This window comes from Vitis vinifera, chromosome 2 (genome assembly GCF_030704535.1).
Source record: "Vitis vinifera cultivar Pinot Noir 40024 chromosome 2, ASM3070453v1".
Lineage (NCBI taxonomy): Eukaryota > Viridiplantae > Streptophyta > Magnoliopsida > Vitales > Vitaceae > Vitis > Vitis vinifera.
The window spans coordinates 852,456-913,044 of NC_081806.1; the positions used below are offsets into that span (position 1 = coordinate 852,456).

A 60,589-nucleotide genomic window follows, 5' to 3' on the forward strand; every position below is an offset into this window, starting at 1 on the left:
AATAATTTATTGGATTTTAATCTATTTTTTATTTTAATTTTTTTCTTTATAATTTCTTGGAATCAAATATAAATGAAGAAACCTTAAAAAAAAATAATAAAAAATAAAAAATTTACCCCTTGAGAATTTGAATTTTTAAAAAGTAAAAATTGTTTTTAATTAAATGTTATTGAAAAAAAATAAAACATTTACTCTTTATATTAATAGTTTATGTTATTTTTATAAAAAATTTAGTCTTATTTAATTATTTATAGTGTTTATTATTATTTTTAATCACGAGAGATAATATGATATAATAAAATATTTTAAATTATAAATAATAGCTAATCAAACTTCTGTAAACTACTCATATTTTATTTTAGGTTTTGATGATTATGACATTATTTCTATTTGGTTATTTAAAAAAAATCAAAAAATAAAAGAAATAAAAACATTAGAGATGATATGATTAAGGTTTGAACCATTAAACTCAGATTTAGGTTAGAGAAATACGAACTAAAAAATATTAGGGTTAACAAGCATGAAGATCCAAGCAATTTGTTTAAATTTCATTTTTCTTTAATTGTTAAAATATTTTTAATAATTGAAGTTAAAATTTATAAATAGATATTCATGTTAAATCAATAATTAATAATATTTTACGGAAAGTTTTATTTGATAATATGATTTATATTTTGAACTTTAAAGTAAATTTTTTGGTTGATAATATAGAGAAAACCAAAATTCCTAATCTCGATTAAAAAAAGAAAACAAAAATAAAAAAATATCACAATTTTCTTATTTGTTTTATTCTGAAAAATATAAAGAAATAAAAAAATAAAAATGATTTAAATATTATCTTTCATTTTTTATATTTTATATATATAAAAAAAATCATTAAAGAAGCACACAAAAAAAAAAAAAAACCTAATTTTTCATGCTTTTTTTTCTTCTTTACTCTTAATATTTTCTCCACTGTTCCACCAAACTTTTTTTCTCATTGTATTACATTAACTTTAACTATCTCATCTGAAAATCAATTGATATCTAAAATATACGAAATTTTTATTGCGTTCACCCTCACGCCCTACCGACATGTTCTAAAAATGATACTATTACAACTAACATCGTTCTAATAATAACTCCGACAATTATTACCGTTCATTTGAATGACTCATCCCGATATAAAATCAATGATGTTGCACCCAACATCCTCTCCAAGAATAACCTACTCATTCCAATTATAACAACTCTTATAACTCCTCTGAAAGTTTGAAGGTAACCTCCATAAATCTCCTGCCATGTCGCTATAGTGGGCTTTTCATGTGTTGAATCCTCCGGTGAGTATGTACTTCACAACATTTATTAAAATGATTTCAGAATCAGACCAGGTGGATGGACCATAACTCCACCAACCCTCCAATTTAGTCCCAAAAGGCAAATTTTTTTTGCCATGAAAACATGGGGCACACCCTCAAACCTACCCTAAAACTTTAGGGATGCCCTTGTTTCTTTAAATGAGTATAACACACATCAGTATCCCACTATACACAACTTCCACCACTATCTACCTGTCCTCAAGCCAATGTCCCAATGTTTATGGCCCTTTTCCCCATCTGGGACACTGAAAAGGGGCACATCGCCTCCCATCAAGGCCCTAAATTTTAGTTTTGGTATCTTTCTTGATGTTCATATTCAAAGTCAAAGCCCATAACTCTGCAGACTTGGTTATTGGATGACTTGTAGGTAGGTGTCACTTTCTGGCCAATTGTGAGGCAACACCTGGCCTCATTTAAATAATTGTATTAGATGGTTAGAACTAGATAATCAAAATTGGAAAACCTAGCATTGTTGACTTTAATTCCATGAGTTAGTAAAAAGTTATGTGAATCTAATTTTATTATCCTCGGGTTTAGTAGGTTCAACCTATTAAACCCGAGGTCGGTCCATCCTTGATATTAAATAAAAAAACTATAATCGAGGATTTGAAAAATATAATCAAGATACGAAGAAGATCGCAACTACGAATTAAAAAATATAATGATGTGGAACAAATAGCTTAAATTCAATCCGATGAAAAATTATTAATTTATAAAATAATTATATGACATGTCGTTACATTTCCAAGTGAGTAGTCAGAAACCCCGGAAAATAAGGAGTCAATAATACCGGAGTCTTGTTCCCCGTAAAGTTAAAGAAGGAAAACATGTACATAAGGTCTAGTTGTGTTTCACTTCATTTATATTTTTATTATTTTAGGGTATGGGACACTGTGTCGTATGTCCTGCCATGGCTAGCAACATTGTATTTGGACTATTTAATTTGAACTTTTTTTTTTTCTTCCAAACCCAAATTTTTAAAAATAATTTCATGTGTAAACCTTATTGTAAAAATTATATACTAAAGTTTTAAGGGGACAAAGGAGTCGTGCACACGAGTGGAGGAAGGGGCATGGCCCTGAAAATCAGGTAACATAGACCCTAATTTAATTTGAAGATTTGTCTATTTTTGAAGACAATGTCCAGAATCTCAAAAAATCTCAGTGGTGAATGAGGTGATCGAGTCGCCACATGGATGGAGCAGTTGCTGAGGTGGACTTGTCCTAAGTTTTATGTATTTATTTAATTAATTTATATGAAAAACGATTCTCTAATCATTCTTCACTTGTATTCTAATCATTAATAATTTGGTTCATAACTTTATTTATTTATTTATTTTTCATTCCTTTCATATTTCAAAACGTTCTAAAAAAATCTTTTAATTCTTTGATATTAAAAAAAAAATCATAGTATTTTTTATAATACATTATATTAAAAAAAATTGAACAACCACTTAAAATTATGTTTAGCGGTGGTTTTATTTTAAATATATATATATATATATATATATAAATATTTTTTTTAAATTAAATATTTGACAAAATTTTGAATATATTTTTAAAAATTTTAAAATTACTTATAATATTTGTGAATATCAAATACAAGTCTAAAAATATTTTTCAAAATGATTTTAAAAAATTTATCTAATCATTATTCTTATCGAAAAACGCTTTCAACCCTTTTTAAAATCACGAAATGTATTTAATAATATTATTTCCATTATTTTTTTAGAATCCCTTAATGTTTGGATAAAAATGAAACCAAAAATATAATTTAATTGTATTTTTAATAATATTTTATATTAAAAAATAATTTTTAAAAAATCACCCATTATTCACTCCAACCAATTCTCTAAATTCAAAAAGCTTATCAAATTCCCACCATTATAAAAATCATTTCTAATCCTTGCACAAACGCTACCAAACAATATTTTAATAATATATTATTGTAAGTAGCATTAAAAATAAAAATAAAAAAAAGTTATAAGCCATGTGAAAAATAATAATTTAAGCCAATAATTGAAATAATAGTGGGCAAGTGAGATGTAAACTAACCCATCAAAGCGTTTGATGACATTCTTCCCAGGGCTTTATTCTCTCATGTTTCATACTTGTTACCTAAACCCATAATTTGAGGGTCTTTTTCTCGTTGACTTCATCACTTTGTTTAAATAAATCAATTAATTTTTAAATAATTGAAAATATCATAAATATTTTTAAAATTATTTTTATATTTAGATTTCAAATTGATTAAAAATAAGACTTTTAGGTTATTTTGTGAAATACTTAATAAATCTTAATTGATTGTTTTATTAATTAAATTATAAATATGAAAAAAAAAAATTTCATAGGTGTTCGAAAAATGTATTATTTTCTTATTTTGACTTTTTTAGGAAATGATCTGAAATTTTTTTTTTTTTTTATGGTAATAAATTTTGGATAATTTTAAAATTTTAAAAATTGCTATTCAATTTTCTCATCTATTGCATGGATTAGGTGGGCAATCCAAGTCAACTCCAACGCAAACAAAAAAAAAATTAATGGGCATAATAACCAGCTTGTTTCAGATACTATTTAAAACATCTTTTTAAAAGAAAAATGGAAGGGAGAAAACTCGAGAGGGTCTAAACCGTAATTCCATTCTGATGAAAAGCCACGTCAGCCTCACATGAGGACCACACGTGTCAAAGGTTAATAAGTGCGAACATTGCCGGTCGCCCACTATTTCGAAAGGTGAGAGGACCATGGGACCCACCGGACCAAGCAGTTAATTTCTGTCCTCTATTTCGAGGCAAATCCGTACGGGTCGGTAAGTGTTTCAATGAGATTTACCTCAACCACTCAGCTATTAAATAATAAAAAGAGCCGCTGAATTTTTATTTTTTTTCCCCAAATTAGCTTCTACTTTACATGTAGAATAAATGGTGCGACTCTTCAATATTATTTACATTTTAATAAGTTTTTTAATAACTATTTGATAAATAATTTTAAAATATGATATGATATATTACAAAAATTACTATCAAAATTGCAGATTATTTATAATTGAAGATTTACTCAATTTTCTTAAATGTATTTTTAATAAAATTAATATTAATAGTATTTTTTACTGCAATTATATATTTCACATATTTTTTAATTGAAGTATTTACTGTGAATGTGTTTTGAAAAGAATTACTTTTCGAAAATATTTTTAATACTATAAAAGATTTTTAGTATTTTTAAAAGTGTTTTATAAAATTTGTCAATTTTAGAGTTTGTTTCATAATGTTTTTATTCAAAGTCTTTTTAGTGATAGTATTTTTTATGAAAGTGTTTTTAGAAAAATCACATATCATTTGATAATGATTTTATAAAGCACTTTTAACCTAAAAAATATATATATTTTTTTTAAATCGAAGTGTTTAACAAAATTTAGGAAACACTTTTAAACATCTAAAAAATCATTTTTAGTCCTAAAAAATCACTTTTAGTCCTGAAAAATTAATTATTATGTTTTTCTAAAAAAAACAATTGATTGGTGATTTTTTTTTAAACATTTTCACTAAAAACACTTTAAGCACTAAAAGTGATTATTTTATATGTTTTTTACATTAAAAACACTTTTTCTAATTATTATTAAATAAACTTTTACTTAAAAAAAAAAAACATATTTTAGGTTAAAAACGTTTTTTAAAATTACCATGAATTCTAATAAAATTGGTACAAATGAAAACACTTCAATCCGAATCATGTCCAACCACCTCTATTAAATTATATTATTTTCATTAGAAAATCTTATTAAATGAAAATCATTTTAGATGGTGTGAGAGGGGAAAAAACAAGGAAAAAAAAAGGAGAAGTAGGAAACTTGAAATTTAGTAATGGGAGTTACTTTCCAATTTCAAATTTCTTAAAAATCCATTAAAGTCTGAGCTCTTGTCTTTTCCAAATTCTTCACAAACACCAAAATAAAGCTTCAAAATCTTGGGAAATGGCCCTCCTTTTTGGTAAAGAGGCATGCGATATTCATTTACAACTATCAGTGCTTTAAAAACTTAAATTTATTTTTAATAAATTAATAATATTTCTCAAATTTTGTAACACTTGACACATATTAATACTTTAGAATTTACTTTTAATTCTTTAAATTTTATTTTAATTACAAACAGTTATATAACACCGGTGAATGTTCAGTAAATCAATTTAATAATTTAAAATAACTTAATAACTTAATTTAATTAATTTTATTAAAATTTTATAATATTTTCATATTTTTAGTTATTTTTTAAAAAAATTTAAAAAGAAATTTATTAATATTAATATATTTCTTGATGAAATTAGAGATATTTTGATGACTAATAATGTAACAAATTTACAAAAACTTTGACACAAGAGGCGCCTAGAATTTCTCTTTGTTTTGTACTTAAAACATTATAGACTTATGATTATGCAATAATTAATTCCTCAATTCAAGAGGGCGCCTCGATTCCAGCATTGTAACAAGCTGATTTAAGATCACAACAAGAGTCCAAAAAAATAAATAAAGAAAATGAATCAAAATTTTCTCTCCATTTGGTGGCTCAAAGAGGGCATTCTAGGAGACGATGTTGATTGACTTGTATCTCTGTAAAGACGACAATCTAATCACGCAACTTACAATAGAAAACCCCCCTAGAAATTTCGAAATTTGAAAGGCCAAACAAAAAATATATATAAATAAAAAAATAAAAAATAAATAAATACGGGTGTTGGCAATAAGTTATAAGTTATAAGGAGGTTTGTCGAATCCAATGTGCTTCTTCACTTGTCTTTTGTTTATGGTTTTTTACACATAAATTATAAACGGGGTGGTGGGGGCAGAGTCCAAGAATTTGAACAGCTTTAATTTTGTCTTTCCCGTTACACATACCCACCTTGGATCTTCACTCACATTTCTCCATGCCTTCAATGGAGTCATGACTCTTCCTTTGAATTTCTCTAATCTCAAGATTTTTATTGGTCAAAGTAAAGAATAGTTTTATTGCTATATGATTAATGATGGGTAGTGCAGTTAATTCAACTTGGAATAATTTTGTATTTTTAATTGAACTTATGTGATATTAAAAAAATAATAATTATTATGAAACACATTCCCCACATTTTAGTAGAACAGTTTGGTTCTCGAAAATTTTGAAAGAAAACAAATAAAAGAAAAATTAAATTAATGAATTGCTTTTATATATATTTTTAAATTTATTTCATTTATATTTTTTTTTCGGGTTTTGCTACTATGAAATTAAATAGGAGAAAAATGTTTTTTTTATTTTTTTTAAATATTTTTCTAAGATCAAATGTAACCTTATTAAATTCAAAAAAAAAAAAAATTGACTTTTAAACTCTCATTATTGTAAAAAAATGTGATTGACTTTATAGCAGGTCAATTACCCCTTTTTTTCTTCTTTTTTATTTTTTATATTATATTATATATATATATATATATATATATATATATATATATAATATTTCTATTCAAATTTGAAATTGGACCGAAGCTTGAAATAAAAAACAAAAACCACCGTTCTTTTTGTTTGATAAATTTGGATTTTATACATTTAAATGGTTCCAAAACAGCTGGGTACAAATTCAGACAAATCTAATCAGATGATTATCAAAGTTCAGCGTCGTATAAGCCAAATTTGGGTTCATTATGCCCACAATTCTTTCTCACTAGAATTATAAAATTGTTGATTTTCTCTCTTAATGACCCAAGAAAATGACCAAAAGAATGTAGCTGTCTACATTGTGGAAGTGTCTAAGCACTAGCCATTGAGGCATAATCCAAAGTTTGATTATAGATTATACGACAAATCGGCAAATGATTGGAGTGTTTTCACTTAAGATTTTTAGACTTTCTAGATTTTCCTTCTTTCATTTTCCCTTATCTACCGTTGATGTTGAGAGCTCAACAACCAATCATTCATTGACACCTAAGACCCAATTCCAGAACCATGGATGTAAGTGCCTTTTTCCCAAATAAGCCAAATCGTACCTACCCAATAACACTAACTCACCCAAATCAACGTGCAAATAAGCAATTCCCAATAAGCGCCTGCTTGGTTGGTTTTGGAAGGTTGGGGTCAAGTGGAAACTTCCTAATTTTGTTTATATTATGCTATTTTTCAATTAATGTTTTTTTGGATCAGTCTCGTATGTTTATAAAATTGCCAAAGGGATCATCATTATTTATAGATCATAATCCTAAAAAAAAGTGCTTTTTAGACTTTATTCTTAATAATTTTATCATTTTTTTCATTAAAATGATTTTTTAATTTATTATTTAGAATATTTTGTTAATATATTGAGTAGTGTAGACATAATTAAAATATTTTATAAATTATATGTATTTAAAAAATCATTAGATTGACTCCACAAATTTGGGGTAAGTACTTTTATTTTATTTAAATAATATTTAATAGTGCTTTATATATATATATATACACACACACCTACACACCACCAAAGACTGAGCACGCTCCATTTACAGAATGGTAGCATGGAAATCCCCAACACCATGTAGTCATTGTAGCGAAACCCCTTTATATAAAGTTTAATATCCGCGGGAAAAGAAAAACACGCCGGACGGCTGCGTTGTCTGATGGGATGTTCGGATCTCACGCTTGAAGCCCAAGCAACCAAACAAACATGGGTCGGCCCATCATACTCATACATGGCCCATTTATAGTTAAAATTACTAAATCACCCCTGCTCGATTTCGGTTCTAAACATTTGCTGGGAGGGCGTTTTGGTATCTTCAGTCTCAAGTGGGGGAGTTGAGATGTGGGAAAGAAGAGAACATGGTTTCTGACAGGACCCATAATTAAAAGCCTGAAATTTAATAATGGTAAAGACCAAATTTAGATGGATTTTTAAAGGAATATGACTGCAGTTATTAATTTTTAACACCTGCGCATATTGTTAAATTGTAAGGATCCGTAAAAATAAAGGAAGTTTAACTTTTAAATGTGAATAGTGATTTTTTAAAAATAAATAAATATTTTTGAAAATTTATTTTTAGTTTAATAAGAAAAAAAATTAATTTTACCATAGTTATAACTTTTTCTTTTAGCTTTTAATCTAAAGAATTTAATTTAATTTTTTAATTATTTTTCAGAATAAAATCCATTCTCTCTCTTTTTCTTTTTTTTTTACTTTTAAAATAATGAGGATATTAATTTCACACACTGACTCTAAGTAAAAGTTTGGCCAACCACTGAAAATATAATTGAATGCCATTGGCTCAAAATAATAAATAAGTTGTAAAATTTTGATTTAGAAAAAGGAAAAGAAATATAATTTCTGCTTGTGGAAATAAAAATAATATAATAAAGGCTTTCAAAGCTGTAGGTCACGTGACCATTTAAAACCTGGTACGTTTCACCAGAGGAGCAAGCACACCGTCTTTATGATGCGCTACTCTCCTCATCAACATGGCCACAATCTCCTGCTGCGCAAACTACACCTGGAAATGGCAGATCAAGGCTTCAACTTCACGCCACGTGTATGGAAATGTACGGTGTAACAGAGATCATACGACGGTGATTTGATGTGTTTGTACGTGGCAAGAGGTGATTAATTCCAGTGAAGATACATCAGTGTGCTCTCTCACCCACCGAATAACTGCTTCTAAGAGTTATGATTTAACTCCATCTCCATTAAACATAATATATATATTATTTTTATTTTTATTTTTTTAAATAGATGAAGAATGCGCAGATATATAAATTTTTAAATAAATTTATTATAAATTGTTATTTTTCCTTACAATGAAATGATCCAAAGCCTTTGGTACGAAATTCCAACAAAACTAAATCATAACTCTTTAGATTATTTTTATGGGTGCTGCCACGTCAATCTTACGTGTAAGATTTAAGAAACGAAGCAGTAAAGTAAAAAAAAATTAATGGGCCAGAGGGAGCACACTTGTGAAGCAAAACTAACAGTCTTTAAAGCCATTGAAATGGCGGAAACACCCTCACCGCCAAGCCGAAAACCGAAGGATAAAGCGTCATTAAGAAGTAATTAATGGGCAGTGAACGTAATTACAGGCGGTTAATCTTTTTGGTCAAAGCAAGACTGATAACAGTGATTTGACTGAGTTAATTTTCATTTTATTAATTAAAATTTTAAAAATAACAGAACCGGTCTCACGTGACCTGAATCCCTGATTCCAAGAATAAATCTTTGGCTGAGTCAGCACGAACTCGTCTCTCCCATTGGATCGTCACTTTTATCGGACCAGAATCACCACGTGTCGAAATCATACGTCCCCATCAGATGCGGCGGCTCGTGAAATATCTCCAAAAAGTGGCCGGAATCTGAAGAAGAGCCGGTCACCGCCGGGATGACATGTTTCCGTATAAACAATTTTTATTAAGATATTTATTATTTGGAAAATGTACTTAAAAGAAATAATAATAATAATAATAATAATGATAATAATGGTTTAACGGGTTTTGGCGCTTTTGGCTGGTGGATCCTATAAAACAGCAACTGGCTAAGTCCAAAGCATTTGTGCATCTCTAGAGCCGTTGTCCAGAGTCTCCATAGCTATTGTTCTCTCTGTTTTCTGTCTGATTTTCCCGGAAACTGGCCGAGAAAATAACGGAAAATAGTACGTACATTCGAAGATTACCGGAAGGGGCAAGTCCTGAGCTTCGTGTGTCCAACTTGGGTGCTTTGCGACATTTATTCTTCTTCCCTTTCCTTTACTCTTAAAGGGGCTGCTACAGTGTCTCTTTTCTGTTTCTTTTTTTTTTTCTTCTGCAACTTTTCCCGGAAATTTCTACTTTTTCTTTCTATACCACACAAGCTCCGGGATTTATCTTTCTACCATATCCGGTTGCTTTCCGTACCGTTTGTGCTATATCAACTGGGTTGCCGTCACTTGTTCGGTTTACACCCTCTCTGAATCTATAGGGCTATCACTCTCTCTCTCTTCTTTTTTGGTGACTTTCCGTGAAATTTCTGGTGCTTTAATGGCTTTTTGTGGGTTTTCAATCCATTAATGGCAGGTTTATCTGCGTTTCAAGCTTCCCTTTAACGTGTGTTCTTTCCTCAGCTTTCTTTATCTCTTTATTCTCCGTGCCTCTCTATTCTCAGAGGAATCTCTGCTTTTTCTCCGTTCTCTATTTTTACACCCTCCTTCTCTCTCCCTTTCCCTTTCATCCTCTGCTTTCAATGCTAACGGAGGGAATCTGAGAAATCTCCCGAAACATGTTGTCCCCAATCAAGTACAGCGAGCACCGCAAGCGTACTAAGCTGCTGACAACCTCGTCGGAGAAATTCACCGGCAGGAGTATGAATGCTGATGGGCCCAGAATTGTACGGATTTCCGTCACTGACGGTGACGCGACGGACTCTTCCAGCGACGAAGAGGGTGAGCTTTTCGCGCGTCAGCGTGTGAAGAAGTTCGTTAACGAGATCACTATTCAGTCATGTTCAGGAGAGAACAGCGACGGCACCACTGTTTGGAGAAGCAGATCGGCGAGAAATGGCAGGAAGAAGTCCACCGGAAAAGGTGAAGCTCAGGCTGTCCGGCAGCTGGCGAAGCCGTCGACGGGTAAAAAGTTTCGCGGCGTTCGGCAACGTCCTTGGGGGAAATGGGCGGCTGAAATCAGAGATCCTCTGCGACGTGTACGGCTGTGGTTAGGTACCTATGATACGGCGGAGGAGGCCGCCATGGTGTACGACAACGCAGCGATTCAGCTGCGTGGACCCGACGCGCTCACCAACTTCGCTTCACCCCCCGCGGTGACCAAGCCAAAAATAGAGCCGGTGACGGTGACGTGCTCCAGCTCCGGCGAAGAGTCTCACAACAATCTCTGCTCTCCGACCTCGGTTCTCCGATATATCAACGAAGAAGCCGAGTCACAAGGACCCATCCCCGAAACCCCGAAACAAACCCGAAGCACTGAACTACCCCGAATTATCGGAAACGACACAGGCGTATCGGATAACTTTTTGGATGTTTCGGAATTTGACACACTATTTGTTAACGATGCCTTCGATTTCCAAAGTTCAGTACCAGAGTTTTTCGGCGAGACGAATCTTCTAGACAGCATATTGAGAGAAGACTGCAGCGATATCTTCCTTAAATCGAGTGAAGATTTCGGATTCAGATTCCCGACGAGTCCCGTTGATGAGTATTTTCAAGACATCGGCGATTTATTCGTCTCCGACCCTCTCGTCGCGCTTTAAAATGATAAAATCTTCATTCATACAAGTTCAATGAAAGATCTCCATGCCCGCTTTTCCAATTCCTCGGCAGATTTTGTTCCGGCAGGCAAAAAAAATCGGCTGTATTTTTTTTTTCTTTTTGCTTTTTATTTATCATATCATATATAATAGATATTTTTTAATATTGATTTTTAATGTCCGTCAAAGTAACGGTGATGGGTTCGTTTATCGGCTTCTGCCTCTCCCCCACCCCCTTTTTTTTTAATTGTTTTTTTAACTTTTTGGAATTTTGGTTACAATTGTTAAATGCACGTGACATGAAAATTCAAAACACATATACTCTTGAATATATCCAAAAAGGCTGAAATGGATTTTTCATTTTCGAATGCTAAGAATAGCCCAGATGATGCGGTGGGTAAAAACGGATTTGGGCGGCTGGCATTGGAGTTTGGCGTGTCTATACTACACTCACAACTTTTTCTTTTTCTTTTTTCCCACTAGCATCCAGCCATTTTGAGACACAGAAAATGGCTAGCACCTGCGTCGCTAGCATTTCATTAACTGTCACTTGCCAATGTAGCAAAATTGGCGCTAAAATTGATAATACAAGGTGCATTTTCCGATTTGATGTCCCCTGTTTAGTCTATTCAAGATACTTGAAGTTGCAAAGAATATGATAACGTGTGATATTTCCTGTTTAGTCTACTCAATATACTTGAAGTTACAGAGAAGTTGATCATATTTCCAAAGAGGAAATGAGGTAGCAAACAAGCTTACGTTTTTTGGGGAAGCTGGCTTGAAGACTTTCTGGTCTAATATCCCACGAATCAGTTTTGACTTTCTACCAGAACCACAGCTCTGAAAATGCAGTGTGAGTCCCACACAAGAATATTGAAACCTCAGAGAGAATTTTAGCTATTTCATTTTTTTAAGGAAAGATAGCAAAAAAAAAAAGGAAAAAAGGGAAAAAAAAATACAGCAAGGAAGCAGGATCTTGAAAAAAAGGAGCAATTATTGTGTCTTGAGACCATTCATTGGTTTGCAATTTGCACACACAAAATGATGGTAGGAAATAGGGAGATTAAGGGCTTTTCTCTACTTCTGGGACCCTTCTCGTATGTTTGTCTGTGGGTAAAATTTTGTTAATCAAAGTGCATCAATTTGGGCCATACATAAAGGACTATTTGTGAGTGGGGCCTTTTCTATATATGGATTCTGCAGCTTTCCCATCATTTTAGAGGATCGGTGATGCGAACCCAACACTCATCCAAATTTATGGACACTCCCACCTCCATATTTTGCTGTTTCAGCTTCCCACATGCATCCAAATTTGTAAGCATCTCTAACTGTCTTCTGGATTAAGTTTCCTATGCCTGGTTTGGATTTGGAAACAATAATGAAAACTATTTTCTTACTTGGAGAATTTTGTTTATGAAAGAGGGGTTTTAAAGAAGTGTATATTGAAATTTGTTTCTGATTTTTGGAAATTTTTATAAAAAGAAGTGCATATTATACTGGGGGCCCATAAAAAGATGACACCAGATTTTGGCAATCCAATACCCTTAATGCATCTCTGCAGCAACATCAGATTTTCTCAGCTCATTCCATAACCTTCATGCAAAAGCCAAAACAACACCTGCTATAAAAAACGCCAAGGGACTTAATAAATCAATCTGCCACATCACATACAAAAAACATACTTGGCCAACAGCGTGGTCCTCCTCAAAATGGGGTTGAGTCCAGTGAAATTTCCAGGGCTTTTCCAGGTCATTTCCACCCTCCCATCTGGGTGAACTTCAGCCGTGGTTTCTAATAGCCGAAATTTCACATGACAAAGGCCAGAAGAGATGTCGCTTTCTGGGTAGATCTTGGGCGATAAGGGACTGCCCCCGTTTGCAGCAGGCCTTCATAATAAAAGTTGAGGAAGCACTGGCCACAGGCCTACTTGCAAGGCCAACTGGGTCCGCCAACAGGGTCCTTTTATTCTTCTCATTTCTCACAATTTTTTTTTCCACTTTTTTTAAGGGTCCCCCACATTGAATCACTGCTTTGAGTCTGTATATATGTATATGCGTGTACAAGGGTGCTACTTCTTCTCTTGCAATTTGCATATGAGTGTTGCTGTGAAGTGTGCTCAATATCAGAAGAGTCTTAATTGTGTGGATACTTTGGGATCTTAATCTTTGTCTTCACACTGTTCTGACCAATTGTTCTTTGGAAGGCTTGGTTATCTGAGTAGACACCTTTTTGTTCTCTTCAAAGCCCAGTTGGGTGTTTTTCTTTTTCTTTTTTTAAATTGATTTCTGAGTATGATTTTTGTTTCTTATTTTGCATGGCATGTTCAACCTTTCTCATAACAAACATAAATTTACTAGATGAAAATATTTGATAAATTAATTTAAAAACCTTAATAAAAAGTTGACAATATGTTTGATAAATTAATTTCAACATGATGAGTTGAAAAAATTTGTATGTTACCGAAAGTTAGCAAGGTTGCAAATGTTACATTTAATAATTTAAAAATTTTAAATTATTTAAATTGAGAGTTAAGTGATGGGTTTTAAGTTATGATACTTAATTCATAACTGATATTAAGTTGTTAAATTAACCAAATTCTAAGAGAGAACTTTCGATATCACACAATTCCACCAAATTTACATTATGAAAAATAAATGGATTTGATTTGAAAAGACAGAGGAATCAACTTGTAGTCTTCCAAGTTCTACCACCTGGTATTAAATATAGTACGACAGTCTGAAACAGAGACAAGAAGGCGATTGGGAAATGAGAGGAAAATAAAAAAATAAATAAAGACACGGCTCCAAAATCTTTACAGATACATTGAAAGGGAAGCAACAGTGCGAAATCTTTGTTTGTAATCAGAAGAAACCATGGCCGTACACGTGTGTCAGGTTAACGGTCTTCCATCACTGGGTCCACTGCAACTAGACTCCCGGGTCCCCTACTCACCGCTGCAGCTGGAAAGACCGTGACCATGACGGTATGACCCCCATCCCCCACCACCCCCCGCCCAAAAAAAAAAGGAAATTTATATTATTTTAAAAATAAAATAAAATGGATGTTCCACCAAATATGATGATAATAATGCAATGAAGGAGGGTGTGGGAGGGAGGTGGTCACGTGAAATGGGTATGGGGAAATATAAACAAAAACATAATGGTTCCTGCTTCCTACTAGAGGGGGGAAATGAGGGGGAAATAGTGAGCATGGAAATGGGGTAGTGATGGAGTGTGTGGGTGTGAGAGAGGGCAGGCAGGCCCTCTTCCTGTCCCTTTTCACATACCGACAAGAGAGTGATGGGACCAATGCTGGAGATCTCCTCTCCTTGTGCTGATTTATATCAACCATCCACTCTGTTTTTTTTTTTTCCTTCGTAAATATCATGACTTCGGCCCTCTCAGTATTTATTTGGTAGCCCACACCTACACCACTACTCAGCACGCACTCCTTGTGGGATTCCCACTTATTCATATGCCTTGGTCCTGTTTCTTCACTTTCCTTCGTAAAAAAGTTATGGATAGATTGATGTAGAAGGAAGTAAGAGTGAAATCAACTTTGGTTAGATCAAAGTTTGTTTGGATTTAAGTTTAATTGATTTTTAAATTCGTTTAAATTTTTTTAACTCCACATAAAGTTTATAAAATATATCATAATAATAAATATAAAAAACATTCATCAAATATCAAAAATATCGATTTCATTCCAATTTTATTAATCAGGAAACAAATTATGATTCATCGATTTTCCGATTTCAACTAGCCCTAGTTTTGAAATTTAAAATGTAATTTTAAGTTTAATTATAATTTTTTTTTAAGTTTTTTATTAAAAATAATTTGTTTTTTTATTTTTTTTTATGATTTATTATAAATTTTTTATTGAATAGAAAAAGTCAAAATACTTATTTTTTTCTTAATGGAAAAAGTAATATATTAATTTTTTTTAATTTTTTAATATTTAATAAAAATAAAATATTATAAAAATAAACAAATTAATAATTAATGATATTAAGCATTAAAGTTCTATTTAAAGTTAAAAATAAAAAAAAACAAATACCACCTAAATCTTCAAGTAAGTATGTGGAACCATGTTTGTTGGGCTGGTGGGCTTGTAATTAAGGCCCAAGATGCAATCCCACATGAGAGATGAAGTGATAGCTTCCAACACAACTCGCCTTATTAGTTTGTGAAGAAAAATGGACATTCTAATATATCAGCACTCACAAAAATCACAAAAAAAAAGGACAATAAACATGTGTATACCAACCTCATTTCATCACAAAATTCTAAAAATAGTTGGAAATTGGTAAACAAAAATACAGCCCAAAGTGGATGAATTACAAAACAATTCACGAGGCTGAATGTTTCTTACGTACGCTTAGACAACTCACTTCATATGAATACCCAAAGCAGCAAAACCAGCATTCCTGAAACCATACCAACGTCACAACCTTCCTTTGCGGAGGACTTGTGATCGGCAGGAGCTGGCACCGAGGCATTAGGTGTGATAGGGGTGCCAGCTGAGCCCTCGGCGTTCACCACCGTGACCTTGACCTTTTGGCCTGCTTCGCAGTGTGTCCCGACGCCACAGTAGTAGTAAAAGGTCCCTGTCTTTGGGAGTTCAATAATTGTTGGCCCGCTATAAAACATGTCGATCGCGTCATTCTGCGTGCAATTTTTGAACTCTTCCTCGCTAACCTGTACCACACTGTGCACCCCCGTCCTGAAAGGAAACACTGCATTTCCCTCCTCTCTCAGCAAAATCATCCATATTTAAATATCTGCTATAGATTTGATATGCATAATTGGGCCGTTCCTTACCGCCTAAATTTCTTGGGTAATTGATAGTTGAACTTATTATTAAAGACAAGAGCGGACAAAAGGGCTGGGGGACTTACCAAGTTTGTCGCCAACGCCGAAGGTCCTGGGCTTAGCCCAATCTTCGTAGAAGGAGAGGTTCCCAGGGGTGCTCCAGCCGAAGCTTCCTCCAACAATGTGGCTGAAGGCAGCCGCCGGTGCAGTCATAAAACAGGCCACAGCCGCCAACATGAGGAAGCTGACGAGATGCATTTTGGCCAGATTTTTTTTCCTCTTTCTTTTGGTGCCTTGTGGGGGTTGAAGGAGGGATTTGGTGCCCTTCAACACAAGCCTGAATAGAAAACCAGAAGCGCTTTATTCACAAACATTGGTGTATATGGTTCTTGTGTTTGTGTTGGAGGTTTCTTGAACAAGTCAAATTCTGCTTTATAATGGGAGGATACAAAAATTTTCAGTTTTACTGATGGGGATTTGGTATCTATATTTAGTGAAATGCAACACTGTCATGACAAAATGGAACCAAACATACCCTTGATATTCCAAATTAGAATTAATTAGTTAAAAAGATTGAAATAAATTTTATATATGTGAATTTGACCCATTTTGTATTTATGCTTAAGATAAACTCATTTTTTTTTTTACATAAATACCTTCAATTATTTCAAGTATTTTTCACGTAGTTTTAAAAGATAAGAGTTATTTTACAAGAAAAAACGAGAGTATTTTTGTTAAAATATGACCAAAAAAAAAAATAAAGGGTTAAATTTTCAAAACCAGTTTCAATAGCCCTTTTAATCAAATAACCCTTCAAATTATGACCTAAATTAAGGTTATCAAATTTGAATTTGGTTGAAAAAATCTATGACATTGATTTGGAACATGTTGGACTTTTGATTTAGGTCATTCAAGATTTATGGTAAAATTTAAACAACAAGAGTCAAAACATATAAAATTGAGGTATAAACATATAAAAAAACTAAAGTATAAAGCTATAAAATTTGAATACAAAGTAACTAAGATTAAATATAAGGTCTTTTCTAGATAGCTTTCTATTTTTATTTATTTTTATTTAGAAGAAAATATTGAAGTCAAAGTCATAATTTTAAAACAAGTATTTATAAAAACGTTATTAAATATAAACCAAATTGAATAAATAAAAATAGAACTCTTACAAGAAATAATATTTTTCAAATTTTTATATTAAGTTTTTTCTCCTTTTTACCCATGACTAGGAATGGATATGACCTGAACAAAGGATCTTCCCCGCTTTGGACTTCCCTATGGAACTAAATTCAAAAGTTGGACTTATGACTAAACATAAAAATAATCGAAATTAATAAGATTGAATTGATCTTTGACCTTGCCATCAAGAACTAATGTTCAAGTCCTAAGCTCTTTTAATAAAATTAATCAACTATACATAATCTAAAAGTCCTTAGTTGAAAAAAGAAAGTGTTTTTACTTCTTAAAAGTTAATCCAAATAGAGTTAAAATATAAAAAAAATAAAAAATATAAAAAAAATAAAAGCTTACTTACGCATCATATACCATATGGTTTCGGGTATGAATTAATTATTTGAAAACACTTGTTTGAATTAATTTTTTTTTGAAAATAAAAATTATCGATAATCCATAGTAGTTTGTTTTTACTTGCTATTTTAAAACATAATAATACTAAAAAAAATGTAAAAATACAATTTTTTTATTAAACACATTATAATTAAAACTTAAAATAAAAAATTAACACCCAATAATCTTTCACTTTTTATTATATAATATTTTTATTTTTTATTTTTGAATTATCAAATATATATTATTAATATTTATAAAAATTAAACAAAATAAAAAAATCTATATATTTTCCTTGAGAAACTGACAGCGCACACGGGGAGAAGGTGAAACCGTGAAACATTTCTTGACTTCCATTTACCAGATTGCGCTTCGGTTCTTCTGGAAACCAGCAGCGCACACAGGAGAAAGAGATTAAATAGTTGTATTCACGGGAGAGAGAAATCCACGTTTCAGTTCATTTCATTTCTAGCATCTAGGGTTCTTCTACGATTCTGAAAACCCTAAGTTTATCGGCGAAGAAAGCCATGGGTGAACCTCCTCGAGCTCAGGCCGTGTGCGGACAGGAGGCCCTGAATCTGCTCAACTGCGTTACAGAGTCCGCCTTCGATCAAGACAAATGCCTCCGATTCTTGCAGGGCTTGCGCGATTGCGTTCTCAACAAGGTATCTTCTACTGATCCAACCACCGGTCTCTATCTTTGATCAATTCTCTGAATTTGATAATCTTTTGATCTTCATTTCTTTGGTTGTGGTTTTCTGTGTTCGATTCTAAAATTGAAAATTGATTTTAGCCATAGATTCGATTTTTTCTGGCTTTGTGTGATCGAAAGTCTAAGAAACATTGAGATTGAGATGGAATTATGCTTTTTTTGACATATTTGTGGCTAGGTGCTAATTGTAAAGAGTTTTGTTGATAATTGGAAAATTTGAAGGTTGGAGTACTAACCATATGTTCTGTGTGACTGTAATGAGAATGTAGAGAGTTGAAAGCAGTTATCTTCTCATCCTGCATTTTATATTTTATGAAGTATTTGATACTGAAAGGTATATGATATTGCTTGTTCATTAGGATCCTGACCTTCAGTTATTGGTGATCTGTATGAATCTCATCTTGTTTGTTTTTGGATTATATTCTATGTTAAAAGTGTTTGTATTTTTTCAAACATGAAAAGCAATAGCTTAATATTTTGCTAAAATTGATTGATTTTGCAGGAAATGTTTTGGATACAGTTTTTTTGAAAATATGTTACTCTGTTTTTTTTAATGGAATTTTCAATTTTCCAAGTTACCAAACATTGAAAAGACTTACTCATTTTTACTACCAAACAAGTCAATTATGTTTTCTTCCTTATAGTTAATCATTTTTCTTTCACCGGTGCTTCTTAGTTCTCACAATGCAGCTTGATTATAAGAATAAAAAGTATCTAATTCACCTTCTTCCTTCCTGGTAGTGGTTTTATTTCATTTCATTCTAAAAGATGCTACTCATTTGCACCATCCTTATTCAACCCCTTGCTCCCCTAAATATATCCATAGTTCAGGAATGGCTCCAAATAATGTAGTTATAGATTTTAGTGGTCTTAGTTGTTTGTGAGATTCTGGATAGTAGACTGAAAACTGGTAATTTGCCTTTTGTGAGATTCTGATTTTGTAGTTTTGAGCATTCGATAACTGATTGGGCATAATTCTTTGATGGTCATCCCCCTGAGTCAACAGTGGCTTTGAGTTTGTGAATTCCACCCAAGATGCTTGCAATGTAATTAATCATAGTTCAGGAATGGCTCCAAATAATGTAGTTATGGATTTTAGTGCTCTTAGTTGTTTGTGAGATTCTGGATAGTAGACTGAAAACTGGTAATTTGCCTTTTGTGAGATTCTGATTTTGTAGTTTTGAGCACTCGATAACTGATTGGGCATAATTCTTTGATGGTCATCCCTCTGAGTCAACAGTGGCTTTGAGTTTGTGAATTCCACCCAAGATGCTTGCAATGTAATTAATCAAACATATGTATCAGAAGTGCAAATGATAATTTTGGAATTGATTTTTTAAGACCTATAAGTTAATCTTGCAGTTGTTCATTTTGTTTACTAGCCATCTATGATCCTCCTTCTTGCTTGCTCATATATATACTGCTGTTTTTTTGTGATTTCCCTTTATTGTATTTGAAATCGATTCCTTGGCTTTATTCTTCCCTTTGCTAATTTCTCTGCAGAAAGTGAAAAAGTTCTCTCTAGCTGACCAGAATCAACAGGAAGCAGGTCCTGTTGGCAAGAAGCCTTGATTGAATTTTTTTCTTATCGTTGGATCCAATAGGAATTAACCGGCCATATCAGACTCACCAAATTGTTTCATCATTACCCAATCTGGGGATTTAGAAAGAATTTGCAAGTTCCGGAAGATGTACTTTTGATTTTGGTTCTAGTAAGAGTTAATTTTGGTCAATTTCACGGTGGAAGGATAGAAAGATGACACATTTATATCACTTCATGGTTCATCTATTTTTCTGAAGGTTTCATAGAAATTTCGAACCCCCTTTGGTTTATTTTGTGAGTATTCATTGAGTTTGCATTTTTCTGCAGCAGTGATAGTACAGCACCATCTTCGCATACTTAACGCACCTTCTTGATATTTGTCTTATTACAGAGTTGGGGCCAAAATGGCTTCATTGGCCAAAAAAAAAATTCCTATGTAGGCACCTTCGCCAAACTTATTATCAAATTAGCCCTCTTGATGTTGCCCCCAGGAGTCATGTAATTTATTAAAAAAAGCATATTTTCAAAATATGGATTTAATCTGAAATAAAAATAAATAGATAAAAAATTAATTTCACTTACTTTCTCTGATGTTTTTTAATTAAATGTAAATGATTCATTGATTTGAAATTTTGTTAAATATTTTTTTTATTGAGGTGAATAAAAATAACAAATGAGAAGGATATAAGAGGTAAGGTATTTAATAAGGGTTGCATTCAGCAAAAAGCTTGAGGCAATGAAATTAACACGTAATAATTTTTTTGCCCGTCGAGACCATTTCGGCCCTAAACTGATATCAGACGCTACAGCTTGCGGTTGAGGCCAGCCCCACAGAAGATCTTTTGCCTATCAAACACATCTATTGAATTAAACATTTTGTATTTTAGTGATGGACCAGGTGGAAGTGGCCGCTTGGGTAATAATGGCGTTATAATGGTGGATTGGCACCTAGTGGATTGAATTAACGTGTCCATAGGATTTTCATATGCGGCAAGGGAAATGCATGATAATTAGTCCTTTTCTCGTTCCATTTCAGGTAATTATCATTATCAAAGGGATTTACAAAACTGGTTTCTTATTCGAGTCACATCACAGCTTTGCCACCCCGAAGTGTGACCAATCTATTATCCATTCCTTTCATTCATTTATCTGTTAGGTAAAACCTGTTGCAAATTTTATGAATTTAGACTAAATTTCAGGTGTTTTTAATTTTATTTTATTTTTTAAAAAAGATGTTATAGCCAATAACTGAATATTTTGAAAACTTTTTAATTTGAAAGTTTAGATACCTGTCTTTAAAATTATTCTCAAAACCGGTTTTTTGATCACTCTTTTTGAAAACCATGCAGAATAGACCTTTAGATATGTATTTAATTTGTAGGTCTGTAGATAAGATGATTCACAGAGTGAACAACCAGAAAAATGAACACAGGATTCACAAACAATTCTTCCAAAAAAGGAAGAAATTCTGCAAGCAAACAGAATATAAAATTAGCAAAAAACACACGCCAAATAATATTGTCTAGTCAGAAAGCTACATACAACAAGACCATCATGTCCGACCTAGACATAACCCATCTACCAACAAGTCTTCTTCCTGAATAAATACTGCCCCAACACTCTCCTTCCTACTCTTTAAAGCTTAGCTGCTTCCAACCAAAACATCTTTCTTTTTTCCCCTTTTCCTTTTCAGCTTTTTTCCTTCACTTTGTGGGTCAATGGATGATGTATGTGAGCACCAGTGCCAGCAACATCAGCACATATGCAATTCCCTGGTCGATGGTTATACCTGAAAAACCATCACAATACCATCAGTATCACCTTGATACAAGAACTGAATTGCATTAATAGCTAACATGCAAAGGCTCTAATATATAGCCATCTAGAAATCATGTGAAAATGAAAATTTTCCAGTTCTTTTATAGTAGAAGTTGTCAGAAAGCAAGTTTCTAACACTAATTATTAAGCCAGCTTTTCAAATTATTTCGATTTCTAAAAAATTTACAGCCATGTCATTGCGAGTATCAAACAAGCAAAATAGAAGAATTTGAGCACAAAATTACACATTTTCCAATAAATACAACTCAATGAGTTCTTTTCTACATGAGTCCAATAATTACGCTTTAATTTTGGTAATGACTAAAAAAATTGTGATTCAAATGCTGTGGGCAATGAGAATGAATTTTTTCATAGGAGATGTTATACCATAGATATAAGTTTTGAATCGGTTTTCCAACGATAAAGAGTGTGATTTAAATCCAATTTCAAGTGATTTAACATAATCCATTTCATTTTAATGTCAGTCCTATTTCAACAAATAATACCAAGGCATTCTATGCAAGTAATCTCACAAAACTTCAACATCACGGCAAAACGTAAGAACAAAGAAGGGAGTTTGAGCTTTGGAACGATGCCGTTTCTGGAAACAGGAAAACAAAAAAAACTGATACTGCGGAAGTTCATCACATTCAAAACTTGAAATTAGATCTGAGAGAGAAACAACTGTTACTATTGTTTCATTCATTGTTGAGACAGTGACAACCATTATACATTCACAGCTCAACTTCAAACTTTCTCTGAAACCGATCTCAGATCTGAAATATACAGCTCAGAGCAAAACGAAATCAAACAAAAAAACGAAAAGAGAAGAGCGAGAACAAGAGAGAGAACTGACCGTCGCTGGTGGGGGCAGGAGCTGGAGCTATGGACTGAGCCCGAACGGCAGGCAAAGCAATAACAAAAACGAGAACGGCCAGTGCCATCAAAACTACCTTTGAAACCGCCATTTTTCTCCTCCTCCTCTTCTTCTCCTCCAGTGAAAACGCTCGCTTTCTCTCTCTGCGACGCCTCTCAGATCAAACCTCCGAGACAACCCTGCAACTGGCTCAGGAGAGCCGCGCAGAGAGAGAAACAAAATTATATCACAGGAAAGGAGAAGAAAAAAACAAAGCAGAAGGTAGTGAAAAGAAGGAACAAAACGACACCGCTTTGAGAAAGCGTGAAAGATGGGATAATTTGCACCGGCGAATTGCTGATGCCGAGTGTTGAGGAAAAATAAATAACGATTATGTTTCAAGGTAGAGAGAGGAAACCGGTAAACCGGTAAAGGAGTGGTGGGACCCAGAGGCGTACGTATCGGGAGAAGGTTAAGGGCATGTGAGGAGTCTCCGTTGGATTCCTCTGAGGCAGTTTCCCCAGTCTGTGCCCTTTGTTGGCGCCACATGCTGCGGACCACATTCTCCCACGTGCTCTCTTTTCATTTAAGGCTTTTCTTGACTGAATTACCCCTGTCTTTTTTCTCATTCACTGTTTTGCCATGAAATGAAAAGGCGTTAAAGGAGATTTCGTTGTGCTTTTCTTTCTTCTGGGCTGGAATAGGCCCAAGTTCGGCCGGTGGGCCACTGCGCGCCCAATGAAGAAGCCCAATTGAGAATGTCTTGCTTGGCACTGTGGGCCGACGTGTGTGGCGGAGTCATGTTCCTTTTGAATTTTTATCAAAGGCCCTTTGTGTACTGGCTCCCTCAGAATTGAAAATCTCTTTTACTAGTTTGCAGCCAAAATGGCCTCGTTGGCCAAAAAATTGAGGTTTTGGCCTCCTTTGTCATTTATTATCAAATTCCTCTTCATGCCACATAGGATTATGTCATTATTTTATTTTTAAAAATTAAGTTCCTACATCTTATAAATTTATTTATTTATTTATTTATTTTTGGCTAAGTGGGTCATCATGGTTGCAACCTCGCTCTTTAAATTGGAAATATTTGTAATTTAAGGATACCAATATTGTAAAAGAGGATATTGATATTTTACCAATATTTGATTATCCTTTATATAGAATTTTATATGTGATACATAAAATTTGTAGGAAGAAATCAAAATTCTTATATATACTCCATTTTTGTGCAATTAATTTCCCATGCATTTTTTATTGTCTAATATTATAATATTATATTTATATTTATTTTTCAAAAAAAAAAATCTAATTTAATGTACGTGTTATTAATGTTTTAGCATTTATCAAAATTTTATACAATTTTTTTTATTTTTAATTATTATTATTATTATTTTACAAATATACCTTATGTATGAGACAGCTCTGCATGAGACCATGTGCATACACTTTATTTGGTGGGACAGCTTCACAACATTATAATCTTAACTGAAATTTGAAAATCTTGAAAGCCTCCATGCCCTACAGCAAATGCCAACAAAGAAAGGGTCCCTAAGAATGAATAAGAGAAAAGAAAGGAAAAGAAGAAACCTCCATGCCCTGAAACAAATGCCAACAAAGAAAGGGTCCCTAAGAAAAAGCCAGAGAAAAGAACAGAAACAATCAACCAATGAAGCAATTGTAGACCCATAAGTCTGAAAATATGATAAACCCTAAATCATGAACGACCCTGAAAATGCCCACTGATATTCTGGTTCAAAGCTGATCTTTTCTGCTCTGAGTTTGACTAGGTAAGAGGTCATTTTTAGGATGGCAATGGTAGTTGGGCGCCATAATTCACAAGTTGGATAGGGATGAACCTCTAAGAATTATTCAACCATAGAGAAATGACCCATCATTCTCTGGACTGCTCACTCTTCCATCTCAACAATTAATGAAACCCATCCACAACTCGACTTACATTACATCCCCCTCACCCTCACCTATCTCTTCTATCATTTCAACACTCACTATTTCAATTTAGTGATGAAAAGTAACACAGATACAGATATAACCACTCGTTTTCAATCATGCATTTATTTTCCGTTTAAGTCCAATGAACTATCGCAACTTTAAAAACCGTTTACATGATTAAGAAAAAGTCATACATATATAGTATAAGAAACTTTTTCTATTGGAATATCACAACCACCTCCATATAAAAACAATGTTTAACAAACATGATTTGCAGGTCGAACAAACTTTCACATCAAGGTATAAAATCAACTTTCAACTCTAATATCTCAATTGTGTAAATATGATCCATTTCGAGTTTAATAAACTTTCATGACTTTAAAACTCATTTAAATGATTAAAAGAAGCTTATACATGTATAAAGTCAAGATTTTTTTCCTCCTATAGCAGGAACGTAGATATAGATATTTGTCTTGGTCTTGGCTTTTGAAGAAGAGGATAGGCCACAGGGCCTCTAGAGTGCTCCCTATCCTAATCTCTAGAAAATCATAATTGTCTTGTTGGTATTGAACATGTTCACACATAGAGGATTTATTTGAGAAAGATCAAGAAACTTGATGAAGTACCAAACTTGGCCAGCTCTTGGATGACAACCCATTTATTTAAATTTAAAGACAAGAGTTGTATCTAGTGGAGGTTGAATGTAGAATCCTTCAAAATAAAACTAGATGTGTACCACACTAGTAGGTATGGTCCATTTTAGGTTCATTAGCTTTCATGTCTTTAAAATGCATTCAAACCCATCTTCACATGGACCATGAAGTTCACGAATGATTAAACTCTACTTATTTTTTATTAAGAACTTACTTTGATAGCATAGTTATTCCTCATGTATATAGAACAAGTCTACTAAATCCATATGAAACTATACTAATGTTTATTAGAAAAATATTTCATATGCTCCCACTGCCCACAATGTTCATGCCCTCATTGAGAAGTCACTTGTAGTTGTCATATTTAATGAGACCTACTGCCAAAGCAAACCACACATAAAACTTATTGCACCTGTGGCATGGTGTCATACTGTCATTAATAATGGATGTTCTTCACAGATGAAAATAATGCAAAACAATAATACGACTACACCTTCATCCATGCCTAGCTCATAGAGCCATCAAACTGATAGGGGCTTATATCTTCCATTTGATGGGAAAGAAACCCTTTGGTATAAACTAGCGGATTCCGCAAGAAAAGAAAAGCATTAATGATTATTTGGGGAGTGAAGAGTGGTTACAAGGCTATTAGTGCAGATAAGAACTAAGCCACTCCCTTTGTTCTGCGATGGAGATCTTCTACTTAGCATCTGTCCAGGTCGCTGAGCTGATTAACTCAAAATTCACAAGATTCACAAATAATTAGAAGATTGCAATAGTGAAAACAGAGACACCAAATTAAAGATTGACTTCATAGATGTCTTTGTGAAGAAGCCATCCCACCAGCTCCAAAGAACCAGTAACTTTTCTATCTCACCCTTTCAGCTTAAAGCGTAACAAGCCCACTTATAGTGCGTTTGACAGTGATTTTGGGAAGTGTTTTTAATCTTTTTAATATTTGAAAATTTTTATTTTTCAAGTATTAGAAAGGTAAAAAACACTTCTTATAGAATTACTACCAAACACACACTTAATATATATATGAAACCTTGATTCTTTTCCCTTTTGAACTATATCGTCTTTCATCAATTAACAACATTAGATTCATATACAGATGACTTGGAAAGATATTCCCAGTCTGTAAGTTGGAGCTAGGCTGAAGCAGTTATATATAGCTTATGGCCATGGAAAAATAGATCTACACACTACAAATTGGAACTCATCACTTCTATTAATCACTAGTTTCTTTAATATGTTACATTGCTGAATGGTGGAATGAACATTAGATGATTGAACCATACAGACACTCAATAACACTAAGGCAAAGCTCATACAAGACCATCATCTTATGCTAACATACATGCACTCTAGCGCACACTTACATACATATATATATATAATGCTATAATATTCACAAGAAATTATTGAGTAGGGTAGTGATCGGTCGTGGACTTTCATTCGTTCTGAGAAGGCCAAAGGAAGGCTCCCATGGCAAACTTTCTCTTTTGGGTGAGGTCTCCGGTGACAGGCAGACCATACTGAGTGAGCAGGCAGTCGAGTTTCCACTCGGGCATGGTCTCATAGTCGGTTTTTCGATACCTTGGATAGTGAAGAGGCATCTGGAAGTAACAGCCCTTGTCGTTTCCACTCCCGCTCACTTGGTGCCCATTTGGCTTTAAGCCAGACAAGGTATGGGGATTGATGTTGGAGCAGCTAGTTCCACTCATCATGGTCTCTCCTTACCATAAGTTGTCTACACTATCCCGTGACTAAAACTCAAGCCAAGGTGCTCTTTTATAGGCAGTATAGAGAGCGATGGAGGATTGGAGTAGGTACTGGAAGAAAAGGAAAAGAGAGGGGGCAATTAATATCATGAAAGCAAGATGGTTACGGCTCTTAATTTATCCGGTTTATGATACCAAGGATGAGGTTTTGAGAGCTACTCGTCACTGCATCTAAAATGAAACGTAAGCTATCTATTGGAAATGAAGCATAAATGCAGCAAGAATTGAGTGGTTCAAATTCCCAACACATTGTTGGCCTCATATTTCTGAAAGCTAGCTATCACCCAAAGAAGAAATAATGTGCCCAAGTTGATGCTTGAGGTTTCATCACCGCAGATATATATCCACATCATCAGTCTACTGCCAAAGGGGGCATCACTTTCTCAGCTTGATCAGTCTGAAATAGAAGATGAAAGTTTAGTATTGCTGAAATTTAAGAGGTTAATGTGATACCATTAGTTTCTATGTTCATGAAAAAACTTGTTGCAGTGATTAATTAATTTTCAGGAAGAAGAAATCCTCACAGCACCTTAAGCTAACAATATTGATGCTTCTGAAGTTGAAAGCATGGCCTGGAATATGTGCGATGATACTTGAAATGGAAATATAAACAAAAAGGACTTATTGTGTGATATCATGGGGAAAAGGTGTAGGCTCTATATGTATATATGTGAGTTTCTTTTAACCATGTCAATGAGCTTTAAAACCATTAACTCCTATGGGTTTAGAGTGGATAATATTTATATATATATATATGATTAGAAATGAGTCATTACAAATAATATCAGAGTAGATTTCAATCTTAATATGGGTCTTTGTTTGTTTGGCCTATTGTTTGATCCTGTAATTTTGTGACACACGGTAAGAATATTGTGATATTTCACATTAAATATGAGAAAAAGTTTTTAACACTATATAATATGCGTTCCTCTTAATCATATGAAACGTTTCAAAGCCACAAAAGCTTGTTTGGATCTAGAGCGAATAATACTTATATGGTTGGAGACAGGATGTTACATATCATGCCTCTTTCACGGTTATATACATATACAAAAGTTATCTTTGATTGACAGAAAATATATAGTATTTTATAAATATTTTTAGTTCTTTTTTAACCATAAATTTAATTTTATAACAAAAAAAAAATTTATTTTGCAAAACAAGTAATATAAAAAAAAAATTGATAAAAAATAAATATATGATACATATGATATATATATTTTACGACTTAGCTTATGATTGATATATCTTATATAAAAGGGTTGTAAAGAAGATGGTGGATAACATATTTCATGGTTGATTGAATATAAAATAAGTTATCCTCCCTCTTATCCTTTCTAATACCAAATTCAATCAATCAAACATAGCTAAAGTATTTAAATTATTATGACTCTAGAAATAAGTCATGGAAAAAATGTAAAAGGTAAGGCAAGATAAGTATAACTTCCTATGTGATAAAATGCTCCGACCCCAATGGGATGCTCAAAGTCCAAATCAAGCAAATGGTATCAAAACCAAGGTTGATGTTAGTATATATAATGTTATTTATATTAACTTGTCAATTTTGTTCCTACTAGTATTCTGCCCTTCAAGGCTAGATTTTTAAAGATTTCGTCTGCCCCTGTAACTCTGTGAGTATGGTTAGATTGTTAAGACCATGATGAGGTATAAGAAACATAAAATTCATTAAATTTTAATTGGTGGAGAAATTTAAATAGAAATGGTAATTTTCTGAAATTTTAATTAGGTGAGGAAATGAACTAAAAATGAAAATTTTGGAATTTTAATTGGGTAAGAAAATCTTTCCAAAATTCTCCAAATTTCCAAATTAGGTTTTATAAGATTTTTTATTTTAATTTGCCCATATTTGAAAATTTAATTTTCAACTTATTATAAAATTCCCCAAGTTTCCCAATTTGGTTTAATGAAAATTGTTTCTAAGTTTACCCAGACTTGATAATCTTTCCAATGATCTATTTTCTAAATATGCCTAATAATTGTTTAAGTTTAGAACTTGTGTCCTAAGTATTATGTCATAATCATTTGCCTTTAACCCAAAACATTTTTGTAACTGCATTGCATCTCTTTTGGTTGTTGACAAGTCCACTAAAAGGCAAAAAGATGTCACAAATATGAGAATAGGTGTAACCTTCAAAGAAGAAATGACGATTACAAGGTACATACATATATTTCCTCTTCATATTTACTGTGAATTTAATTGCATAATCTATGACCTCGTGATTTTAATTCCTTAATATTTCTAGAAGGTATAGGTGGTTTTCTATGTCATGTTATTAGAATTTTCAATAGATTAATTGATATTAGATATTTTAATTAAAGAAGAAAAAAATCAAATTTTTGCTCGACTACCTAATTATCCTCTTTCGGGATAATTTCATAGTACAAGGTCGCAAGCTTCATTCGAGTCATGGAAGCAATATTTAGAGGGAAAAGGAATTATGAAATTGACAAGAATGCCCCTTATGTAATTCCTTGGAAGTGAATTTTACCCAACATGTGATATTATGAAGGGAGAATAAAATTGAAAGGATTTCTATTTCTTACCCTTTGTTTGGCGGCCAAGAAAATTAATCCAAAGAGAGGAATGGGGCAAAAGGTTTGCTCTTTCTCAGTTCCACAAAACAAGGTGGCTAGGGTTTCTACATTAGAACAATATTCTTGTTCTTCCGTTTCAAGATCACTATTTAGATTTTACGTTTCTCTGCATGCTATGTATCATTTCACTTCAACTATTAAGTAAATACAATGTTCTCATTCTCTCATGATGAAAATAAATTAAAATCGTTAGATTACATTTGTTTTATGAAAAGTACAATTTTTTTTTTAAATGATTAAAAAAATATTTTTTATTGTCCTATCAAAAAAATTAAATTAATTAATTAATTAATTATATATATATATATATATATATATATATAAATTATTTATTTTTTACATCAAAAATTAAAATTAGTTAAATGAATTTGAAGTAGTATATAAAAGTAATTTATTAATTTTATTTTTTTTTTACTTGTTTTTTCTATTTCTTTTTCTTTACATATTTTCTCAAATTTTTTAAGAACCGAACATACCTTAATATACCAAAAATACCCTTTTAGCAATTAGGCACAAACAATTATTAAAAATAGAATTGATGCATGGTCCAAAAAGCAGATATGTTTCACATGTGCACCTTCCCACAAATATATGCTCATGCCCTCATTCACAAGTCAGATGTAATTGTCACATTTAATGATACCACAAAATAAACAATGTTGATGGAAAAAAATCTACCCTTTATGAAATAAGTTTTATAATTTAATTTTTTTTTAAAAGAATTCCTGATAAAAATAAGGGTAAAACCAAAAAATAAATAAAAACCTATTTCAAATGGCTTGTTTTGTTGTCCTAAAATCTTATTATGAAAGTATAGATGTTTCTAGAGAAAAACGACGGCAGTTGGTTTTTTTAAAATTTTGTGAAACGGCAGCGTTTTAGTTTCGCCCAGTGGCGGTGATTTTGGAGGTCTCTGAAAGTGTTAGGTCCAGGAAGGTTCTCTAACTGAGATGGGGGCCATATTGAATAGCGTGAAATTGTTGGTACATGAACCAAAACCCACTTCAAATGTTTGACAAAATCCTACTGCCTCCACGTTTTCTACCGTCACCTCCATCATCGTGGACGCCACGCCTTCAGCCAACAAGGACCGATGGACGTGACCCTCGCCGTCTACGGATTGCTCAGTATTCTCATTTAAAGAAATGCTAAGGTAAGGTAATGTTCCCTGTAAAACTTCTAATCCCAACCATATAAGGATGAAGGGACAAGGATACAAACAAAAACAAATGAACTTAGGGTATAACCAATGTGACTTCAATTAATCATCACTTCTTACCTTGACAATATGTTATTTCGACGGTGGTGGTTAAAAGGTGTGTTCTACCACTTCCTAGCTATAAGACTGCGCGTTAAGGCCTACCTTAAAATTTACAAATCAACTCCCACCATTTCCTATTTTCTGAGCCCATCACAATTCATAGTACTTGTCCCCCCAAATTAAATAATAATGATAATTATAAAAAGAAAAAAAAAAAAAAAAAAAACGGTTGCAGAAACGTGCTCGACGTGCTGAAGTTGCAAAAACGACGTCGTAGTAGCACAAAACGGCGGCGTCTCGCTCACTAAAGGCACAACGTGTTGGATGTGATATGAGCGGTTAGGCGTTACAGAAAGTAACCGCCTTTTAAAAAAATAATTGAAACGAAGACGAAACCGGCGGGAACACATTTATAAATTATAAGAAGGAAAAAAAATGGAGAAACGGACTAGTTCAAAGGCCACGCACACCCACAAAGAATTGAATTCAAAGTAGAAGCAGACAACTGCTTCATCAAATATTTTCCACTACCCACGAACCAAACAAAGGTTGGTTAGATTCCTCCAAGTTTCCTCCTCGAAAACTCCGTTTTTTTTTTCTTTTTGATTTCATCTGTTTGGATTTTTCCAGGTGATGGTTGATTTTTGACCTGTACAGTTTGATTCCGTCAGTTTTCATTTTTGTCTCTGTTTCAATTCAATTCAGGTGTTTTTTATCAGATCAGATTGGATAGCGCTGAGTTTCTTTTGGTTTCGGAGGAATCAGATCGGAATCAGCGTTTTTTCTAGGTTGCAGTTTTAAAGCTGAAGAAAATCTCCCCGGCAGGTTCTAGAACTGAATACATCCAAATTATTTCCAACCCACAACATAATTTTTGTTGCTTACTTTTTTTTCCGGGTTTTTTTATCTGTGTATTGTAGATTTAGCTGCAGTTTGTGTGTTTTCTGGGGTATCCAGAGAGTGAATTTTCACTGTGAAGTCTGGAATGGAGCAGTTTCGGCAGATTGGAGAGGTTTGGGGGAGTTTGAAGGCTCTAATGGTGTTCAAAGACGACATACAGATAAACAAGCGTCAGTGTTGTTTGTTGTTTGATATCTTCAGTTCAGCCTTCAAAACAATTGTAGAGGAGATCAGGCAGAACCTGAGATTAGAAGAGAAGAACACCAAATGGAAAGCTCTTGAACAGCCTTTAAGAGAGCTTCACAGGGCTTTTAAAGACGCAGAACTATACATCAGGAACTGCTTGGACACCAAGGACTGGTGGGGCAAAGCAATGAGCCTCCACCAGAACAATGACTCTGTTGAGTTTCACATCCATAACTTGCTCTGCACTTTTCCTATTGTCATTGAAGCAATTGAGACTGCCGGAGAAATGTCGGGACTTGCACTTGCCACAAAGTATGAGAAAGAGTGGAATGACCCCAAGCTTTTCCAGTGGAAATTTGGAAAGCAGTACCTGGTTACCCGAGAAATTTGCAGTAGGTTGGAGAGTGCTTGGAAGGAAGATAGGTGGCTTCTTCTTGAAATGATTAGGGAGAAGAAAAGTTCAGGGTCAGTTGGGAAGAATGAGCAGAAGCTTGGAGACCTGCTGCTTAAGAAACTAAATGGATCAGAGAAGTTCAACGGGAAGCTTTCCCCGGGTTCAGTATTGGTAGGAGCAAAGGATTATCAGGTGAAGCGTAGATTGGAAGGGGGAAGCCAGTGTAAGGAGATTCAGTGGTTGGGGGAGGGTTTTGCTTTGAGGCAATTTTTTGGGGAGATTGAGCCATTGAATTCAGAGATTTCTTCTCTGTTGTCACTTTCCCACCCCAACATAATGCAGTACCTTTGTGGATTTTATGATGAGGAAAAGAAAGAGTGCTTACTTGTGATGGAGATGATGAACAAGGATCTTCACAGTCAGATTAAAGAAAATTGTGGACAAAGGAGGCGTATTCTGTTTCCTCTCCCGGTCATGGTTGATCTCATGCTTCAGATTGCCAGAGGCATGGAGTATCTTCACTCTGTGAAGGTCTATCATGGAGATTTAAACCCTTCTAATATTTTTCTGAAGGCAAGGAACTCCTCCACTGAAGGTTACTTCCATGCAAAAGTTTCGGGTTTTGGGCTATCGTCCATCAAGAATCACACTTTTTCTCGGAGCTCCCCAGGCCAGAATGGAACTGACCCTCTCATTTGGCATGCACCAGAGGTTCTGGCTGAGCAAGAACAGCTAGGAAGTAGTTGTAGTTCCAAGTTCTCAGAGAAAGCTGATGTTTACAGTTTTGGAATGCTTTGTTTTGAGCTTCTGACTGGGAAAGTTCCTTTTGAGGATAGCCATCTTCAAGGAGACAAGATGAGCAGAAACATAAGAGCAGGCGAGAGGCCTCTTTTCCCATTCCCTTCACACAAGTACCTTGCAAACCTAGCCAAAAGATGCTGGCACACTGACCCAGTTCAGCGCCCAAGTTTCTCTTCCATATGTAGAATTCTTCGCTACATCAAGAGGTTCCTTGTGCAGAACCCTGATCACAGTCAACCGGAACTGACACAGCCACCTGTAGATTACTTTGAACTGGAGGCAGGGTTTGTGAAGAAGCTTACCGTGGAGGGGCAACTTGATCCAATGCCTGTATCACAAATTCCTTTTCAGATGTTTGCTTATAGACTGGTAGAAAAAGAGAAGACCTCACTGGACTATAAAGACAAGAGCTCGGAATCAGCAAGTGAGGCAGCAGCTTCAGGTTCTGGGGATGAGAATGTTGCGCTAGTAGATGATCCATTTCTGCAAGCAAGCGAAGGTAGGTTAGTTTGTTCAGAGACTCCAGAAAAGAAAATATCACCCGCAAAGATATCTGCAGAATCAAAAACCCGAAGAAGTCTAGGTTAGTCTACCTTTACCTGCATTCATATCGTTCATTTACACTCACATTACAGGAAGTATTTATCCTTGAAACATGTTTGATTACACAGGAACACCAAAAGCTCAAGCTCAGAAACCGACACCATTGAAACCATGTGGCGGCATGAAACTGAATCGAGGGGCACAGATGGGACTGGGAAGAACATCCGGGCATGCCTTAGATTCAGATGTATCATAGCACATATTCGTCTCATTATTGAACTTTTGGTATACAATCTAGTAGTTTTTTTGACAACCACCACATGCAGATTCAGATCATTGTCATATTGGTTTAGTAGGTAGGAACAGAGGAATTCTCACCATGTCCGCATCCCGTTTGTCTTGTGAAGTAGGAACACCAGTTCTTTTTCCACGATCTGTAATTGATTAGCTGGTTTTCATTTTTGTTTCTTTTCTTTTCTGGTTTACATGACATCATCATGGCAAAGTAGTTCAAGAACTGGCAAAAAATGAATATGGTATAAACCTTTTCTGTAAGAATTCTTAAAACAAAACTGTACTATATATCAAAATTTAGGAACTATACAATAGCAAAAGTAGGCTTTGGACTTCTCAACATTACTTATATACAACAGAATATGGAATTTCCTCGACAGTGGTTGAAGTAGCACTCCATAAGCTGTCTTCTTAACTTCGGCAACCTTCCCTTTTTCACCATATTAGTTCTGGGAACGGTCACCATAACACAATCTTGAGTTCCGATCATTTAGACTTGCCTGTGATTGACATTGATCTTGAGCAACACAGAACTCAAACCTTTAGTCACAGGCCTCTTCCAAATGGCAGCAAGAAATTTGGGTTTCAAGCTTTTAATTTCTTCTGAAATCTGATTTGAGGATATGGAGTCAGTTTTTGTGACTCTTGCTGGCTTCTCTTTGAACTGCAAGCTTCAATGCTGTCAGACATTCAGCTGACTTCTTCAACATTCTCATCTCAAAAACATCTTCAAATTCTCAAATTTCAGTAGTGTTTCCAGTGAAAGTTTACATCCCCCAGTCCAACAATAGGCCTTCAGATAACTTTGGGAATCTTGAGCTGCAAAGAAGCCATTGATAATAATCCCAGGAATGGTGCCCTTTCCTTAAACCATCTCCAATACTTTTATACATCCAGTGGAATTGGCAGCAACAACCATGTTTGACTTCCCTCTCCAGCACACACTTGAAACAAACTGTCCGTTGTCATCATCAGTCTCTTTTCCAGAAATAGGGTCTATGGATCCAAACTTGTGAGAGGTGATTGGCATGGGCAGAGATCGGTGGTAAGCATAAACCTAAGAAGAAATCACACCACTAAATAAATAAATAAATAAATAAAACTGGGAAAAAACAAGACCACCTAAGATGTAGAAATCACACACCAGTAAATAAAACTTAGAAATCACACCACTAAATAAATAAATAAATAAAACTGGGAAAAAACAAGGCCACCTAAGATGTAGAAATCACACCACTAAATAAAATTTGGAAGAAACAAGACCTCCGTAAGATGCCCAAACTTACGGTTAGCATAACTAACTCAAAAAGTTAAAGACCTATTCCAACACTAAAAGTAGAATTGATGGATTTTCCCATGCAATAGCGTTCTTCTCCATTATCATGGCAACTAATCCAAAATTAGCTTGCTAAAAAAAGAAAAGAAAAAGGGAACACCCTTGACCCATGTGATGATAAATTTGACTCAACATACACAGCCATCTGATCAAGAAATTTTTTTTCATAAGGTGCACAAAAAGTGTCGTGCAGTCTAAGTTATGCCACTTGCAATCAAAATCATCAGACATGCTTATTTTATCGTCCAGGATATTTTCTGGAACTTCAAACCAAAGATTTCTTTTTCTTTTGGTTAATCAAATGAACTCAAGGAGACATAACAAATAGGTGTTTACCTCATTGGTTTCTGAACCACATGTGACATATCCATCCGCAACAGACAGACCCACAAAGTTCTAGGAGGCAAAAGGTTCATACAAGAAAAAGTAAGATTTCAGAGATGCAATTGAAGGACAAAATATATTCAAACTTCAGAAGAGAGGGAAATATACCCAGATTCTAGCACGGAGAAACCAACCTTCTCATTAGTATGCCCACTGAGGGTTAAGCTGCAAGCATTCATGGACAAACCAGTAGAACTGGTTTGGTTGAGATCCCAAATCTTTAGAGAATTGTCAGTGGATGCAGAAACGAGGGTTTCAGCATCCAAGAATTTCACATAGCTCACAGCTTTGTCATGGCCGGCCAATATACACCAGGGGCTTTTAGCATTCCGCAGATCATAGCAGTAGGTTTTGTAATCCGCAGACCCGAAGGCTAGCAAATGAGACGAGTGAGCAGAGAACTGAACGCAGCAGACATTTGCAATGTTCCTTATCGTGCCTAAACAGTTTTTCTGCACAATAAACAGATACATATGGCCTTTTAAACTAACATAAAAGTAAATCTTTCAAGGATTTTTAAGCAGTAACCAGATCTAAATTGAAGAGATGCTAAACTGAAGAAAAAAACAGGAGCCTCCTTTTTTTCTCTGCATATTTCATCATTTAAAGTATGCCATTAAATGCTGACTATTAATTACCTTGATCAAGCATCACTTGGGAGCTCAGCCAAACAGGACAGTTTCTAGTGATCCTACTTGGGCATTCCTCAAATAAAAACTCACAATTACTAAAGTAACATATATTTTACAATTTTAGTTGCAGGAAAGGTATAACTTCACACACACACACAGGAAAATAAAAGTTCTTGAAGCAATCATGAAATTTATGTTCATATGAACAAATCTAGTTTCATGATAAAACAAATAATGAAAACAACCCTTTTTATTTACAATGTCTTTAAGACCAACCAAATAGATTACTAAGAGAAAATAAATAAAAAACAATGCATTCCACAAATTTAACTAGGTTTAATTAAGCAACAATTTTCTTGAGCCATAAAATTTAGAAGACAAGAAAGAAAGAGAGCATGCCTCATTAATGCTCCACAGTTTTACGGAACAATCATCACTTCCACTGGCTAATTTTTTGGGATCCACTCGAGAGAAGTCAACAGACCAAGCCCTTTTTTGGTGATCAATGTATTGAGAAAGGCCTTGACCAGTACTCGCATCCCATAACTAGAAGCAAGCAATTCACATCATGAGCAATGCAGGTAAATTTACTAAACAGACAATAGCATATTTCCAGTAATTTTCAGGTCTAACAATTAAGAAGAGAATACACTTAAATATACAAATAAATACAAAGTTGCTATCATAACCCATTTAAAATAATAACAATAATAGACCTCCACCACCCACCTTGATCATAAACATCTCTAAACATAATTTTTAGATAAACCATTGTCCTCTGCAGCCACTTAAGTCAAAATTATACATTAATATTATATTGAAAGGGATTATCTAAATACATTTTATGAATTTATAACAACTAGGAACTATGTCTACCAATGCCAGGAATTTGATGTGGCTACAGGAATTTGATTTCAAAGACTTATGATGCACCAATGCCAGCCAACATGAGGAGTCTCCATGTTTCATGCTAGCCACATCGCACAACTCTTACCCAGAATAGTTCCTTCCACAAGCCTCAAATATATGTCAGGACTTAATTGTCTTGAGAGAGAATAGAATGATTCTAGGAGTCAAACAGTTATTTTTGTCTTTAGAGAGTATGACAACCAAGTTTGAAATGCAATTATTCTGAAGAACTTTTGTTGGAAAACCGAAACTGCTATGGAAAGAAATAACTTTGTAAAGCTGTAAATTAATTATTAGTTGTCAATCTTTGTATTTTTAGGAAAGTAATTATTAGGAGTAATTCTTTCCCTTTAATCAGTGATTTAGTCTCCTGATTTGAACGATTTGTATATGCTGTAAACTCTATAAAAGAATAATTTCAATGAAAGATTATTATTCCCGTGAAACCCTATTTTTCAAGTTGGTATCAGAGTTAGCAATTTGCTTGCCAAAACCCCCCTTCTTCCTCTCTTTCAATCCATGTTCTCTCTAAAACGATGTCGGATATTTCAAACGAGTCTACTACTGTTCCTCAACCTTCTCTAAACAATCTCATCATCACCGATACTTTAAAAATCAGTCCTACCACCTCGGAATCTCACTCTATCCAAATCACCACGATTCGCTTGAATGGTGACAACTTTTTGAGATAGCCTCAATCAATTCGGATGTACATCAGAGGACGTGGAAAGGTGGGCTACCTGACAGGTGAAAAGAAGGCTCCTACAGTGGATGATCCGAACTATGCTATATGGGATGCTAAGAATTCCATGGTGATGACATGGATTGTGAATTCTATGGAAGAAGACATTAGATCTAATTACATGTGCTATCCAACAACACAAGAGCTTTGGGAGAATGTAAATCAGATGTATTCTGATCTAGGGAATCAATCACAGATCTTTGAATTAACCCTCAAACTTGGTGAGATACGACAAGGGGAGGACAACGTCACAAAGTACTTCAACTCCTTGAAGCGGATCTAACAAGACCTTGACCTCTTCAACACCTATGAGTGGAAATCTGCCGAGGATGGACGTCATCATAAGAAGACCATGGAAGACAATCGGATATTCAAGTTCTTGGTTGGCCTTAATGTCGAGTTTGATGAGGTAAAGGGGAGAATCATTGGAAGACAACCCTTGTCGCCTTCAATTGATGAAGTTTTTGCAGAAGTTAGAAGAGAAGAGAATCAGAGGAATGTGATATTGGGCAAGAAGGGACCTGGAGTTGCTATTGAAGGTTCAGCCTTGGTTACCACGGGTGGAGGCTATAATAAAGCCATTGTGTTTCGGCGCAAATCAGATGAAAAACCATGGGTTTGGTGTATTTTTGCAACAAGCCTCGTCATACCCGTGAGAACTGTTGGAAAATCCATGGAAAACCTGTGAATTGGAAAGGAAAAACAAGTGACAAACCAGGCTGAGCTATTATTCCTAGTGCTAATGAGGCTAAGACCAACCCCTTCACCACGAAGCAAATGGAGCATCTTCTTGCACTACTGAAATCCAACTCAACAACCGGTACTCCTAGTGTTTCTATGGCGCACACAAGTAATTAATTCTATGCTCTATCTTGTCGTTTTAAATCTACTCCATGGATAATCGATTCTGGAGCATCCGACCACATGACCAATTCCTCAAACATGTTTGAATCCTATTCACCGTGTCCTGGAAATAAAAAGGTTAGGATAGCTAATGGTAATTTCTCACCTATTGCAGGAAAAGGTCTAATAAAAATCTCTGAGGGAATAGATCTTAAATCTGTTCTCCATATTCCTAAACTTACTTGTAATCTCTTGTCTGTTAGCAAATTATCTAGAGATTCTAATTGTTGTGTTATCTTCTATGAATCCCATTGTATTTTTCAAGACCGGAGCTCGGGAAAGACAATTGGCTATGCTAGGATGATCAATGGTCTCTATTATTTCGAGGATAATTTCCTAGTAATAAAATTGCTCAAGGACTAAGTAGTATTAGTTTTCTTCTGTTCGTGATCAAATAATGGTTTGCCATTGCAGATTAGGCCATCCTGGTTTCTCTTATTTAAAACATTTATTTCCAATGTTATTTCAAAAGGTTGATCATTTATCATTTCAATGTGAAAGTTGTTTATTGGCAAAGAGCCAACGTAAAACTTACATTCCAAAACCCTACTATGCATCAAAACCATTTTATATTTTTCCCAGTGATGTTTGGGGACCTTCAAAAGTAACCACAATTTCAGGAAAAAAATGGTTTGTGACCTTTATAGACGACCATACACGTCTTTGTTGGGTATTTAATGAGGGAAAAATCTAAAGTAAAAAGGATTTTTAAAGAATTTAACAGAATGATTGAAAACCAATTTCAAGCAAAAATCAGTATTTTGAGATTTGATAATGGGACTAAGTACTTTAATAAAGTTTTTTTTTTTTTTTTTTATAAATAAGCATTGAATATATTAAAAAGAGGCAAAAACGCCACAAAATATACAGGGAGTACAAGCCAACTAAGCCTCACAACCAAAAAGAAAAGCAAAAAAACCCTACCAACCCTTAGCTGGAGGCTAACCACTCCAAGAAGCCTATAAGGGGACAGTGAATTCTCTCCACTATACAATCTAGCCCAACACCATAAATTACAAACAAAAGAATTTTTAAGTTTCTGAATTGTTATCACTCCCCCCCTAAATGCTAGTCTATTTCTTTCCTTCCAAAGCGTCCAAAAAATGTACAACGGGATAGACTTCCATATCTTTTTCCTTATTTTCCCTACAAAAGGGCCCTTCCGCCTCAATAAGACCTCCTTTACAGTTTCTGGAAATACCCACTGAACACCAAACAAAGCAAAGACTATATCCCACAGGACTTTTGCCACTATACAATGTATGAGAATGTGATTTACAGTTTCCTCTTCACAACCACACAAGAAACAACAATTTGGGAGCTGCCACCCTCTTTTCTGGAGCCTATCTAACCTAAGCACCTTTCCCCAAGTGGCCTCCCAAGCAAAAAACACTATTTTAGTTGGAACTTTATCCACCTAAATGTTGCTTTTCAGAAAGCCGATGACAATGGGATTGACCAACAAATTGTACGCTTCCTTGACTTTAAATTGCCCATTTCTTCCTCCCTTCCAAGAGACTGAGTCTTCCTCTAAAGTAGGTTTGTAACCCCTCAAGACATGAAGCATGTTACCTACCATATCCAATTCCCAATCATTGAAATCCCTCATAAACCTTAAATCCCAACCTCCTTAACCGACATTCTGATCCCACATTTCTTCTACCGTGGCATTTCTATGAGCAGTCATGACATAAAGGTAAGGGAATCTTTGGGACAGCACTGTACAACCGCACCAAAGGTCAATCCAGAATCTGATTTTGGTGTCATTTCCAACAGTAAACGCCATATTTTCCCAGCACCAATCATTTTCCTTCAAAATCTCCTTCCACACCCCTACTCCAAACGCTCCATTAACCTTCTTGGTCCTCCATCCAAGACCCTCTTGCCCATATTTTGCCAAAAGCACTTGCTTCCATAGATTTTCCTTTTCACAAGCAAATCTCCATATCCATTTACCCAATAAAGCTTTGTTCAACGGGACTAACTTCCTTAAGCCTAGCCCCCCTTTTTCCTTCTCCGCACAAACTACCTCCCAATTAACTAAGTAAACTTTCCTCTCCAAATTTCCTCATCCCCAAAGAAAGTCTCTTTGCAATTTTTCTAACCTCTATGCAACTAACTTGGGCATACGGAAAAGGGACATCTGATACAAAGGCATACTAGCCATCATGCTCTCTATGAGAGTGAGTCTCCTGCCTTTGGAAATATACTAGCGTTTCCAAAGCGCAAGTCTTCTCCTCACCCTCTCTTCCACCCCATCCCACACGGAAGTAGCCTTGTTAGGAGCCCCCAAGGGCAACCCCAAATAAACAGTAGGCACAGAACCCACCCTGGAACCCAATTCCGCTGCCATCCCCTCCATCTCTTCCAACTCGCCAATTGGGATTATTTCACTTTTATCCAAATTAATCCTTAACCCTGACGCGGCTTCAAACCAAAACAAAATTCAACTCAAATGTGTTATATGCTCTTTCTTGGCCTCACAGAAAACAATTGTATCATCAGCAAATAACAAGTGAAATATATGCACAGATTGTCTTCTACCTCCTCGGATCCTACACCCTAACAGGAAATCCCCTTCAACCGCCCTCCTAATAAGAGCACTCAGCACTTCCATTCCCATGACAAAAAGGTAGGGAGAAAGGGGATCTCCTTGGCGCAACCCCTTAGAACTTCGGAAGAAACCAACTGGCACTCCATTCACCAAAACCGAAAACTTAGCTGTGGAAATGCAACTCCACATCCAACCCAACCACTTTGATCCGAACCCCATTTTTTCCATGACCTTCAACAAAAACTGCCAATTTATACTGTCGTAAGCTTTCTCAATATCCAATTTACAGATGAGGCCTTTCTCTTCCCTTTTCTGCCAAGAATCAATCACCTCATTTGCAATTAAAGAGGCATCAAAAATTTGTCTACCCATCACAAAGGCATTCTGATCAGGAGAGACCACTTTCCCTATCACTTTCTTGAATCCATTGGCCAGCACCTTAGCCAATAGTTTGTACACCCCCTCCCCCCCCCCCCCCAAAAGGCTGATTGGTCTAAAATCCCCAAGATCCTCAGCCCCCCCTTTCTTAGGTAACAATACCAGAAACGTATTGTTAAGACTTTTTATGAAAGAACTTTGCTCACGGAACTCCTTAAACAATTCCAAAACCTCCTCTTTTACAAAATCCCAACAGTTTTGCCAAAAAACCACAGTGACACCGTCCAATCCTGGGGCTTTGTCACCATTCATATCCATCAAGGCATGGTGAATTTCATCCTCAGAGAAGGAACGCTCCAAAAACTCTGCTTCTTGCTGACTAATCTGCTCTAACTACAGCCTCTCTATATCCGCCTTCCATTTCGAGTTTTCTGTGAGCAAATGTTGGTAGGCATTAGCTACCCCTTCTCTCACTTCCTTCTCCTCTGACAGCCACACCCCATTTATCTTAATTATGTCCATGTAATTGATTCTACGATGAGCAGCTGCCATGCAATGAAAATAGCCCGTATTTCTGTCCCCTTCCCTTAACCATAACTCCCTTGATAGCTGCCTCCAATGGGTTTCTTCCAAAGAAGCCCACTTAGCATAACTCTCCTTAGCTTCCTTTTTAGAAGTTGTTTCCTCCTCTGACAAACTTCTCTCACTTTCCACCAAGTCCCAGTAATCCACTAGTTGGAGAGTAACAACTTTATTGTATTCCAATCTCCCAAACACTTCCCTATTCCATACTTTTAGCTTTTGTTTAATCTCTTTCATTTTTGTAGCCAATCTATAGCTAGCACTGCCTCTGACCTCAATCCCCTACCACCAACTATAGATAAGGTCTTTAAACCCCTCAAATTTAAGCCACATATTTTCGAATCTGAAGGGAGAGGGTCCTCTTCTTATAACACCACCCTCTAACAACACAGGAAAATGATCAGAAACAGGCCTAGGCAGCCTTCTCTGAAGAACACAACTGAATTGGTCCAGCCTAGCCCAGGACTGATTATTAGGCCCCCCACTCCAAGTATACATTCCCTCTTGCAATGGAAGATCAACAAGACCTAAATCATCTATAATCTGAACAAATCTCCTCATCGCTGAAGTTATTCTCCCTTGTCTACTCCTTTCTCTTTGGGAGAAGATGATGTTAAAATCACCCCCTACACACCAGGGTTCTTCCCAAATTCCTCTAATCGCCCCGATCTCTTCCCACGGGCATTCCCTTTCATCTTTGGTGAATGGGCCATACACACCCGTGAACACCCAAACAACTCCATCTTCCACCTTCCTAAATCGACAAGAGATAGAAAATTGGCCCTCCTCTCAATCCAAGATTTCCAACGACCTTTTGTCCCAACAAATCATAATACCTCCCGCCGAACTGAAAGCATCCAAAGCCCTCCAATCTAAAAATCTCCCCGCTCCTATGCTTCTCACCACACCCTCGGACATTAATTGAATTTTCGTCTCCTGAATACATAGTAAATCTACCTTTTGATTTCTTACAAAGGCCATAATTAATTTCCTTTTAGAGCTGTCGTTTGCTCCCCTCACATTCCAACATAATAATTTAAGCTTCATTTGACTTCCACGAGCTGACACCCTCTGCCCTATGCAGGACATTTCTGTTTATTTCCTCCCTCATAGTTAATTGAACACTCGAGCCTTTTCAGCTCCCTTTCGAATTTTGTCTTCTCCAGTGTTCCTTTACTATAAATCCTCTCTCTTCTTTTTCTGATTTTGACCAAAAAATTTAGAATTTCCTTTTCCAACCCTTCTATCGAAAATCCCAAAAACTGACTGAATTTTGCCAGACTACTTTCCTCCCATCTATTCTCCCTCTCACCCCTGGCTTCTTGAGCCTCGGACAGGACCGAACCCCACTCCTAACCCCTAGCCTTATTATTAACACGATTAACTTCGACCAAATCCCAACAGCCTTGACCATTCTCAATGGATTTTAACATACTCAACGAGGTATCTTCCTGGATTTCCTCCCATAGAACCCTAGAATGATCATAATACTCCCCCTCCAGAGTCCGACCGAAAGAAAGAGAATAAGGAGAAGAAGACCCCGAGACCCTTAACCCCCACGGATTCAAAACAAACCGATACCTCGATGCTTCTTCAATTAACGCGCGATCTATCACTGGTTGGAGAAGTTCCATTTGCTACTTCCGCGCGTCTTCCTTCTCTCGGAGTTTGAAAAACTCGGCCTCGAAATTGCTTCCATTGCAGTACACAGGGCGAGCCAAGGATGGCTTCTCTGAGATATTTATGTCAAAAGACTCAATCTGGGACGGGCCAAGACAATCCCCTATCAAGCCATTAACCCCAGAAAGCACTGGGCTCACTAAAACATCGGCCCACCACTTGGAAACCTTTTCAAACGAGAAAGAAATTTTACATCAATCCTCATGTTCTGATACCCCTGAACAAAATGGAATAGCTGAACGTAAACATAAACACTTGTTAGAAGTAGCACGGGCTATGATGTTTTACATGAATATTCCAAAATACTTATGGGGGGATGCCATACTAACTGCTTCAATCTAATCAACAGGATGCCTACAAAAATTTTGCAGTATACCACTCCTTTGGAGTGCTTGAAAAAGGTATTTCCAGAATCTCGAATTAATTATGAATTACCCTTGAAAATATTTGGTTGCACTGCATATGTACACATTCCAAAAAGGTCAAGATCTAAGTTAGACCCAAGAGCAGAAAAATGTGTTTTTGAAGGATATACTCCTAATAAAAAGGGTTACAAATGTTTTAATCCTCTTACAAAACGTTTTTACACAACTATGGATGTTTCCTTTATGGAAAACATCCCATATTTTACCAAAAATTTACTTCAGGGGGAGAAATTAGTGGAACCAAATTTTTAGGAAATTGTTGAACCTTTGCCTAGTGCAATTCTTGATATCTCTCTTGAAAAAGAAAATAAGGAAACTAAGCCTATTGAATCCGAATCTAAAATTGGTCTATCAGAAGAAGAAATACTACGAATGAAAAAAAAAAAAAAAAAAAAAAACAATCTTGAGTTTGTGGTTTATTCAAGGAAAAAAGTCCCGAAAGAAGTAAAGACTAGCTGATCATCCCAGCACATGGTCAATAGAAAGCCCTGGGCAATGGCTCTCTAAATGCCTCAAGTAACCCTCCTTCTGTTCCTACTCCTATACATGTTTCTTCTTCTCCTGTTACTGATCTAAGTTTACCATCACACTTTGATCCAAGTCTAGAAATATTTGTACCCGAACCTGGTTTAGGATTAGCCCCAGTTGTTCTTGCACAGGACCTTGACCTTGATCTCCCTATTGCTCTTAGAAAGGAAACCCGAGCCTGCACTAAACATCCCATTGCCAAATATATCTCCTACAGTAACCTTTCTAACAACTATAGAGCATTCACTACAAATATTTCAAAACTTGTGGTACCTAGAAATATTCAAGAAGCACTAGATGAACCGAGTTGGAAATTGGCCGTGTTTGAGGAAATGAATGCCTCAAAAAAGAATGGCACTTGGGAGGTTGTAGATTTACCAAGGGAAAAAAAAGTTGTAGGGTGCAAATGGGTTTTTACAATAAAGAGTAAAGCAGATGAAAGTGTTGAGAGATACAAAGCCAGACTTGTGGCAAAGGGTTTTACTCAAACCCATGGGATAGACTACCAAGAGACTTTCGCCCCCGTAGCTAAAATAAACTCGATTAGAGTTTTGTTGTCCCTTGCAGTAAATTCCAATTGGCCCTTACACCAATTGGATGTTAAAAATGTCTTTCTTAATGGAGATCTAGAGGAGGAAGTGTTCATGAGTCCTCCACCAAGTTTTGAAGAAAGTTTTGGAGTTGGGAAAGTGTGCAAATTGAAGAAGTCCTTATACAGACTTAAGCAATCACCTAAAGCTTGGTTTGAAAGCTTGGTTTGAGCGCTTTGGCAAAGTAATAAAGCATTATAGATATACTCAAAGTCAAGCTGACCACGCGATGTTCTACAAACATTCAAATGAAGGTAAAATAATCATCTTAATTGTATATGTTGACGATATTGTGTTAACTGGGGATGATTGCAATGAACTAGAGAAGCTGAAGGGGAAACTTGATGAGGAATTTGAGATTAAGGACTTGAGGGCATTAAAATACTTTCTTGGGATGGAGTTTGCTAGGTCCAAAGAAGGTATCTTTGTAAATCAGCAGAAGTATGTTCTTGATCTTCTTGATGAGACAAGTATGTTAGGATGTAAGCCTGCTGAAACACTTATAGAGCCGAATGTAAAACTGCAACCTACAAAAGCTAAGAATGTGAAGGATCGGGATTGTTATCAGAGACTTGTTGGGAGATTGATTTACCTATCCCATACACACCCTGACATAGCATTCTCAGTGAGTATGGTTAGTCAGTTTATGCATGCGCCTGGACCAGAGCATTTTGAAGTTGTTTACAAGATTCTAAGGTATCTAAAGGGGACACCAGGTAGAGGCCTTATGTTTAAGTTACGAGGACACCTACAAATTGAAGCCTACACTGATGCAGACTGGGCTAGAAGCATAGTGGATCGAAGGTCCACCTCTGGGTATTATTCATTTGTAGGTGGCAACTTGGTTACGTGGCGAAGTAAAAAACAAAACGTGGTTGCTAGAAGCAGTGCTGAGGCTGAGTTTAGAGCTGTAGCTCATGGTATTTGTGAGATTACGTGGACAAGAAGATTACTGGAAGAGTTAAAGATGACAGGTTCATCTCCTATGAAGTTGTATTGTGACAACAAGGCAACAATTTCAGTAGCTCACAATCCGGTTCTCCATGACCGCACCAAACATGTGGAAGTGGACAAGCATTTCATTAAAGAGAAGATGGACAACGGATTGGTTTGTATGACCTATATCCCTACTGAGGAACAAGTGGTTGATATCTTCACCAAAGAACTACACAAGAGGCAATTCGATTTTCTAGTTGGCAAGCTGGCTATGGAAGATATCTTTAAGCCGCTTGAGGGGGAGTGTTGGAAAACCGAAACTGATATGGAAAGAAATAACTTTGTAAAGTTGTAAATTAGCTATTAGTTGTCAATCTTTGTATTTTTAGGAGTAATTCTTTCCCTTTAATCAGTGATTTAGTCTCCTGATTTGAAGGATTTGTATATGCTGTAAACTCTATAAAAGAATAATCTCAATGAAATATTATTATTCCCGTGAAACCCTATTTTTCAAGTACTTTAAGCCTAAAATCACTTTCTCACAGAAGGAGACTTTGAGTTGTTGTCCAACTATACATACAAATGCTAGAATTTAAGTTCCTATAGTTCATTTCAGAACAGCCAGAGGCCCAAAGGGAATCAAAAAATGAAAATCATATTAATTAAACAAAAACCTTATTATTTTCAATTGAATGAAATATATCAGTATATATCAAGAGAGATTTGATACACAATAATTTTGCAGCAACAAAAGTATATGGCCATGGCATCCAAAATGTAAGATGCCAAATCGCAACCTATTAAACCTATATCCTTAAAAATCAATGCAGATAAGATTATAATTTGGATTGATTATATTTTACCAAGCATATAGCCTCTAAGATGATGATAATCAATTACCCAGTCAGAAAGTTCTACCTCTCCACATCAAATATGCTAAGGTAGCATAAATTGAGCCTAGGCCATAGAAATGCCAACACAAGCATCCCTATTTCAGTAAAAACTCTATAATGTGCAAGAATACATACCTTAAAACTTTTTTCAAAAGAGAAAACGCTTACCTTAACTACACCATCATAGTCAGTTGAAGCCAGATAATTCTTGATGTAGTTGTTCCAGCAAATGCAGCTAAGCTTTGATTTGTTGGTCATCTCAATTACCGGGTAATGAATGTCAACAGAATCATTAAAGAGAGCATGAAACTCAAATATCTTTATTTTCTTTGATACCCCAGCAGCAGCCAAATAGTCCTCATCCCGGTCAAAACTCAAAGAGCAAATTACATTTGCAGAATTGATGAAATCACCATTTCTTAATATCCCACGAACTTCAAACTTACTATAACGAGCATACTTGCACAACCCATTGAAGAAGGTTCCCAGGCGATCAGTGACTTTCAGGTCTTCTCCATTCTTTTGTGCCTGATAAAAGTTCTCACGATTTAGCAATAAATCCTTATCTGAACGTGTTAAAGCATCAGTTTCAGGAAGCTGGATTTTGGATCTCATGGAGAAGTAGGCACTTTCAAGTTGACTGATATTCCTCATCAACCTTAATCCATATGTATCAGAAAAGTGAGGAAATTCAGAACATGCTTCTGCACTTGGGGTCCCTTCTTGAATGAACCTTTTTTCACTTGCACATATTGCAGTTTTATGTGAGCAAGAAAGGAGCGAAGATTTTTTAGGAGAGGTCCTCCTCTCAACCTCTTCAATATCTGCTTCTAAGCACCTAATGTCTTCCACTAACTTGGTGGCATGTTTGTGCTTTTGCTCTTTCATTAATATAAGAAAATGCAGTAAGAGTTCTGAATCAACATCTTCTTGCTCAATAGATGAAGATAAGTCACCTTCATGTACCTCTTGAAGTCCACTAATTACTTCAGATTGTAGGATTTCTCTGTCATACATCAAAGGTAAAGTCAAACCTCCAAATTAGAGTATGATCTGATTTCAAGGTCTAAAATGTAAATAACATGATAACATGCTTGACCCCAATTAAAAATTAGCAGATTTCCACTCAAATATTGGTTTGCCAATCTGTCTATCAACATAAAGAGTAATTAGCAATGTTTTAAAAACCGGACCGGACCGGCCGGTCCAACCGGTTCAACCGTCGATCGGTCGCATCTCCAGTCCAGTTTGCCCTATTAAACCATTTAAAGATTAAACCGGTAACGAACCGCCTAAACCGGCGGTCGAACCGGTGACCCGGTGGAACCGGACGGTTCTAATCGAACCGAACAATTCAAATTAAACCAGGCTCCCTTGTATAAAAATTAAAAAGCTTTGGCAAAAGCCCACACCCCACTCAACCATATTGTGGGCTGAGTCTTGAGCCCACCAAATGAGGTAATGCATTGGCTCTCCATGAGGATGGCTTTTATAAGCATCCTTTGCATCCTCATTCCTCTTACAATCCGATGTGGGATTGCCAACCAACCTAATGAATGAAAAAAAATAACAAATCCCTCCAAGAGGATTTGAAACCTTGGACCCTAGATTCTATAGCCATCCTAGGACACCACTTGACTACACACCTTTTGTTATTTAATATGCCAAACAAAACAATATATATTGGATTTTAAATTTTTTTATATTATTAAATAAAAATAATATAATATTTTTAAAAATTATAAAATTAGTTTAAATTTTCATTTTTAATATATTCACATTTAAATATTTTACATATATCATTTAATAAAATTAAAAATATTAATATAATTTAATTTGATAATATTATTGATTTTTAATTTATTCATATATATTTTAAAATTTTTATAATTATTTTTAATTTTAATAATATATAAATTATATATTTATGACATCACTGGTTCGACCGCGGGTCTGACCAGTGAACCATGAACCGTGAACCAATAACTTTTCCGGTTCGATCACCGGTCCGGTTCTGAAAACATTGGTAATTAGTGCATTACGGTTGGGGACAAAGGAAAGGACAAAAAAGCATGTAAAACTGAATTCATTTATGCATCCAAAGAAACCCTCTAAGGCATCTATACAGACACACAGACATACACTCACAAATGTTGTGCTCCCAGGAAATGCACAGAACATAAAAATGACATATCCCACCAGTGAAAGGGTCCAGAATGGAAATTTCCATATGTTAAACAAAACCACTTTCATGCACTTTTTGTGCTAAATGAACTTAATTTCCAAGCATCATTGGATGATTTTATCATGCTATTAGGCAATGTTTCCATAACTGAACAGATCATTAAACAGGAAAAGCCATAGGGTCATAGTTAGCATTATGTGATTCTTCTACTAACCAGAAAAGAACTGAACCAGACCGAACCAGGATTGAACCGGTCCTATCAGTCTAACATTATGTGATTTAATAACTAGAAACAATGTGATTTTTCCTTTTTTCTTAGATAGACAAAGAGAAAATCTATTAATAGGTGCCTTACAAAAAGGGGGTGTGCCCCATGTACACAGGACTATACCAAGAGGCACCAAGGAAAAGGAAAAGCAAATGGTCCCACCAAAAAACAGCAAAGCTACATCACAGTTTATCCCATCTATCAAGTCCAATTATGTACAATTTTCCATGTCTAGTGGGTCTCTAGACCATTCCAAACAAGACTAGATGGAAGTAATCTATGTGGCAAAGCAATCTATAGTAGGGATATACTTCTATTTTAAGTTATATGTTTACAGAAGGGAGGCTTGCCCTGTATGCTTGTGATGGACAATTATCAAGTCACGGAGAGTGGGGTGTTTTACTCTAATTCTCTTGCTAGCTCCAAGATAGTATGGTATATTCATTCTAATTTGGAGAGATTAGGAGCATGATGACGGTTAAAAATGGTATGCACAGGAGGAAAAAAACTGGACAGAAATGAAACACTTGTTGGGAAAAAAGAAGAAAAATATACAACGAATCAGACAAAGCCTACTGGAATCACAAAGCAAGACTGACCTTTCAACCTGAACCTACAAAAGAAAATGAGTTTCAATTCCCCTAAAATAGTACAGCCCACAGCCACCTCATGCCTGGATTCTATTACTCCTGGATCATTTATGTCAAATACCCAATAGTTTGTCCTAGATAACAATATTCAGTATTTATTCCTATAGCCAAATAGCAGAAAATGTTGGAAAAAAGGGGGAGGCCTAGCAAAAGCAAGGCAAAACAGGAAGCCAATAAAGAGCCTAGAGAAAGGGGAAGAAAAGTAAAAACAATAAACGGGGACCACAATCTCACCCTATTCTAGCCCATCAACGAATTCCAACAGAAAGCAATTCTCCAATGCCAACAGGACAGAACTCTAGACCACACCCTAGTTTTTTGTGAAGCCTCTAAGGAGCAAATGACTTATTTAAGCTGGTTGCTTATGTAGTTTGAGGCAATATCGGGTTTGAAAATAAATTTGGATCAGAGTGAGTTAATTCTAGTGGGAGAGGTGAATGATATTGAGGATTTGGCTTCTGAGCTTGATTGCAAGGTCGGTGGGCTCCCTTCCTCTAAATTGGGCTCCTATTGGGTGCCCCATTTAAGTCTGTGGAGGTTTAGGATGGAGTGGAAGAGAGGTTTCGAAAAAGATTGGCCATGTGGAAGAGACAATACATCTCCAAAGGAAGGAGAATTACCCTTATTCAAAGCAACTTGTCTATTTTATGTCCTTGTTGTGCTTCTCACGGCTAATTAGATTGAGATTGGAGCAGATCCAGAGAGACTTTCTTTGGGGTAGTGGGGCTCTTAAGCGGAAACCACGTCTAGTATAGTAGGATACAGTTTGTCTAGACAAAAGGAAATGGGGCTTGGCTGTGAAGCATCTTTCCACACTCAATAAGGCTCTTCGGAGCAAATGGAACTGGCGCTTTGCTATTGAAAAGGGGGCCCTCTAGAATTGTATGATCAATGCAAAGTATGGGGAAGAAGAAGTGGAGTGGTGTTTTAGGGAAATGAAGGAGGGAACTGATGTTGGTTTTTGGAAATCCATAAGGAAGGAGTGGGGTCTTGTGAGTAGTAGGATTTCCTTCTTGGTGGGTAATGGGTGAAGGGTCAAGTTCTGGAAGGGTGACTGGTGTGGGACTACTTCTTTGGATAGCTTTTTCCCGTCCTTATTTGCCTTAACAATTTCTAAGGATGCGTGAGTGAAGGATGTTTGAGATTTTTCTATTCCAAGGAAGGAGGGTTGGAGCCTTGTTTATTTAGACCCCTCAATGATTAGGAGGTGGGAAGTGTGGAGAGGTTTTTGTCACGCTTGAAGGAATTGAGGGTGCATAAGGATGAGGAAGATAGAGTACTTTAGATAGAGACAAAGAACAGGAAGTTTACTGTGAAGTTGCTCCATGCTGCTTTAGAGCCGAGGATATCAACTTCTTTTCCATGGAGCATCATATGGAAGAAGTGAGTGTAACTTAAAGTCAATTTCTTTGCTTGGGAGGTGACATGGGAAAAAGTATTAACTTTGGATTAACTTCAAAAAAGAGGAAGGTCTTTGGCGAATAGATGTTTTCTATGTCGTGTTGAGGAAAAATCCATACACCATCTCCTTTTTCATTGTGTAAAGACAAGAATCTTGTGGGAGTTGCTTTTTGCCCTATTTGGGGTGTCTTAGGTGCTACCCTCATTGGTTAGAGAGACACTCTTAGGTTGGCATGGTTCGTTTGTGGGTAAGAAGAATAGGAAGGTTTGGAGAGCAGACCCCTTATGCTTATTTTGGACAATTTGGAAGGCAAGAAATAGAATCGCCTTCGATAGGGATGAGTTTTCAATCCAAAGTCTAAAAAATTCTTTTGTTTGTCTTTTTTGGTCAGAAGCAAAGTTGCTTATTTCATATATATATATATATATATATATATATATATATAAGTAAAAAAGAGTAATTGTATTAAAAAGAAGCGCTAAAACAGCAGCCCATGATATACAAGAGAGATACACTCACCCTCTTGCTGCTGAAACAGAAAATCATCCAAAGAGATATACAAGAGACAACCCCTCCCTCAAAAGGAGCCCACCCAATCAATGAAATCTATTAACATCGAAGAATCATCTTTTATAAACAACTTAGTCCCTGACCATAATAAGTACACAAAAGAACCATTTATTAGCCTTTGGATGGACAACATGTCGTTTTCAAAGGCAATTTTGTTTCTTGCCTTCCAAACTGTCCAAAAAAATGCACAAGGGGTCTACTCTCCAAACTTTCTTACACTTCTTACCCACAAAAGACTCATTCCAACTCAAGAGGGTTTCCTTAACCAAAGAAGGAAACACCCACGAAACTCCAAAAAGAGAAAAGAACATCTCCCACAAAGCCCTTGTCTTTACACAATGGAAAAGTAAGAGATCTATGGATTCCTCATTTGAATGACAAAGATAACACCCATTTGCTAAAGCCCAACCCCTCTTCTGGATTTGGTCCAAAGTTAAAGTTTTTCCCCATGAAGCCTCCCAAGCAAAGAAGCTTACTTTTGGTTGCACACAAGAATTCCAAATGATCTTTATTGGGAAGTAAACTGAAGATTCTAGCTCTAAGGCTTTATAGAGAGACTTTACAGAGAATTTACCACTCTTCATTGGCATCCATAGCACCCTATCCTCCTCATCCATATTCACTATCTTCCCACCCAGCCATAACAAAAGGTTCTCCACCTCATCCACCTCCCAATCATTGAAAGATCTAGTAAAACGAGGACTGCAACTCCCCCCACCTTCTGAGACATTCCAAACATCCTTCACCCAAGCTTCTTTAGAAACAGCTAAGGCAAATAAAGAGGGGAAAAAATCACACAAAGGCGTGCCCTCACACCACTTATCCCTCCAAAAACTCACTCTCTACCCATTACCCACCACAAAAAAAAAAGAAGTCTAGCGCTAACAAGGTGCCAAAGCTTCCTAATTGCTTTCCACAACCTTACACCATACACCTCCCTTACATCACAAGAACACTAGCCACCTCATTCCTCCCCATACTTCTCCCTTATTACTTGATTCCAAAAGGCCTCTCTCTCATTCGCAAAATGTCAGCTCCATTTTCCAAAGAGAGTCTTATTAAGAATAGCAAGACTCTTAACCCCCAAACCCCCTTTTCTTTTATCTGAACAAACTGTCGCCCACCTTACCAAATGAGGTTTTTACTCAAGAGCCCCATCAACCCACAGAAAATCCCTCTGAACCTGCTCCAACCTCAATCTCATTGGCCTTGGTAAGCGGAGGATAGACAAAAAATAAATAGGCAAACTCGACAACGTGCAAAATTGTTTATAAATGATGTTCCTTCAACTCTTTTTGGTTTTCTCAATTGGTTGGGTTGTTGGTGAGGGTGGTTTGGCTTAAGTCATTCTTGTTTTATAGCTTTAGCTTTTGGTGGTGTTTGTTGTTGGTAAGAGTAAACGTCTTGTATATCGTGGGTCACTCTTTTGGCAGCCCTTATTAATATATCTTTTTTCTTATTTGTCAGAAATAAATAAATAAAGTACCCTACCTCCACACCTTTCTCTACCCCTTGTCCAAGCCTCTCACATGCTAGTTCAGCAAAAGATGCTTGACTATCCCCGAAAAAAACCCACTCAATCTCAAACATTGCAAATAAGAGATTTTGAAGCAATTGGGTTTGCCACTAGGAACAATGGTGTGATAGTTGTCTCCTTGCACACCTTATATAAACTATGTTTGTTTACCAAGGGTCATTCCCTCATTAATTTGTTTACAATTAAAATCCTTTCCCCATGTGGCTTTCCGAAGCCAAAAAAAAAAAACGAAGGGGGAAGAATCCCTTAGAGGAGCACTTTATCACCAAACCCCTCAGCAGGAAAAACAAGTCAAACTTGCAACTGAAAAGGTTGTGATCATACTCCACTGGGAAACAACCCTCCTTCATGCCACTCCAAACTAGCTTATCAGCCCCCACCCCTTGAAGTCTCACAGATTAAATGCACTCTAAAATGATCTAACTCTTAACTTGCAATCTTAAAAAGACCTTTGAAAGAAAGGGCTCCAATGTCCCTGGCCCCCTCAATAGCCCATAAATCTGTCACTTCTTCACTCTTGGCAATAGCAAGGCTACAAGGAGAAGGAACAGCATCTTTCAAAATTTAAATTTTGGTGATGCGGTCAATTAAGTTTGTTTGATAACAATAAAATTAGTGAAGATTAACTTTTAGGGGGGGTTCTTTAGCAGTACAGAAACTCAAAAATTCTTTTATATGTAATTTGTGGAGTTGGGCTAGAGTGTATATTGGAGAGGAGCCCTCGTCTCTTATAGGTTTTTTGGAGTGGTTAGCTTCCACTTAAGGGCTGGTGAGGTTTTTTGTTTCGAAGCTTGCTCTTAGAGGTTTAGGCTACATTGTATACATCTTATATGCTTTGTGGTTGTTTGCCTTTTGATAATATACTTCAGGTTTATTTATCAAAATAAAAAAATTGGTGAAGATTAAAAAAAAAATCACTAAGAGAAATTCAGTTGGTTGGGAAGACCCAACTGAAAAGTGAATGCAAAAACAAGTTCATAGCGATTGTGCTTTAAAATCTCAAACATAAAATGGCATTTTTCTTTAAAAATTTTACCACAAAAACTAAAAGACTAGACTTTTCTCTCTTCAAATACCATGTTGCTGGTTTTTTTTATGTAGGACCTGAACTCCTCGACTACCCACCTCTTCTAGTCAATAGTTCTCACACTCTATCAAGTAGAGTATATGGTCCAGGTCCTATCATTTACTTCAAAAGCTTCTTATGCCATTATTTCTTGTAATGCTCATCTCTTTGCCAACAAATTATACAAGTATTAATAGTGCAACAAGTAATAATATTAGCCCACTCTAGGGGCATCTTCATAAAGATGCAAGGGATTTTCTTGTCATCCGACTTCTGATGCTCCTCATGCCTTGAGGAGGAATTTGGGACCCAAATAATCAAAACACCTACTCAATTGCATTTCCATCATTTTTTTCAAAACTAAAACTATAAAGATTCAAATCTCACTTTCCTATTCTTTTCCCTACTTTTTCAACATCCAAATAGGGTTCAAGGGTACACTCATCTTGATGGACATTTGACTAGAAATTTGTGAAAATTTTAGCGTATCTTTTCAATTATTTTTTTAGAAAAGGATCTCTTTTCCCTGGAAACATATTTCATCAAAAGGTTTCATTTGTACCTTTTGAATGTTTTATATACATATACATACACACACACACACACACATACATACATACATATATATAAATATAAATACATATATATATATATATGGCATTTAATGATTTACTGTATGGTTGCATTGGGTTTGCATTCATAGGACATATTGGAACTTGAATTTTAGATGATAGCAACATATTTTCTCTATTGCCAATAATTTAACATTAAACCTTTCAAACTATCAAACCCAACTCCCCTTTTAGATAATAGCAACTTATTTTCCCTATTGCCATAATTTAACATTAAACTTTTCAAACAATCAACCCAACCTCTCTCTTTTCCTTTTCTCTACTTTTTAGTAATCTTCTCCAATAATGTATCTCTCAATATCATCAACCAAGCAGGGAGACGCAATGCTGAAGTCGCCACACTTGACATTTAACTTAAGTTGTGTATATCCTAATAGTTGTAGTAGTAGATAGGAGGGTTTTTTTTTTTTTTTTTTTTTTGATAGGTGTAGATAGGAGGTAAGAGTCACCTGGTTGTCGGACGTGATGAGGATTCAGGATGAAGTAGCCAAAGACAGAAACCTGCTTCCTTGGGATTTTCTGACAGAAAGTTGGGGGGAAGAATTCTGTGACGTAGATCTGACACTGCTGCAGCACGTGCTTTTTCAGAATCAAAAGATCCAAGTAGCTGAAAGAAGCAGCCCAAATTAACACATAAAGGTTAATGTCAGTTTGTTCGATAAGGAGAATAAAAAACTAATAGAACAACAATAAGCAATTATAACGTAAGATAGCTTTTATTGAGCGGACACAGAGAGCTTAAAGGATGCCTCCATATATTCAATTTAGTAACTTAACAGCAATTGCTAAACTATTTTATCTGTTTTATCCATTAAGGAGACACAAGATCATACAAAACCATGATCAAAGTTTCATGTGATAAATACTTAAACAGAAGAATAAACTATCTTCGCACCTCGAACAAAAGAACACCCAGACAGTAGATATTAGATGAAAATGTGCAGACCCCCTCACTGAGCTCCATTGGACTAGTATACCACTTCTCTTCTAACCGATCACTTGCAGAAATCAACAGCTGTTGAGATGTATAAGAAACATTTTGGCTGCTGGATTTTCGTTGAATCTTATATTCAGTATTTTGGTTATGTTCTTCATTGAATTTACTACCCAAATCTTGTGCACGAGTAATATTGATGCCACTTTTATTTGCAGTTTCAAGTTTGATGCCATATCTTGCTGAAAACTGTGGCCACTGTCTAAAAGTGTTCATGCTTTCACTGAACTTTTGCTTCTTTCCACTTAAACTAATCGAGGGAAACATACCTTTTTCTAATGACCTTTTTCCACTCAGGAGATTCTTCAAGGAAACATCCTGATCCACAGCATTCTCTAGCATTTCTCTTTGGACAGAAGATCCAAGGTATGCAACCTGATTTGATGGCAACAACTTAAAACAAGATGGTCGTAAGTTCTGCATTGCAACACCTTGGGAGTGCGAAACATCCACCAGATCCACAATCTGCCTAAATATATACAAGCTCTCAACTTTATTTATTTTACGGTGCCCAGCTCTCAACCATTCCCTCAAATTGACTCCATCATGAGAAGAATCAGGAAGGGGGCCATGACAAGGCCCAGTCCCAGCACTACCATGGGCAGATGGTACAGCAGTTTTTGCGCTTGAGCTCAGTGACAAATCAGAAGCTACCTGACTATCAACAATAGCCTTTGTATTGTTTTGGTCTCTAAACTCATCCCCAAAGCCATCATATACTGTGTCCGTACATATGACACTCTTGACTCGAGTCGGAGCAAGACCACGGGGAGATGGCGTAGCAGTTTTGGCACTTGGACTCAGCGATGAATCAGAAGCTACAGTAGTATCAACAGCAGCCTTTGTAATATTTGAGTCTCTAATCTCAACACCAAAGCCATCACGTGCTGGGCCTCTACATATGACACCTTTACCCTTCAATGAATTTTTAATAAAAAACTCCGAAAACCCAGATTTAGATAGAATCTTTGTCCGGATCCCACCAGGAGATAATGTATCACCTGAAACAGCTCTATTTTCACAATTTGTAACTTGTTCCCTGACTTCATTGTGATCATGACTAGATTGTTTTTGAGCTAAAAATTCAGGGAAAGATGAGTATCCCACATCCTCCCATGCACTTGACATTGGCTGACCATTGTCCCTACGTACACTATCTCGGACTGAACTCCCAGTTCCTTGTCCACCCGCTAGCAGATGAATATGTTGCCACTGGTTCTGCCTGATCTGCATTCTATCTCTATTGTTAGAGGGACCAACGACAGCTAAGTTTGCTCCATTGTAATTTCTCAGTGTTAACTCCTCAATCATGATCCCAGCATCATCCACAGGGAGATGGCCACTACATGTATGTTCTGCTGCAGCTAAAGAACTTACAGTTTTATTTACATTCTTACCCTCTAAAATACCTGTGAATTCCTGGGGTGAGCTCTCGGGATAATCACCTTCACCAGGTATAACCATTTCCCTTGAATTCAACATACTGCTGCTATCAGGCTTCAGCAAGTACTCACTCTCTTTTCTTTGGAGGTGAGAGCCCTCCGCCACATCAATTGTGGTCACTTCATCATCCATATCATCCAATGGAAGTTCATTCAATCAAATGTTATAGTTGCAGTGAAACTGAAAAAACATATTCATTAAGCCAGAAACAAAAAATTAATAATAAGCCAAAACAATTAATGAGATAAAAGTAACACTAATTCATAAATTTAAGTAAGGAAAATAATGGAAGAACCTTTGGAGATTGACAACAATCCTAGATGCTCCATTTGGTAATTGAGAGAATATCCTAAAATGAAAAAGATTCATTATTAGTGACCCAAAGAAACAAATATCCAACTAATTCAGCCTCCCATGACCCTTTGATTTAGTTGAGTTTAGCCTTTCCTTTTTCTTGGAACTACAGCAACTTAAAAACATAGGATACAAAACTCTATTTTTATAAATCTAAGAGTTAATACCTTCGATATTAACTAGGTTAGAAACACCAAACAAACATAATCAGCAATAAACCTTCATCGTGAGGCATTTTTAAACAGAAATTTGCAGAGAGATTGATGGAATGTGAATGTGTGTATCTGTGAGATACTGCGGGTATGGGTGTGAGACATTCAACCAAAACAAAAAGTAGAATGCACTAACCAAAATTACCACACTGACAAGTCACACTTACAAAAACAGACCTAAAATCCCCAGCTCAAACAAACTGAAAGCTAATAATCCAGTTCCAAAAACTGTAATACTCCGTCTGGTTGCTATGAAACAGTCGGAAAAGCAAGGAAATTTAAACTTTTCAGCGTTGGGTCTTTGAAAGCCGGGAAACCCAATTTCATTCACCTAAAACTATTGCCGCCTCTCGACTGATTTCACACAAATTTTCACTTTCCCGTCGATTTTCTCAGCAACCAAACAGTATAGCAAACTGAAAAACGAACTCGGAAGTGACAGTATCACCACCAATCTCACCAAACCTGAAGAAAAATGAGCCAATCGACCACCACATCATGGAGTAGAATCCTCCAAAAAGAGCAGAAGTGAATAATTTTTGAACCATTGGAACCCTAGAAACCCAAATACTGACTTCTTCTCCCTCTTATACCCTTGAAATTAATTATACATAACTCCAAATTTGCAAATTTCATGCGTCTAAAATAGTAAAATTACATTAATTCTGCCTTTTTTTCATAAATAAGTAAATAAATACCTTTGATTTGAGCTTCCGGCGGTTGCTGAGCAGATCGAGCTCAGAGAAAGAGAGGCCACTAACTTTCGAGGATAAATATTTATAATTACCAAAATGGGACTGTTGGGTGTTTTAATTACTAAAGTGCCATTGGGAATGGCTCCTGCGATTAAGACTTTATTGTAGTAGGCCCAGTATTCTATGGGCCTCCTAAGCCAACCTGTAGTTTAGGGAATGGCCTCGATCCGGCCCAAATGCCTGTCGCAGTTCTCCTCCACTTTATTCACCCGTTATTAATTGTAGATGGAGACTGTCATTTAATTATTTTTCTATAGCGTTTCTTCAATCATTTTGAATTTTTTTCATTCTACTTTTTAAAATTATATATATACACATATAGCTTTAAAGGTTTTTTTTAGTTTTAATTGTATTTTCAAATTTAAAATATTTTATTTTATTGATATCAAACCAATTCTCATCCAAAAAAAACATATCAATTGATATTATTGAATGATAAATTAAAAAGTCATTTTAAGAAATAATCATCTAAATATTTTAAAATAATTGATATATATATATATATATATATTAAAATATTTTTAAATAGATGAAAATAAATCTAATTTATAAAATTTGGATTCCTTTTATTAAATTTTTTTAAATTAGTAAATTAAAACTTGTTTTTCTCTAAGATAAGAGTAATTATGATTAAAAATCAATAAATAATGTCCACGCCATTATTTTAAGTCAATTTAATGTAAATGCCATCAGCTTCACAAGAATTTACGGTGGCTAATAAATTCGAAGAGAAGCAAAAACATAAAAATAGAAAGAAAAAAAAAAGAGAGAGAGAAAGAA

The 60,589-nt window shown here is 35.5% G+C and overlaps 4 protein-coding genes across 12 annotated transcripts; 2 read left to right on the forward strand and 2 right to left on the reverse strand.

Moving 5' to 3' along the window:
• The first annotated feature begins 9,898 nt into the window (after positions 1-9,898).
• Positions 9,899-11,749, forward strand: LOC100263984 (ethylene-responsive transcription factor CRF2). The gene has a single exon (XM_002271490.4). The coding sequence runs from the start codon at positions 10,592-10,594 to the stop codon at positions 11,573-11,575; it is 984 nt and encodes a 327-aa protein (XP_002271526.1). The 5' UTR covers positions 9,899-10,591; the 3' UTR covers positions 11,576-11,749.
• Positions 11,750-15,726: 3,977 nt separating this feature from the next.
• On the reverse strand, positions 15,727-16,785 carry LOC100267380 (umecyanin-like). The gene is made up of 2 exons (XM_002274068.4): positions 16,470-16,785; positions 15,727-16,307 (listed from the first exon to the last, which is right to left on the reverse strand). The coding sequence occupies exons 1-2, from the start codon at positions 16,639-16,641 to the stop codon at positions 15,964-15,966; spliced, it is 516 nt and encodes a 171-aa protein (XP_002274104.1). The 5' UTR covers positions 16,642-16,785; the 3' UTR covers positions 15,727-15,963.
• Positions 16,786-31,571: 14,786 nt separating this feature from the next.
• LOC100251959 (uncharacterized) lies at positions 31,572-34,432 on the forward strand. Of its 2 annotated transcripts, XM_010660660.3 has the most exons (4): positions 31,572-31,699; positions 31,857-31,976; positions 32,072-34,015; positions 34,104-34,432. In XM_010660660.3, exons 3-4 carry the CDS (start codon positions 32,137-32,139, stop codon positions 34,229-34,231), a joined length of 2,007 nt encoding a protein of 668 aa, XP_010658962.1. In that variant the 5' UTR covers positions 31,572-31,699; positions 31,857-31,976; positions 32,072-32,136; the 3' UTR covers positions 34,232-34,432. The 2 variants fall into 2 exon arrangements, with proteins under 2 accessions (XP_010658962.1, XP_059598343.1); XM_059742360.1 differs by having other exon boundaries at positions 31,857-34,015.
• A 61-nt stretch (positions 34,433-34,493) lies between these two features.
• On the reverse strand, positions 34,494-59,877 carry LOC100257085 (protein SPA1-RELATED 2). 8 transcript variants are annotated; one of them, XM_019226106.2, is made up of 9 exons: positions 59,753-59,877; positions 58,784-58,837; positions 56,947-58,668; positions 56,501-56,658; positions 47,910-48,747; positions 37,021-37,167; positions 36,124-36,441; positions 35,942-36,001; positions 34,494-35,326 (listed from the first exon to the last, which is right to left on the reverse strand). In XM_019226106.2, exons 3-9 carry the CDS (start codon positions 58,618-58,620, stop codon positions 35,135-35,137), a joined length of 3,387 nt encoding a protein of 1,128 aa, XP_019081651.2. In that variant the 5' UTR covers positions 58,621-58,668; positions 58,784-58,837; positions 59,753-59,877; the 3' UTR covers positions 34,494-35,134. The 8 variants fall into 8 exon arrangements, with proteins under 8 accessions (XP_019081651.2, XP_059598338.1, XP_059598320.1 ...); XM_059742355.1 differs by having other exon boundaries at positions 36,098-36,441; XM_059742337.1 differs by lacking the exon at positions 59,753-59,877 and adding an exon at positions 59,520-59,716.
• Positions 59,878-60,589: the final 712 nt, after the last annotated feature.

Bases quoted from the DNA above. Each gene is read 5' to 3' on its own strand.
- LOC100263984 (XM_002271490.4), top strand. From the start codon at position 10,592: ATGTTGTCCCCAATCAAGTACAGCGAGCACCGCAAGCGTACTAAGCTG.
- LOC100251959 (XM_059742360.1), top strand. From the start codon at position 32,137: ATGGAGCAGTTTCGGCAGATTGGAGAGGTTTGGGGGAGTTTGAAGGCT. The intron at 34,016-34,103 runs GTTAGTCTACCT...TTGATTACACAG, and splicing joins AAAAACCCGAAGAAGTCTAG to GAACACCAAAAGCTCAAGCT.
- LOC100267380 (XM_002274068.4), bottom strand. From the start codon at position 16,641: ATGCATCTCGTCAGCTTCCTCATGTTGGCGGCTGTGGCCTGTTTTATG. The intron at 16,308-16,469 runs GTAAGTCCCCCA...AGGGAAATGCAG, and splicing joins CGGCGTTGGCGACAAACTTG to TGTTTCCTTTCAGGACGGGG.
- LOC100257085 (XM_019226106.2), bottom strand. From the start codon at position 58,620: ATGGATGATGAAGTGACCACAATTGATGTGGCGGAGGGCTCTCACCTC. The intron at 48,748-56,500 runs GTGACTCTTACC...GATGTATGACAG, and splicing joins TCATCACGTCCGACAACCAG to AGAAATCCTACAATCTGAAG. The intron at 36,002-36,123 runs GTTGGTTTCTCC...TTTGCCTCCTAG, and splicing joins GTGGGCATACTAATGAGAAG to AACTTTGTGGGTCTGTCTGT.